Source organism: Vulpes vulpes, chromosome 8 (assembly GCF_048418805.1).
Source record: "Vulpes vulpes isolate BD-2025 chromosome 8, VulVul3, whole genome shotgun sequence".
NCBI lineage: Eukaryota > Metazoa > Chordata > Mammalia > Carnivora > Canidae > Vulpes > Vulpes vulpes.
In genome coordinates, this window is record NC_132787.1 from 86,875,232 (window position 1) to 86,945,905 (window position 70,674).

General features: G+C 48.3%; 2 protein-coding genes across 3 annotated transcripts in view; one reads left to right on the top strand and one right to left on the bottom strand.

The window, feature by feature from the left end:
• Positions 1-495: 495 nt before the first annotated feature.
• On the bottom strand, positions 496-27,704 carry EHD3 (EH domain containing 3). Of its 2 annotated transcripts, none has more exons than XM_026016047.2 (6): positions 27,156-27,704; positions 17,605-17,781; positions 14,167-14,264; positions 6,369-6,781; positions 5,395-5,559; positions 496-2,706 (listed from the first exon to the last, which is right to left on the bottom strand). In XM_026016047.2, exons 1-6 carry the CDS (start codon positions 27,380-27,382, stop codon positions 2,179-2,181), a joined length of 1,608 nt encoding a protein of 535 aa, XP_025871832.2. In that variant the 5' UTR covers positions 27,383-27,704; the 3' UTR covers positions 496-2,178. The 2 variants fall into 2 exon arrangements, with proteins under 2 accessions (XP_025871832.2, XP_072623479.1); XM_072767378.1 differs by lacking the exon at positions 27,156-27,704 and adding an exon at positions 22,036-22,400.
• A 29,470-nt stretch (positions 27,705-57,174) lies between these two features.
• CAPN14 (calpain 14) overlaps positions 57,175-70,674 on the top strand; it is a 24,445-nt gene continuing 10,945 nt past the window's right edge. Inside the window, exons 1-13 of the mRNA XM_026015984.2 lie at positions 57,175-57,399; positions 58,693-58,762; positions 59,577-59,695; positions 59,832-59,968; positions 60,449-60,623; positions 61,207-61,269; positions 63,492-63,577; positions 64,809-64,883; positions 65,963-66,126; positions 67,047-67,210; positions 67,710-67,718; positions 69,091-69,296; positions 70,246-70,282. Coding sequence (XP_025871769.2) covers positions 57,175-57,399; positions 58,693-58,762; positions 59,577-59,695; positions 59,832-59,968; positions 60,449-60,623; positions 61,207-61,269; positions 63,492-63,577; positions 64,809-64,883; positions 65,963-66,126; positions 67,047-67,210; positions 67,710-67,718; positions 69,091-69,296; positions 70,246-70,282 — 1,530 coding nt within the window. The remainder of the gene's footprint in view (positions 57,400-58,692; positions 58,763-59,576; positions 59,696-59,831; positions 59,969-60,448; positions 60,624-61,206; positions 61,270-63,491; positions 63,578-64,808; positions 64,884-65,962; positions 66,127-67,046; positions 67,211-67,709; positions 67,719-69,090; positions 69,297-70,245; positions 70,283-70,674) is intronic.

Here is a 70,674-nt window from a genome sequence, read left to right on the forward strand (position 1 = left end):
GAGGCAGGGTCATGTAGGGCAGTGTCCTGTGTCCAAGTGGTGGTGGGGTGAAGGGACTAGCAGACACCCCTCTTTCTTCTGCAATAATAAGACAGAAACGTTACCTCCCCTTCATCTCAAAGAAACACATAGAGCTGAGAAATGGTCCCTCTGCAGGGCTTAGCACTCAACTTAGGGGACTTGAGACTTCTTTGCCTTGGTCTTCCCTTGCCTTTCATCTTATGAGAAAGAGAAATGTGTGGATGCAGAAGGAAGCCCAGAGATTTGGGGACCATCTCCACCCCAGTGGTAGGGAGTGGTGCTTCATGGGGTCCGCCTGGATAGTCCCTGGGCCAAGAGGCATCAATAAGGCCAATGTGATGCTGTGTATGGACGCTGACTCTGGGGAACCCGATCCTCTGCCAAAGATGCCACCAAGAGCCCCAAGTGAGAACCCACCTCCCTCCCTTGGCCTCCCTCAGGCTCCTTTGGAATGATGCTCTGTGGCCAAGCAGATACCAAAGGATAAATGTGCTGTATTAACATGAATACTAATGACAAATGCACTGCAGTAGTAAGCACATCATAGTACATAGAATATTCTCTATATAGTTTGAACATAGATATAAAATAAGTTACACTTGTTTACACTTGTTTTCCATCACAGTAAGAGTATAGCATACAAAGTGATTGGTTCAGTGGCCACAAAGCAAGCCAAGGGAAAGACCACGAAGGAGGGCGTAGGGCACTGAGAATGGCAGGGATGTGCCAAGGATGCTGCAGGGTCGCTGGGGCTCCTGCAGGGAACAGGACCTCAGACCCCCCACATTAGCCTTCTGAGGATCAGCACGAGACCCACTTGAGGAGAGGAGGTGGCTGCCTCTGAGCTGGGTGATTCCAGGCCCTGGGTGGCCGGTGGAGCAGAGACAGGGGCAAACAGCATCCAGCAGGCCGACCCACTCTCCCGCTGGCGCTGTTGGACTTCTGTGACTTTAGGAACATGGGCTGCGTAGCCAGACGGCACGGTTTGCTTCTGTGATGTGACAGATGGCCAGACTGATGGCCCACAAAATGCCGGCTGGCCCTGCTCCCTCACCAGCCTGCTCTGGGAGGGCTGAGGTGCCTTGCGTGCTTGGCCTGTTCGCCTCGGTTCATCGGCGGCTAGCAGTGCCGGGATCCTGTACACATCGCCGCGGCAGAAGGAAGGGTCTGAGGTCCTGGCTCTGAATCCTCTCTCTAGCACATGTGACTTCTGTGACTTTGGGAAAGTCACCTAAACTCCTCTGAGTCTCAAGCTCCTCATCTGCCAAGTGGGGGGACTGGTGCTCATCTCCTTGGGGGGCGGCGAGGGCCGAATGGGATAATGTGTGTAAAGTGCCCAGCACAGCTCCTGGCACCCAGGAGCGGCTGGATGAATGGGAGCAGGGTCTGGTCATTCAAACATCAGGGCTGGGTGGAAAAAATACGAACCTCCCCAAATCTGTGGAGTAAAGCCACCCTGACTGGCTCTGAGTTGAGGATTTAGGGCAACTTCTTTGCCTTCTTCCCTGCCAATTTTTCCTCTTTTCTCTCCAGATCTGAGATTCTTTGAAATGAAGCAAGGGCAGGGTTCAAGGACTGGTCAGCCAGGCAGACAGAGGCTGAGCCTGGGGAAGCACAGAGCTCAGGGCCATGTCTCTTCCAGTCCAGGACCCGGCCGAGGATGCTTCCTTCTCGGCTGCCCGCAGCAGCCCCTTCCCTCACATCTCTCGGCCCTGGAGCATTGCTTCCCTCTGGGAAGCCAAAGAGGGGAAGACAGCACCGCAAACAGTGCAGCGCCTAATAAGGGAGAAGCCTTTTCCATCTGCTCCGAGCCTGGGATCTGGAGGTGGAGGGGCCACCGTTGCGAGGGGACTGCCTCTGCGGAGAAGGCAGCTCTCTGGGTGGTGGGAGATGGGAGGGAGAGAGGGATGGGGGCAGTCCCGAGGCCCTGTGAGCGCTCTCGTGCGTCTCCCAATGCTGAGGACTTGGAGATGTGTCCAAAGACCAGCCTGGAAGCCTGGGGATGCCTGCCCCTTCTCATCTACAGTGCAGTTCTCAAGATCTTCACGCATGTGTACGCGCACGTGTGTGTGTGTGTGTGTGTGTGTGTGTGTCTGTGTGTGTGTGAGATCTTCTCTATCTCCTCTGACCCTGCCGGCTCTGAACCTCCTCCGTCCATCACTCAGCCATTTTTCTCTTGGATGGGGGCAGCAGGTGGGCGGGCAGCTCATTGGGCAGCTCGTGCCCTTCCAGCTTGACCTTGATGAGGTGGTTGGCCAGGGCAAACTCCTCGTCATCCAGCATGCCGTCCTTGTCAATGTCAGCCAGCTTCCAGATCTTGCCCAGCACGCTGTTGGGCAGCTTGGAACGCACCATCTCCTTCTTGGCATTGGCACCTGTGATCTTGCCGTCCACCGGTGACAGGGTGTAGAAGATCTCATCGTACATGGGCTTGTCCCTGGCCACCACCCACTCGGCGTCATCGATGCCCTCCCCGGCCCCCTCCCCGTAGCCGTGCCCGAAGGGACCATGTAGGGTGCCCTCGAACGCTCCACCCTTCACCATCTGGACGGGCCGCTGCGTCTCCTCCTGCCGTACCAGCACCATTAGCTGCGCAATGTCGTGGGCCAGCATGTCATCCACCACCTCCAGCAGCTTGCTTTTCAGTGGCTGGAATTTGCTAAAGTCCTGGGCCTGCAGCTGGTCCTGGGAAGAGGGAGAGAAAAAGAAAAGTGAGGGTAGAAGACCAGGGAGGGAGATCGTTCCCCTTGATGGGGTCCCTGTCTTCTGCTAACGCTGGAATGTTCCCAGCCCTGAAGGCTAAGCCAATCACAAAATAATGAAATACTGAAAGATGTGAGAGAGGAGGAGAAAAAAAAGGTACAATGGCCCTTGGTGGAAGCCTTCAGGAGAGAATAGTTGCAAGGGTCTGGGGAAGAAAAGGAAATTTAACCAATACTGGTTTGCTCCATTCATCTAGATTCCTTTTAATGCTCTAGAAAACAATTAAATTTCTCTTTCACTAGTTTTGGCTACTGAAGAGTGGTTCCTAAATGCTTTGTCCTCTGAGATGGGGGCATGTGCGTCTCTCTGCTTTAATCTGGGTTGTTTCTGAGCAAAAGGCAGGGGCTTCACTGAGTGATCTCATTCACTCCCCCAGGGCCTTGCTGAGGGAGGAACATCACATTCTATCCCCATTTAGGGAAGGGAAGACTGAGGCAGAAGCAACAAATCACAATAGAAGCCAAGGCTCATCCTCACACCAGTGGTTCTTATTCAGGATGCTCATTGGAATTACCTGGACAGAGTTTTCGAATATCGGCTTCTCCCCTGAGGGTCCTGACCCAATAGACATAGGCAGGCAGGCAGATTCTGTAAAAGCTCCCCTCCTTGCCTTCCCATGACACCCACACCGCACAGCAAGAGAAATCTGTTCCACTTCGCACATCTCTGCGATTCTGAGAGGTCCTGAGTCTAGAACACCCAGCTCCTTCTTGGGCTTTTTGGTGACAAGGTAAGAGCTTTCTGCTCCTGCCCTGGCTCTGGCCACAGCAAGCTCAGGACACAGGGCAGAGACCAGTACACAGGGGAAGTCTCAGGGACTTCTCAGTGAACATCGAGTTCACTGTAGAAAAATTCAGAAAACACCCACAGCTACATTTCAAGAGCGAGTGTTAGCTCGTGCATTTCTCACCTCCCTTCCAAGGCAGGGTGGGACCTGGGAGGCCAGTGGGGCAGGGGGTTGGGTGTGCAGGGCAGGAGCAGATGAGCCCTTCCTCCTCCCCTCGGGGCATAACCTCCCAAGGTCCCTGGTGTCTCTTTCAGCCCAACCACAGCTAGGTGTGTGGTGGGCTCCTAAACAGACATCCTGATGTCTTCTAGGGGCACAGTGGGTACCCCCATCACCCCACACAAATGCCCGCCAGGACGGCCACTCACATGATTGGTTCAACGTCCCTAACAACACATCCTAACGTGGTACTGGCAAACAGATGAGAAGGTGAAATCATTTATGAAGCCAAGGGATTCCTCACATTAGTAATGGGGTCATATGGTCCCTTTCAAATGTTATCTTACAGATCATGACATTCTCAACAGAAAGAGAGTTTATAAATTGGAAGTATTCTAAGTCCAGCTGAGTGACAAACCTGAATTATGTTAAAGTAATTCTAAAGTCAGAAACTGGCTCGTGGATGGCGGTTATGGGAATGAATGGATGGATATATGATCAAACGTGTAGTTTGAAAGTCTACTTTTTTCTCTTTCTTTTAGCACATGGGAAACTAAAAATGCCTATTTGGGACTATTTTGATGTCCTGAACCTCTAGTCTTGAGCTGAGAAACAAGTTCCCAAGCCAACCATCAGCAACAGGAGCATAAACAGTATTACTACTATATCTGTTGCTATTCTTAAAAAAATTCTCTACTTCTTAGAAACCTTTTATTTTTAAATAATCATAGAGCCACGAGATGTGGTGAAAATTGGGCATATGGATAGGTCCGTTGTGTTCAGCACCCAAATTCCCCCAGCGGTGACATCTTACCTAACTTAACACTGCATTTTAAGAGTACCATCTGTGCCAGGCTCTGTGCTAAGCACCTTGCAAATACAAGGTCCTGGGGCCTGATGCCCCTAACATCTATAAAGGTGGGTGGGTGCTCCTGGAGCCTCAGACTACAGGGGCTACAGGGGCTCAGAGAGGATCCAGTCAGTATGGTGTGGTGGTTTTTCTCTTGGGCTGTGGGGAGAGCTCCTGGCTCTTCTACTAGCAACCTGTGTGACCACTTCTCTCAGAAAACTACCAGCAATTAATTACAAAGGTTAATTACTTTTGTAAACCTCAGTTTGCTCACCTGCAAAAGGAGGATGAAAATGTCTCCCTCAGAGGACCGCTTTGGGGAATAACATGAGAAACACCGAGATAGGGGCCCACGGTGTACCCCTAGGATGGCAAGCCCCTGTGTAGACTTCTGCCTCCGTGGCTTGTGTCCCAAATTGTTCTCAAGTGGGAGCTCAAGGGTAAATGTGAGCACTTGAAGGTCTAGAGACTCCATGTTAGGTGACATCATTTCACATCACATGATGGGGATTCCAAGTGGTGGTGGCTATGATTGGGGAGGTTCTAAACTGGGGGCATCAGGCCCCAAACATTGCATATACCCCTGCCTCAAAGGGAGCGCTGGGGCTCCGTGTTCTCCTCAGTCCCAGATATGACACTTGCTGGGCCAGTGGCCGTCCAGTGGCCATCCAGCCAACCTGGGGCCATCTGCTCACCTTATGATTCTGGGTCAGTTTCCATCTGGGGCGTGCAAGGCTGGCCTTCTCCATTGTCAGGCCACTCAGCTGGCTCACATGACATTGTCCCTTGTCCTGGAGCCCCAAACCCTGCTTACCTGCATCCTCTTCAGGTTGGGAAAGTCTCCAGGTGAGATCTGGTGCTCCCGCTCGATGCGGCCATAGATCTCAGCCAGGTTGTTCACCAGCTCCTTCTTCTTATTATCCTTTCCAAACACTGATGGCATCTCCTTCTTCAGGGAGCTGATGATGTAGGCATGAACCTGAGACACAGGGGCAGAGAGAAACCTTCCGATCTATTCCTTCCCTCCAGGGTGGCTCTCACCCATCTCTTCCCATAAATCCCTCCTCCTGCTGCTACTTGTGCAATCATTCCCATCTCACTCCCTCACCTCTGCACGGTTTCCAGCACTGAGCTGGTTTCCTAGATCTCAAGGAAGGGTGGGATGATGGGAGGAGTTACAGTCAAGGCAGTAATAGGGATGGTAATACTGTTGATGATGCTGGTGATGAGGAAGATGATGATGACAGCCAACATTTTCAGAGTGCCCAGCACTGTGATGTGCCAAGCTGCTATATTCCTTTTTTTTTTTTTTTTAAAGATTTTATTATTTATTCGAGAGAGAGAGAGAGAGAGAGAGAGAGAGAGGCAGGAACATAGGCAGAAGGAGGCAAGGAGCGCGACATGGGACTCGATTCCGGGTCTCCAGGATTGGGCTCTGGGCTGAAGGCAGTGCTAAACCACTGAACCACCGAGGCTGCCCCTGCTATATTCCTTATTTCACTTTGTCCTCCCACCCTTTCATTGTATAGCCATGGAGATAGGTACACAGAGAGTAAGGTCCTCACCAGGGTTAGGATCCCAGTTTGAGAACCAAGGAGGTAGGCTCCAATCTGGCCACCTGATGCCGGGGTCTGTGACCACAACCACCAGGCTGCCTGGGTAATGCTGGGACTCTAGGACGTTGTCACACCCGAAGGTAGTAGCTCAGGGTGGTGGGGGTGGCCCTCAGCTCTTGCAGCCAACTGACCATCCCGCCCCCACCCATCCCCACAGGGGGCCCAGCCTTACTTTGGCCAGCCTGGCTCTCTTGATGAGGTCGTTGAGCTTGCGCAGGGCAGCATTCCGGGGCAGGCTCTGAATATCTCTGAACAGGTCCTGCTCCTCGGCCTCAAAGAGCTTCCGATTGTCAGGGATGAGAAGGGGGTGGGACCAGAAGGAGCCAATGTAGACGCGGATGACCTCCGGGGTGTTCACGATCTTCCCCAGGGACCACATGAGGGCCCCGTACACCCGCATCAGCTGCTGTGTCTCGATCTGGTCCGCCTTGTTCAGCACCACCCGCATCTTGTCCTCGTGGTTCTTGAGGGCCTTGATGACCTCGGAGAACTCATCAGAGATGTCCAGCTTGTGGGCATCAAACAGCAGGATGATGCGGTCCACGCGCTCTGCGAACCACTCGAGGACGGCCGCAAAGTCGTACCCTGTGGCAAAGGGACGGTCAGAGGGAGGGGCCCCGGGGCCCGGGGAGGGGTTCGGGCAGGGGCAGTCAGGCGCTGCACATAGAGCAAGGTCTCAGGAGTCAGATCTGGGTTCCCATCCCCGGAGTCCTCCACGAGTTCACTATTTGGCCTTGAACATGTTACTCAGTGTGTCTGAGTCAGTGCGTCCTCACCTATAAACGGGCACACCTATAGCACCGAGTTAACAATTAAAAGGACCAGATACGCTCGGAGCACATAGTTGCTATTACCATCATTATTCCCATGTAGTCTTTATTCAGAGACGGGCTCTGCTCAGCAGCAAGGTAGGGGCACAGTCAGTGCCCCCAAGAGACTAGGGCACAGTGACTCAGCCAAGACCACCCTGCTTGCAGGATGCAGTCACCGGGGCGTGGTACTCAGCTCCCCAAACCCAAAGTTCAGTGCTTGCTCTGGCTGGCAAGATGTTCGTGGCCCAACCTCATTTCACTGCACCCCTGGAGGTGGGCAGGGTGAGGAGACCCACTCCCACTTTTTGGAGGGGAAAACAGGTTCACAGATGAGGTGATACTCAAAGAGCCACTGAGGGGTGAGGCCAGGACCCTGGGCTCCCCGCGTGGGTCAGAGGGCAGCTGTCCTGCTCCTGGCCACCTCCCTGCCTCCCCGCCTTCCTCACCCCCCACCCCACCCCCCGTGCCCAGCCAGCAGCTCCCACAGAATCCAGGAGGCCGGTGCCTTCCAGCTTCCAGTGAGCCTGCAGCCTGCGCCCCTTCTCCTGCTCCCCTCTCCCTCTCCCTCCCTGGGGCTGCTCCCCTCTGTTCCACCCTCCCAGGCCCGACTATTTTAATCTTCCCTCAGTACAGCTAGGTGGAGGGCTGCTCTCACCTCCCAAAGGCAGTCCCTCAGAGCTGTGGGCAGGAAGGGGGCCAGAGGAGTCCGAAAACCAGGACACCCTGACCCCCTTGCCCCAGTCCCCACCCTGGAAGGCAGGTCATGGCTTTGCTGCTCTGATGCCCAGAACCAGCAGGCCTGCCATCCTTAGTAGCTGGGGAGGGCAACAGGGCTCATTCCCAAATCTGGCCTGACAGGACTGTGGCTGCGTGCAGGCCTTGGGCAGGGCGGCCCGGAGAGCGTGCTGCTGCTCCTGTAAGCAACCACAGAGCAGCACTCCTAACCGGCTGGGGGGCCAGAGCCTGGCATTTTACTGACCAGGAAGTGGAGGCTCAGAGGGTATGCGGGGCCATATGGCGGGAGGGGGCAGACCAGGATTAGAGCTCATGTCTCCCCACCCTTGCCACCCCTCCCAAGGCTAGGGAAAGCAAAGGGGCCAGAGAAGCTTGGGGAAAGGAGGCTCCTACCCCACCAACTCTATCCAATCCCTACTGGCACCAACCATGCAAGAGGGGGTTCAAGCTGCAAAGGCTTGAGGGAGAGTAGGGACAAGGCTGACCTGCCCCCAGTTCGGGGTGGAACAAGATCAGCACCAGGTCATCGCTGCCAGAAGAGGATGGCCACCTGCTTGCTCCTGTCCCCTTGGCTGGGTGAGGTGCCCCTTGGTGTTCTCAAGGTGGGATGTGCTCTGAAGGGGTCACCTGAGGAGCACTGGCTTGGGGAGTCCCTTCTACTTTCTGCTCAGCCATACTTGCTGTGCGTTCATGGACAAACAGCCTTCCGTCTCTGGTCTCTTTGCCTGTCAAAGCAGGGGGGCTGGACTAGAAGATCTCTGAGGTTCGTTTCTCCCTGCTTCTAAGACTAGAGGTGTGAGGGTGGGGAGCACAAGCGGAAGGATGTTGGTGACACATGAGGCGGGCCTCCAGGACAGGGAGAAAGAAGGCTGGGGGCGTCTTCAACACCTTGGGGTGCTTGGGTGAGGTCTCCTCCTGCCTGAGGACCAGATCAGCTTCTGGGAACCTTTTCTGAGATTTTGTAAGCACTGAGAGCTCCTAGTCATGCCCCTACTTTTGTGAATTCTGCGTGCTATCAAAGCGCAAAGTCAGGTACGCCAAGTGCCTTCTCCCTGGATTTGGCCGGGAGGAACGTGAGGATCGAGCAGTGGGGGCTGGGCTTCCTCTGAAGCTCAGCCTCTTGCACCCAGCTATTTAGAACCTAGCAGCCTCGGGATGGGTCATTGTCTCTGGACTAGGCTTATGCACACTCGGGAATGGGAGCATCTGAAAGGCATGGACTGGAATTTATTTTCTGTGTGGGGCTAGCTCTCTATTTTCTGTGTGCCCTTGGCAAATCCAAGCCTCAGTTTCTCATGCTGAAAAGTGGGGATAAGAACACTTGACGGATGAGGGGTCAGTGGTAGAGCCACGGCAATAGGATCTAACAGCGGCAAGAGGGTCCCTCTGGAGGCTCTGCCCTAACTTCTGGGGTGACTGATCCTCTTTCCCTGGTTGGTCTCGGGAATGGCTCTGAGACCCCTCCACAGGAGCTCCTGAGTACCTGCAGCAGCCCAAGGGCTCATGAGATATGAACTAGTAGGCGGAGGGAGAGTCAAGCCCCGAGAGAGTGCATGAGTGCAAAGACGGCCTTCCTGGAATCCCTGGGATCATGTGTAGCCGGTCTGCTAGCTCCAAGAGATCTGATCTGCGGGCATCAGGCCGAGGGACTGGGCAGCCTGCAGAGATCCGGGGCTCTCCCACCAACCCCCAGGCTCCAGAGGACTGGAAAGGAAGCATTTCTAAGTAATGCCAAGCAGGAGGAAATCAATGAGACGAACACAATGAGCAAGGCAACTCCTCAATCACCCACTGGCTTCCTGCAGTCTGAAGTGTAATACAAGAGAGCTGACCACACATTTCTCTGTATTTTCAGCCACATCATCCACTTGATCCTCACAAGCGTCCCCATGCCAGGAGGTACACAAGGCACACATATCTTATGGGGAAGGGAGGGGACAGAGAGGTTAGGAGCTGGCCAAGCTCACGTGGGCAGGTTGTGGCTAATGCGGGACTGGACCCCAGACCCCCGACTCCTCTCCACACCCCCTTCTTATGCATAGTCATCTATGGCTGGGGATCAGAGGACTAAGTGCATAAAAGGTCTCATCTTGCCTCCAAAGATTTAATGACATCTTAGCAGAAAAGAAATAAAAGCGCCCCAATTTTCAAAATGCGTGAAGAGCTCAGATGACAAGAGGGAACAAATCACATTGTATGCCTCCTACATGTAACCTAGAAAGGGGCCCAAAAGACATACCACAGGCCTCTGATGACCGCAAGGCTGTCAGCGAGTCCTTTTTTTTTTTTTTTTTTTTTGTCAGCGAGTCCTTATGACAGGTGTCAGGACTCTGCTGGTCTGCTCTGCTCATGATACCCACACGGGCACATGTGTACAGCATAGAGTCTGAGGCCCAGAGGTCCCTACGTGCAGGCCCCCCTCCAGTGAGAGTCCAGGGATGGGCCAGGGACATGAGGCTGCAAGGACTAGCCTAGATCCTCCATGGTCTTCCCCCACCCCAAACCAGGGGAACTATAGATGAGAGTCCACCCCATTCCACTCCGGGCCCTCCCCCTGGGCAGGAGATGACAATGTGCTCCAAAGCCACTAGACTTGGTATCAGAAGACCAGAGTTCCCATTCCAGCTTTATGGCCAGGGCATAGTTTTACCTCCTGTGGCCCTGCTGAGCTCACCTGTGCAGGAAGGGGTCTCCTTGGAGGGAATGTGAGCACCATGCCCAAGGGGTTGCTTTTCTAGGGTGGGGCCTGTGGGGATTTCCAGCTGAGAAGGAACAGGAAATGTGGTTCCCAAGTGTAAGGACACTCAGGCTTCCGGAGCTGTCCCACTCCTGCTGCATTCTTGCTTCTTCCCAGTAATGAACCCAGGGCTGGGCACATCCTGTCACTTCCAGGAACTGCCTCCCTGCCCCTCTGCTGCCATCCCAGTGCATCTTCATCCAGAGACAAGTGCTGGCCTGGGATCTCCTGGACTCAGGTTCCCGGATGTTCTCTGCTTCCTCTCTTCCCCTAAGACACCCTCCCCTAGGCCTGAGCAGAGGGGCCACACCCTGAGCAAGGACTGCACTTTTTCCAGCTCCTGCCCAGGACTTGAGAGCTCCTTCCCATGAGGCTTGAGGCCTGGGAGCCCTCCGGAGCAGTTCCCTTTCCAGCATGTGCCACACTGGAGCCACCAGGCCAGAGGCAGCTCTGCGCAGATTTGGCAACGCTGCCCCTTTTTGCTCCTCTCCTGAGCACTGTCCCCAGCATGAAGCTCAGTGGATGAAGTGTGGGCTGGATTTCAAGCCCCACGTGCCTCTCCGCCTGGGGAGCCTGTGCAGCGCACAGTCTACCGGACAACACAGGCGGCCCTGTCCTGTCCTGAGCTGGCTAGAGGAAGGGAAGAAGCACCCAATCTGTGGTGCAGCCAGACCCCGAGTTCTGAGTGCCCCAGGAAAGAAGCCATACAAGGAATGTTTGGTTCTGTGCACACGCCTCTGCGTGTGTGTGTATGTGTGTGTAGGTATAGACCACAACTACCAGGTTTTGAGGCTGATTGTGAGCAAGGATGGCAGAGGCTCTGCATGCTGGAAACTTTCCTGATATCTGAGGGTGTCTGAGGCCCTCCCATTCTAGTGTCCCTCTCATGCTGAGGGCAGTGCAGCCCCAAGCTGGTGGTACAGTGCTAGTACCCACCTCCCAGCTCTGGTTTTTATCACAGGCCGCTTCTGCCAGCAGTTGTATTTATAGTGTGAACTTGGGAAGGCAGAGAGAACGAACTGGCTGGTATAGCCATTCATGGGGCCATCACTTCTAGAGGTCGGGGTGCGGCGGGAAGGGGTAGGGAGGGCAGGCAAGAAAACCAGCACCCAATTTGCCAAGGGCAGCTCCTGAGGTCCAAAGATGAAAGCCGGAGAGAAGATGCAAGAATAGGAAAACAATGCAATGGGACAGGAGCTGAGGAAGGCAGGAGTCCCTGGAAGCAGGCCTGCCACATAGAGCTGCACAGGCGGTGCACGCACACCCGCAAGGGAGAGCATTCACATAGATTACCCTGGATTGTATAATGGGCAGCCCTGGCTGGCAGATAAAGGGGAAAGAAGGGAGCACCCGGTGATCTAGACCCAGAGCTGATGTCTATGTTTTCATTACCACTGGTAGACCCCCAAGGTCATGGGATGGCCATCATTACCCCTTGTTACACAGGACACACAGGCTCAGAGAGAAAATGCGACCTGTTGAGGCCCATACTAGTCCTAAAACCCAGGGCTCCGAACTCCCAATCCAGTGCCCTCGGAGATCCTAGAGGCCCGAGTCCTCTCTAGACTCACCCGTCAGGCACATGTGCCACCGTTCCCTCCCAACCCCCAGGTGCTAGAGATTGAGACATTGTGGCTCTCCTGAGCCTTCCTCGAGGAGACCCAGGTGGCCAGGGTGAAACAGGAAAGCTCCTTTAGGTACTAAACTCAGGGGGAGCCCAGATGAAACTGGGGAGGTGCAGGGAGTGGGGGAGGTGTGCTGGTGAGGACGGGGAGTGTGTTTAGGGAAACAAATAAAAGTGAAACAAAGATGTCTGAGCCTCCCCTCCACAGGGCTTGGGACCGAGTACCTCAGGACTCACAAAGGCTTGGGGAGAGGGCAGGTGAGCCTCTCTTCCCAGGGCTGTGGGTGGGTTTATGTCTCCAGACCAGCTCCTCCTCAGCTCCTGCACCACCATACGGCCCAGAAGCAGGGAGCCTGAGCCCCGGGATCCCATTGTTAACCTGCTGATCACATGGTGTGTTAGCATAGGCCCCTCCTGGTCTGCTCCCAGGTGTCATCTCCTCAGTGAAATGGGAGGGAGGGAGAGGCAGGGCTTTCCTGCTGGAGCCTCTGCCCACCCCTTTGCCTACGTGCTCCTGAATGAGGTCCTGAGGAGCAGGCTCCGACTTTCCTGCAGGATGGACCAGGGTCTTGAGGCCCTGGAGCGGGCTGCTGACCTGAGGGCCTCTCCCACTGCCTTCCCTGTCTACCCACTGCCAGGGCTGGTTGTACCCACTCATACAGCCATGGCGGAGCTGATCTGGGTCCTGCCATGCCAGAGAGCTGCTCTCCTCAAAGAGGAAGCTTGGGCAGCTGGCAGGAGTGCTCACAGTGGCCCAGTTCTGACACGCCGGGCCTGTACCCAGCCTAGCCCCGATGGCACTTGGGCCTCCCCTGGTACAGCCTTGGGGACGCTGACCTGTTGCCCATGAGGCAGGGGCTCTCCTCCCAGGGACCCAGGAGCCTGGGGTTAAACAGATGCCAGCCCATGTGGGCCATGCCCTTGGAGAAGGGGGTTTCTGGGCCCCAGCACAGTGACACAGACACGCTGCAGGACAGATTGTGGCTGGCTGCAGAGCACAGGGGCCAATGCACATGCAGGAGGGAAGCAGTCAGTCACCTAGGGCTACTGCCCAGAACCCCTGCTGGTCCCAAGGCTTCCCCTCCCGGAGGCTGACTTCTGAGTGCAGACTTGGCTCCAGCCCAGCTCCTAGTTCCAGTACTGGGGTGGGAGCAGCTTCATCTGCTTTGCTTGCTGGACACCCAGAAAGAGCAGGGGGCTACCTGTGGCACCCGGCAGGATGTGGCAGGAGAGACTGGGGTGGGGAGCCAGGAGCAGATTTTGCTTTTGTACAGCATCATTTAAGCATTTTAGAGCTAGGAAAGCTAATGATGATGATCATATACTCTATACTCATGAGCACTTGCTATGGGCCAGGCAGAGGGCTTTATACCTGTATTATTTCTTTTAATCCTCAAATAACCTGTAAGGTAGATAGAATCATTTCCCCCTATTTTAGAGATGCATAATTGAAGCCAAGAACCCTGCCCAAGCTCACTCAGCTAAGATGCGGTGGAGGCAGGCTTAGCACGCTGGCAGCCTGGCGCCAGAGTTCCATCTCCTGGCTGCCAGGTCCAGGGACCTCCCTGGTGAGAAATCTCCCCATATCTGTCTGGAGTGGACAGTTTTCAAAGTGCTGTTACATACCCAGCTCCCTACTCTTATGCCCCAGAGCATGCCCTCATCTTCGCATTACTAGGCTGAAGTTCTCTGCAGGCATCTGCCTTTCCTGCAGGCTGCAGGCTCCCTAGGCCAGGGACTGTAGGAGCCTCAGAAGCAAACCAGGGGCTGGCCCATGGTACTGCCTCCTGGAGGATGAATAAACCTGATGAGGTGAGTAAGGCGACACTGATGTCTCCTTTTACAGATGAGAAGACTGTGGCCAGCTGTCTCCTGAGCTACAGTGGACCCAAACTGTCCTCCAGCTCCTGCCTAGGATCATCCCACATAGCACATGAGGCAGCGCCAGCTCATCAAGGTACAAGTAGGACCTGGGGTCTATCTCATAGAATGGAAGCACAAGAACATGCCAGAAAGAACTTAGTGCAGAGCCAGAGCCAATCCTAGCAGGTGCCTCACTTACCTCGGCTGATCCTCTGCTTCTCCCCAGAGAGGATCCCTGGAGTGTCAATGACGCTGATGCTCTCCAGCACGGGGTTGGGCAGCTGGGCACACACGAATCTGCATGGGGCGACAGCAGGCCCGCGCTGGCCTCTCATTGGCTCTCACGTGGCCTCCCACACCCCCGCCCTGAGACGGAGGTTCAGAAGTCTCCAGTACAGACTCCCATGCTCCAGGCCAGACTCAGCCCTAGAACTAGGCCCAGGACCTGTATTTTGAAGAAGCTCCCTGGGTGATCACCAGCAGCCGTGATCCTTCAATTGTGAGCTCCCTGCTGTCAGGGACACTGTCCAAACCTCAATCTCCAAAGACATCCAAACCTTAATCTCTGCCCCCGAGGAACAGTCAGGTGGGGAGAGGAGGTGTGTGCATAGGCAATCACAATATGAGGTGAAGTGAGACCATTTCCCCCCGCCCTCAGAGAGGTCAGGTGAGGGGCTCAGGAAATCCTAGGTAAAGAGATGGCTTCCAGGGAGGGCTTTCTGGAGGAGGAGGCACCGGAGCTGGCCTTGATGAATGGGTCATGCCACCCAGGAACATTTATTTGGGCTTCCAAATGCACTGCTATTAAGATAGCGGCTAAGGCTTGTTAAAGGAAATATTTCTAGGGTTACATCCTGAAGTCTCAGAATACAAACTGGTAAACCTAACTTAGGTCCTTCTTACTTCTTACTTAGGTACTTCTTACTTACTGGTAAACCTAAAGAGGCCTTCTCTCTTAGATGTCATTTTTGGCAGAAGCCTAACTGATGTCTCATTTCCTCAGATACACTGGGGGCCTCATTCCCAGCAGGATGGCAGCAGAGAGGCAGGGTAGGGGAGGAGGCCAGGCACATACAGAAGAGGGCATCAGGGAAGGCTGCACAGAGGAGGCTGGAGTGGCCGGGGGTGCGGCTGGGAGGGAGGCAGGGCTGCTCTAGCCTCCTCATGAGGGCCTCGAGAGATGTGGATTTTGTACTGGGCAACAGAAACCCATTTATGCTGAGGAATATTTTAGGCAGACAGTGACTCAGTCAGATACAGTAGCTGTTAGTGAGCCCAGTATGGAGTGCTGGCCACGTGCCCGGCGCTGGGCTGGCTAGGTAATGGGGTGGGGAAGTTGGTGACACAGCCCCTGGCCTGTCAAAGCCCGTGCCTTCCTTATTCCTGAGGCCCAGCCTCATTCTGGTCCCTAGGTTCTACAGCACAGTCAAGTATTCTACAAAGACTTCTTCATCTTGCTGAAGCTGGCGTCACCTGGGTTTCCGACACTTGGCGACCAGGTGGTCAGGTGCATGGGCTGGTGTCTGGGACAGGGGCTGTGGTTGAGGCTTCACCTGGGCTGAGCTCTTGGAAGGGCAGAGGGCTGATGGTGGGGCCCGCTGAGGGTGACACCAGGTTACAGGAGCCAGAGAGAAAGGGACAGAGCAGACTGGACAGTGCCTGGCCGGGCAGGCAGGAGGAGCACCGGGGAGCTGGGAGGGAATAGGCTGAGAGGAAATGACAGTGAGGAGAAGCAGGGGGAGGGAAGGGTGGGAAATACCCTCTGCTCCCGATCACTGAGAGGTCACAGCAACCTTTGCATGGGCAGCTGTGATGGGGACACAGGGTGAAGTGAGCAGGTGATGCCATGAAACTCGGTGGTGAAGGGAAGCGAGAACGAACTGGTAGGGTCTGCTGCACGGAGGTCAGTGGGAGACATTCCCTGTGGAGGGGAGAGGCGGGGGTGCCTTTGTCAGAAAGAAGGGACCACTGATGGAGTAGTTCCTGAGTAGCTGGCCCCGAAGCACCCCGAAGTGGGGAAGGGAGGCAGAGAGCTGGAGGGGAAAGAGAACACAGCTTTCTGCAGACTGGTGGGAGCGGGCTCGGACGGATGCAGGCGACCTGGGAGCCTGGACAGATTAAAACCCAGCTCCAGGGACTCCACCCATCCTGGCTTCCATCTTTTCTAGAACAGGAGGCAAGGGCATCCACTGGAGTAGGAGGAGGAGGAGGAGGAAGAGGAGGAGGAGGCTAAGGGGGTTGGAGTAGGTTTGAACAGGACCCCTGGGCAGTGCTGGGACGGGAGCCGGATGTCTGGGGGTAGGCTCCTGGAGTGTGGCTGTGGTGGTGCTCGAGGCACCTGCAAGGGGGCTTCCCCCGCCCCCTGCCGTCCCAGCAGACACACCTGGCAGGTGCCCCACCGACACCAGTCTAAACACCCATCCTCTCAGCTCTTGAGCGCTCCTGGAGAAAAGTGCAAAGCTCACAGCACCGTGTTCTGCTCCCAGGCTCCTGCAGCGAGCCATATTCTTTCATTCCTCTCTGCTCATTGGGGATTTTTCCCTCAGTTTTCTTTACCTGAAGTGTCCTTTTGTCCCACCTTTTCAGCATCATTTCGCTTATCATTGAACACCATGGCTAATGCCAGCTTTTCCACAGAGGCCTCATCAGCCCTCTTGCCTTGGAGAAGGATATTACTCTTACCCTATTTCACAGATGGGCAAAGTGAGGCACAGTGAAATTAAGTAATTTGTCTAAGATCCATGGTGCCTTTTGGTAGGACTTGGACCCAGGAGTATCTGATGCCAGAGCCCATCATCTTTGCCTTTATTCTAAATGCCTCCTAGTAGAGAAAGTAGTTAACGTTGTTCAGGTGCAATACATACGCGGAGCTGCGGTGTGGATGTGCAGAACAAGTGTGGTCGGGGTCAGTCTGCATTCTGCGTAAGCAGAATCATAATGGGAATAATGGCTCAGCTGGCCACACATTCCCTACAGCTTTCATCACCCAGGATGACCCAATGACCCTGGTGTCGGCAGACTTACACTCATCCCAGGGAAGGAGAGGTGACCTGTCCAAGGTCACACAGTGAGTTTAGTAGGAGAGGCACTGCTCAAACTCAGGGCTCCCACCCTTAGCACAGGGTTCCTTCCACTCAGTAGAGACAATGCCCAGGAACAGAAGGGAGCCTTCCTCTACCTCCTTCCAGTTGGATGCAAATTCCCTCTGTAGTAGAGTTGACCCTTGAATATTGAGGGGGTTAGAGGTGTCAATCCCCCCGTCCCACCCCACACAGTGGAAAATTTGCTCATAAATGGACCCATGCAGTTCGAACCTGAGTTGTTCAAGGGTCAGCTGGATAGACAGGAGCTGGGACCGACACAGTACAGCCCTCTGCTTTTATTGGAGGAGGTGCCGATTATGGGGATGTGAGTTAACTGGTGTATCCTTCCCTACTCCACGGTCAGGAGGAATTAGCCTATTTCCTATATCCCTAATCAGTGGTGACTGACTCAGTTACATTCCCAGCAAGAACGGGACCATCACGAGACTCTGGGTATGGAGAAGGCACTGAGCCTCCCAAGACCTCATCCCTTCCTTTTCAAACTCCAAGAAGAAGAAAAGAGAACTTAGGACATGTGTTCTCGGAACACGCACCTGTTCAAGAAGGCATTGCCGAAGGCGTTGAGCTTCCTGAAAGGTTTCTTAGGATCCACCACCAGGGCGTTCCCAGGGATGATCCCCTCCACCTGTCCATACATCACGGCGATGAAGGAGTCAGTGGTCGGCTCAGGCCCAATCCTCATGCCAGGGAAGTCCTGTTCCAGGAGGTACCTGGTGGAAGGGAGCACAGTCATCACACAGGGGTTCTGTTCTCAGGGCACAGGTGTGCGCGTCTACCACTGGTGGGTGGTGATGCGCGTCACGGCAGAGGGGCAGGTGAACGGCAATGATGTTCTGTGGCAGGGACAGATATCCCTGGATGGGAAATCCAAAAGCCTCTGGGGAGGAAGCAGGATGTAAACTGAACTTAAAATATCTAATCTGTGCTTTTTGGTCTTTATCTTTTTCCCTCCCCGAATCAGGAGTTGGGGGTGAGGGGAAAGCAAGTTTGGGCTCAGCAATGAAGCACAAGTTGAGGGCAGCCCAGGTGGCTCAGTGGTTTAGCGCTGCCTTCAGCTCAGGGTGTGATCCTGGAGACCCGGGATGAGTCCCACGTCGGACTCCCTGCATGGAGCCTGCTTCTCCCCCTGCCTGTGTCTCTCCCTCTCTCTCTTTCTCTCTGAATAAATAAATAAATAAAATAAAATCTTAAAAAAAAAAAAAAAGCACAGGTTGAGACTGAATCCTGCACAGAGTCCAGCAGACTTCACCACTGAAGGTTGCCTGCTCAAATGCCCGCACAAAAACAGCTTAGAATGAGGCCATCCATAGACTTGGCTGACTCTCCTTAGGTCTGTACTCATTTACATGGTCACTCAGTCATTTAATATAAAATATAAAAACAGTTCCTACATCATCATACGGTGTGAAGGGCACACTGTGAAGAGTCGGTCTCCATCCCATCTAAGACTGTTGGTCCTACCCTCTGGCCTCGGTACTAGGCTGCAGCCTGAGGTGGCAGGTGCCTCCCTCTGCTCTTCCCCAGGCCCGGGCAGGGTGAGCCCCAGGCCACTGCTCGTCTCCATAGCTCCTTTTAGAGGCCAAGGGCAAAGGCACACGGTGAGCCAGAGAATGAAGAGAAGGAATGCAAAAGCCTCCTCCTGGACCAGCGGTCTGAGGACCGCATTCGAGCTACCTGCAGCTCTAGCTAATGGTGCCCAGACCCCCCTTCCCCCCGAGGTCCTGCTCCACTGGCTGGGGGTGGTGGGGTGGGGTGGGAGGGCACAGGCCACCTGTCCTTTCTAGGAACTCCCTCCTTGATTCTAACATGCAGCCTGGGTTGACAACATGCTCTAGACCAGCCTTCCCAATTTCACTGATAAAACCACTGATGCTCAGTAGCATTTCCACCAGACATTACCCTAATCACTAGGAGAACTTCTCAGGGCTCTACAGCAGCCCTACAGGCAGGTGCTGACGGACCTCAAGCTTAGTGGGGTTATGTGGCTTTCTCCAAGTTAAACAGCTGGTAGTGCAGCAGGAACCCAAATCTCTAGCTGAAGGGCTGTCTTGCCCTAACAGTGGGCTGATCAAGGCCCCAGAGGTCAGGGCAGAGCTGGGATTGGCAGACATGACTCCACCATAAGCCTCCCCAACATGCGCCTGGAGCACCGGTCAGGCTCTGCCCAACAGGCTGGTAGCTGGGGAGACCCGCTGGGGTCTCTTCTGGCTCCTCCACATCCTGCATGTGCTTCCAGGAAGTGTTCTGAGCCACTCACTTACTCTGAGGCACAGGGCAGTTGACGTGGGGTTGCTATGGGCTTCCTCCCCAAGGAGCCAGCAGAGAAGCTGCTGCCCAGGAGGTCACCCTCATCACACTAGAGGGTTCTTGGTTGCCTTGGGAAGCCCCTCATCTTCTCCAGGTCAGCCCTATAATCCAGGTGTGGAGGCGGGATTTTCTCCCATCAGAGGACCACATTGAAAGCTGGCACTTGACTTGTGATAAGAAGAAATGACAACAGCTGCACACCTGGACAGCATGCCTGGCTTTCTCAAGCACACCTTCTCTAGGGCCTCAGTGGAGAGGCAGGGCATCTCAGCCACCTGGGGCCAGCGACCTGCTTCTCTAACCATGAGGGATATGCCCTGCAGTAGGTACATATGCTGTGCGGACTTCACCACTTCCACGACATGGGAGATTATAGTTCTGATTTATTAAGCACTTGCCATGTGCCAGGCACTGTTCTAGACTTTTCCATGGATTATCTCATTTCATCTTCATCTCTTGGATGTGAGCACTATGATCCTTCTCATCAAGTGGGCCTAATAAGAAAACCCATGTCATGGGGTGTTCCAAGGGTCCTGTGAGTTGCAGGCCTTAAGCACTTAAACCAGTACCAGCACCAAGATTACCAGTCATTGTAAAGAGGTCAAACAGTGTGTCCCAGGATATGCAGTCAGTGAATAGCAGAGCGAGGATTTGAACCGTGGCACTCGGCCTTGAGAATTCATGCCCCTGACCACTACATTCAATGTCTCCTTTCCTGCCTTAGGTTCCTTGACCAGGAAATGGGAAAAGGCTGAGCCCCACAGGGGTTTGGCAGGAGCCTGGACAGGAGCCAGGCCTTGCAGGGAGAGTTAGGCTCTGGTGCCCACAAACCCAGGAATGTCCTCATCTCCACAAACACCCACCACTGAGGTTCACAGCTCAGTCTCCATGAGTGGGATGTGGCCCACAGAAGTGGTTGTTGGGGTGACCAGAGCAGGTCCAAACCCACTGGCTCTCCAAGACCATCCTGGAAACTTGAAGCTGCCTCCTGAGAGTTCTGGCTGTGCCCAGGGAAAGCCCCATCCACTCTTACCTGTGGTGGAAATGGAGCACCTATACTGTGTGTGCTTGGGTGAGAAGCCTTAGCAGGGCCCTCCCGGCAGAGAGTGTGGCAAGTGGGAATTCTGAGCCTGGAGCAGGGTGCTGGATGCCATCAGAGGCGTCAGGCACAGCTGACATACAGATGGGTGGAAAGAAACAGGCCCGAGGCGGCCTCAAGAATGCCTAGCCTGCAGAGGGCCAAATCCAGTGACGAAGTATCTTCCTGACACAGGCGCCTCACATTCCAGCCCTGGGAGAGACACGGTGTACCAGCAGATGAACAAAGGGTGACACTTCCCAGCATAACAGGGGCCACTTTCCAGGCAATTCTGGAGCTGCGGCCTCAGGCAGCCAAGGCCTGGTGGCTGGGCCTGCCGTCCTGCCCCTCTTGGCTAGACCCGCGTGACCCCAATCGGCTGACCACACATGGGTCTGGAGAAACACAGAATCCAACGGAGCCACCAGCAAGTCCAGAGACACAGGCAGGCCAGAGAACCCAGCGCTTGGTAAATTCTCAGGGACATTTGGGTATGGCTTGCAGCACCAAGTGCCCCCTTCACAAAGCCACCACTGTGTCCAGAAAGGAAAAGCTATTGAGGGATCTCATGGCTGCTTCTCTATGGGGAGTGATACAGATCGCCTCTGTTGCCAGGCAAAAACATTCCCACAGCAGTGTAAAAAAAGAAAAGTTAATTCAAGCCTGGGTGGGAATGGCTGAGATGGGGACACATAAGAATAAAGAGGGACAGGCAGGCTGGGCACCCACAGTGTGGCAGGTGTTGTTCCAGGACCTCTCCCCCAAATTACTCCACTTAATCAGTCCCAGAAGCACCGTGCGATGGCAGCATTACTTTACGTCTGCAGAGCAAATTGAGATAGAAGTTGCCCCACTCTGAGGCCAAAGAACAATATTTAGAGGCCCTAAGAGTGGAAAAGATTTTGGTGAACACTTTTGCCCCCTGGCCATCCACTGCAAAATTGAACAAATACTAAACCATCACAGAGGTGTAAGGAAGTCCTACGCAATTCTGATTTTCTCCCATGAGGAGAATTTTATTTCACGTTTTTTAAAGCAAATTATTTTTTAACATTTTCCTCATTTTTCTGTGTCCTGCCTGGCTGGCAATCTAAGCATGTGGCCTGCTTTATTAGTGACCAAAGCACCCAGGGTAAAGGCGGGGAGCCAAGAATCTTAACCAGGTCTGCCTCCAAAGTATCCGTGCCCTCGACAGTGGGGCCAGACCACAGGCCACAGCTCTTTGCATATCCTCAGACTCTACAGCACAGGCTGCTTTCCGCTCTATGTTATAGGTATTTGTGTTGTACACCTGTGTCTTTGCTCTCTCTAAAGTCAGGCCCTTAGCTTTGAAACAGGGTCAAAACAATAATACTGGGGCATCTGGGTGGCTGAGTTGGTGGAGCATCTGACTCTTAATTTCGGCTCAGGTCATGATCTCAGGGTCTTGAAGTCGAGCCCCACGATGGGCTCCACGCTCAGCGGTGAGTCTGCTTGAGATTCCCTCTCCCTCTCCCTCTGCCCCTCCCCCTGCTCATACGTGCAAGCGCTCTCTCTCAAATAAATAAAATCTTAAAAAAACAAAAGCAATAATACTCACCTTGTTGGGTAATACTTGTCTCAGGAGGTTTTAGGGACACCAGAAAGTACCCTATAATCACAAAGTGAGGTAGCAGATGGGCCATCTGAGGGCTGAGTCAGCTCTTCTTCCCGGAGCAGCTACCACTGTCCCTGGCACAGAGCAGCCTCTGCCATGGGACAGAGTGACCCCAGCACAGAGGAGACCTGTGGCCAGGCTGTCAAGCCTCCCACTAGCCTCCTTCTCCCTCACCCACACTGCAACAGGCCGGCCCACCCAGTCCACCACTGACCCAGCACTGCCCGCCGCCCCCTTCCGATTTCTCTTCAAGCCTTTGGAGGTAGAGGCAAGATGCTCGCCTCCCTCACATCCCTCCCCTTTCCCTCATCCCAGCTGTGGGTGGAGCTGGACAAGGCTTCCCCCACCTCCTGAAGGCCAGCCTCTAAGTCTCTGCTTAAAGAATCAGCTAGAAAGAGGAGGGTAAATAGTAAAGGCTCAAGTGCAGTGCCTGGAACATAACTGGTGCTACACTGGTTCTTTCCCTTCTTAATCCAGAGAGAAACCCTACAGAGTTGGTTGTTGCTAGTCACATGTCAAGAGATGAGGAGACTGGGGTTGGGACAGGTTAGGCCTTCCTGATGAGGTCTCCTGGCCAGCACTGGGAGAGCCTGGATTCTGCTAAGCCAGCCTGCGTTCTTTCTAAATTTTTTTTTTTTTTTTATTTATTTATGATAGTCACAGAGAGATAGAGAGAGAGGCAGAGACACAGGCAGAGGGAGAAGCAGGCTCCATGCACCAGGAGCCCGACGTGGGATTCGATCCCGGGTCTCCAGGATCGCGCCCTGGGCCAAAGGCAGGCGCCAAACCGCTGCGCCACCCAGGGATCCCTAGCCTGCGTTCTTTCCATGGCCTCACTGTCAGTGGCAATGGATTGAAGGCCTTTCTCCAGAGGTCCCCTCCTGCCAATAAATGCTTCTGATGCCCTCCAGACACCAGACCTGAGGCAGGAGGACTCATTCCTCTGGCCTGAGGCAGTCTGCTTCCTGTAGTAACACTCTAACCTTGCAAGAGGTGGCCAGACTTCCACCCACTCCCTCTTAGGGACCAACAAACCGGAGCCCTCACAGGAGAAGGGTGTCCTCTACCTTCAGCGGGAGGATATGACTGGGGTGTTACAGGGACCGTGGTCAGCAGAACAGACCCTGCAGAGGTCAGTGGGTCCACCTGGAATGGTGGCCCCTTTCCCTAGTCCTCTGGCTTTCCGGAGGATCATCTTTTGCATGGTGGAGATGTCGTAAACCCAGGGATGAGGCCTGGGCTGTGGGGACTCCAGGGTTGTAATGAGAGATAGCACACACCAGCCAAATGCTGAGTCACCTTTGTGGGAGGACGCAAAGAGCCCCCTGAAGAAGTGAGGGAGGTCCACAGGGCCCCCTGAGGAGCCGCCACCTCAGCCCTGCAGCCCCACCACATGCTCAGACTTCGCAGCCCAAGTCCCATTGTAGACAGGCGTCAGGTCCTCAGGACCAGCCCAGACCACCCTGTGGAGACCCAGGCAGCTTCGCTCAGGCCGCCTCAGGCCCCCCACTCCATCCCCTGGTCCCCCACTTCCATTCTGCCTTCTGCTGTGCCCCAGCCAGGCCCCCTCCCAGCCCGCTGGAGCACTCGGGCCTTGCTCAGCCCCTGGGGCGGCTGCGATGCACCTCGGAGTCCAGGGGGCAAGCATGCGAGGGAGCAGGGGCTGGAGGCTGCGTGCCAGGGAGAGGAAGGGTGAAGGGAGGCAAACAGCAGAGGCTGGAGGAAGGCTGCCAGGGCCAGAGGGACACAGCGCTACTGTATCCGAAGAGGCAGCCTGTGTGGAGGGAGCAGCCACTGGGCCAATTTATTGTTTATTTTATTACTCTGGGTTGTAGGCCAGGGAAGCTATTTCAAGCAGAGATCATAGCACATTAATTAGTTATCAGAAGAATTAGTTATCAGGAGAATGTCCTTTTCTGCACGTTCTTCCTGAGATGAGAAATAGACCCCGTGGCAAGTACATAAACTGAAAGTGGAGGGACACTCAGGAGGTGGAGGGCCAAGGGCCAGGAAATGAAGAGGCAAGTCTTTGTTTCCGTCCCTCACAGGTTCAGGCCAGGGATGGAGTTGTGTGAATCAGGGCACTCAGGCAAGCAGCAGGGGCGGGAGAGGGAGCGAGGCACTGGTGGCTCCCCCAACTGGGGCCTTCATCATCGCTCTGGGGAAGGGGGTGTCCTATCAACCTACCCTCTTGGAAAGCAACTCAGAAATACAGTTCTTAGTACCAAAATCAAAAAACCAGAAAAACTTAAAGGCATGATGAAACTGTACAACCTTTGGCCTAGTGATTTCACTTCTGGGAATCTCTGAGAAAGCAGTCCAATATGCGGAAAAATATTACACATAGAGGTAGTGAGGGTGGTTCCACAACTGAAAAATTAGAGACAACCTCAAACATTCAAAAGAAGCAGACTGGTTAATGAATAATTGCAATTACACACAGCAAAATATCATGCGGCTCTTCAAAATAATGCTTACAAAGATTTTTGAAGTGACATTAAAAAATGCTCCTTCTCTAAGGGAAACACATTAGCATGCAGGATTACATTATGGCAATTGTGTTACAAAATAGCTAAATATACCGGCAAGATAAGTATATATGTATTTATATTTAAAAATGGTTTCCCCTAAGTCGTGGGCTTGTGAGTGATTTTTTTTTTTTTCTTCCTCTTCTAAGGTATTCTGGTCTACATTTTCTGATGGAAAAAAAAAAAAAGCTGCTTAGTGGGTTTAATGAAAAGGAGGAAAATATGTAATTTGGTTTTGGAGGGCTTGCCTGTGCTACAACCCCTCCTACCCTCGGGGTGGACTCTCCCTCGAGGGGGATGGCTTTTGATGCACTGAGCTAAATTCAGTTACTACATGACTGGGGAGGGAGAAGTCTTGTACTTGGAGGTTAAGAAAGCGAGGGATCTGCCTCTCCCGGCCTTCCTGTCTCCCTCAGATAAGGAATAATCTATGGCGACTTGACTCTGCCACTCTCTTAGGACCCAGTTAACAGCCAGCATGACTCAGGCAAAGCAAGGAGAGTGTCTCAGGCAAGAGGCACTTAAACCTGTCTGCCGCTCCAGGATCCTGTCCCTGGAGACACTCGCCTTTCCCCATCTTCCCTCCCATTCTGTAAACATCTATTGGGAGCCTCCCAGAGCTGAGACCCCAGGTGAGGTCCCCAGGGAGCTAAGGCACAGTTATAAGTTCTGGTGCTACTGGAAGGAGAAGCTCCACATTATGTACCAGGGGTTATAACCAAGGTGTGTCCAGAGGGCCAAGGAGGGCCCGTACCTTCCCGTGGGGCACAAACCAGGCCAGACGGAGGAGGACACGGATGACAAAGGAAATCTTGTGCAGAGCCTAAGGAGCTCTGAAGTGCCTTGGGCAGCAATAGGTGCTTACTGAACTAAGGGAAGTGGGTTCCATCAGAGGTTCTCCCCGTGAGATTATATGTAAATTTGTAGATTTCTGTGTATATATCTGTGCATTTTTTCTAAAGATAGGGCCACAGCTTTTGTTAGATTTTCAAAGGATATACTGACCTTTTAAAAAGCTAAGAAAGCAATGGATTAGATTCACTGCTAAGACTCCTTGCAGTTCTGACAACAGAAGGTATCCAAAAGCCAACAGCTCCCCACCCCCCACCCTGGGTACCTAACTTCTTTAGAAATCACTCAGCCCCTCAAAGCTGCTGAGCCCAAGGCTGTCCACCCCGCAAAGGGAAACCCGATCTGGTGTTCTGTTCAGACATGACATGTTAGCATGGCGCAAGCCCTGCTCCCAGAAGGCTTGTGTATAAGCTTAGCACTAGAGAAAATTAGTATCTAGAAAATTAGTAACCAGACTGTTAACTTTTCTGCTCTTGCCAAACAAAGCACAGTGCTTTGCATGGTGCAGGTGCTCGGCTGGTCAATATTTGCCTGGGATGGAAACAAGATTTGATTTGAATGGGAAACCCAGAAGGTTTCCTTCTGCAGGAGCTGAGCATCACTGATTTTGGCCACCACACCCTTTGCCACACAACAGGAGTCTGACTCAACAGAGGGCCACAAAGCACCTGCAGCAGCTTGGCAATGGCTGTAAATGAGGCCAGAGGAAACTGCCTGGCCTTGTAGGTTGTGTGGACTGAGGTCTGGAGAGAAGACTGTCCTGCAAAGATAGGAAAGATGGTCATCACTCTGGTGGATATGGACCTTCTCCGAGTGCTGGGGGGACAGGCTGCCTTCTTGAGGACCCCTCAAGCCTAGGATTCTGGAATTGAAGGGAATAGATGACTCACCCTCAGAGTCACGGGCATTTAGCCAAGCATCTCCGCCCATGCATCTAAGACCAGCAGCCCAGGTGGGCCTCCTACTCAGTTACAGGGCTTTGGACAGTCACTTAACCCCTCTAAGCCTGGGTCATCTCACCTGCCAAGTCAAGGGACTGGATGAGACAATCTGCCCACATCTCTTCCACCTCTAAAAGACATTAATGTTATTACTGAGCCATTAAGATCAAACAGGGGAAGAGAAAAAAGCATTCTGCGTCTGATACTGTTTCTGTCCAGTCTCCAAGAGATCTACACAAGGAGCTCTGCGCAGAGAAGGAAGCTGATAAAAAAGGACAAGTGGCACTGCCCCAGGAGGGGCTAAGAGTCCCCAGTCCACCTCCTCAGCTGCAGCTGCAGAGCCCCCACGTGAGTGGCTGAGCCCTTTAAAAGGGGAGGTGGTCCAGGCCATGAAGGGCATGCCCCTAATAAGTGAGGGTGTGAGGCACCCCCAGCCAGCAATAAGGTGCTCTTGTGACCAGGAGTTTCCTCACTGTGCCGTCCAGGCCTCAGTTTCATCATCCATAAAATGAGGGGGAATGCAGATGGCTCTGAACTTGAACACTTCAAAGTGACCTCGGGAGCAGAGAGGCAGTAGGTAGGGCGGGGTGGGGGACCAGCAGTGAAACGGTGGGGTCAGCTCTGCGCACACAAACACCAGAATTTCTTCAGCGCCCTCCAGTTCGTCCCGGGCAGGGGGCCGCCAGGAGCGACGGAGGCCCCACGCGCCGGGCGGGCAGGCCGCAGGGCCGGGGCGGCTCACCTGATGAAGGTGGTCTTCCCCGTGGAGTACTGGCCCACCAGCAGGACCATGGGCTTGTTGTCGAAGTCCGCATCCTCCAGCGCGGGCGAGTGAAACTCATGGAAGCGGTAATGCTCTTCCAGGGGCAGCAGCTTGGTCTTGTAGAGCTTCTTGAGCCCCTCGCTCACCGTCTGGAAGACCTCGGGGTCTTTCCGCCGGCGGTCGTCGGAACCCAGCCAGCTGAACATCGCGGCCACCGCAACCCCCGGGGCGTGCAGCCCCGCGCCCGCGCCCTCGGCTCCCGGGGGCAGGGGCCCCGCAGCGCCCGCCCGCCGCTCCGAGCCGCGCGGCCGCCTCACCCCAGCGCCGGGCTCGGCCGCACCATGGCCCGGGCGCGGGCGGGGGGTCCCTGCCTGAGCGCCTTCCTGCGGCCCGGCCCGCCTCCCGCCGCCAGCCGCGACCCGGGCGGGGCCCGGAGGAGAAATAATCTGCGCCGGGCAGAAGGGCTGCGATCCGGGAAATTAAAGTCAAACCTGCAATTAAACTGCCAGGTGCCGGGGTGCGATGTCGGGTCCCCGATCTGCGCCGCCGCACCCCCGCCGACCTGTCCCGCCCTGGCCCCGGCGCCGCGGGGGGATGCTCGGCGGCCGGCGCGGGGCGATGCTCGGCGGCCGGCGCGGGGGGATGCTCGGCGGCCGGCGCGGGGCGATGCTCGGCGGCCGGCGCGGGGGGATGCTCGGCGGCCGGCGCGGGGCGATGCTCGGCGGCCGGCGCGGGGGGATGCTCGGCGGCCGGCGCGGGGCGATGCTCGGCGGCCGGCGCAAGGCGATGCTCGGCGGCCGGCGCGGGGCGATGCTCGGCGGCTCGGCGGCGCTGCGCAGCCCGGGCACAGCTCCGCAGCAGCAGCCGCCCGCAGCCCCAGGCGCCGGTTTAAATGCCAGCCGTGCAGGAAGCGGGCTCGCGGAGGAAGTCCCCGAGTACTGGCAAGGCCAGCCCGGCCTGTCGGTGCCGGCGCGGAGAAGCTGAGCAGGGCGCCGCCATGTGTGTGGGCAGGCGCTCCGCTGGGGACCCGGCGACCGCAGCCGGGGAAGGGAGGGATGCTGCGTCCCGGGGGAACGCTCCGGTATTTCAGCTCCGGCCTCTGGAGGGTTGACTTGGGAACAGCGCCCTCTCAGGGACGGCTGTGAAGACGGAGCTGACCCCCTCCGCCCTCTCCCTGCTATTAAGACAGCCTTTCCTTTAGTGACTGAGGCCAATTCCTCAGGAGGACAGGTGCCTGGTATTGGGGAGACTTTTTCTTGGGGCACAGAAGAGTCCAATATCAGGTTACACAAAAATGACCAGGAAGGCCACTGCCCAAACTTTTTGCTAGATCTAGGGTGAAGTCAAAAGAATGAATTCCCATTCATTCATTCATCTGTTTATCTCTTCCAGTAAAACAAAACTAAACAAGCAAAACTCCCATAAGTGGTGAGCCTGTATTACAGGGCAGACGCAATTATGGTGACTGTGGATACAAAGTTAATCACAAAGATGAGCACACATAGGCTCTCCCTTCCAGGAGCCCCATTCTCCGGGAGCTGTAAGGAGGAGACAGGAGCAGAGGGCCATGGGTGCACAGAGGAGGAGGCATTCATTTGGTCTGTATAACATTTTTTAAAAAAAATGTATATTTTATTTATTTATTCATGAAAGACACACACACAGAGAGAGAGAGAGGCAGAGACACAGGCAGAGGGAGAAGCAGCCTCCATGCAGGGATCCTGATGTGGAACTCTATCCCAGGTCTCCAGGATCACGCCCTGGGCTGAAGGCAGCGCTAAACCACTGAGCCACCCAGGCTGCCCTGGTCTGTATAATCTGAGCAAGGCTTCCCAGAAAGCAGGACTACATGCTAGATCTTAAATGATGAATCTCCAGAAAAGCAGGAAAGTCATCCCAGGCTGTCCACAGGGCATGTGCACAGGTTGAGAAAAATGGAAGAGGTCAGAGTAAACAGTTTCCATAGCTAGAGTTTAGGGTTCAGGAGGGTGGAAGGGAGTGAGTGAGGCCAGTCCAAAAGGCTTTGCTTGCCAGAGCAAACATCACATGGGGGATAAAGAGCCAATAATACTGATATTACTAATAATTGTCAACAGTAACTAAGCGCTCAGCATGTGCAGGGGCCTGGGCTAAGCTCTCGGCAGGCATGTGCCAATCACCCCTCATAGCAGCTCTGAGGCGGAACATATTATTTCTAGCATTGTGCCAAGAGAATGGGGTGGGGACAGTTGGCCATGTGTAGGCAAAAGGGGTGGCATCATCTGTAGGGAATTTAAACACAATAATAAAACCAACTCAGGATGCCTAGGTGGCTCAGCGGTTGAGCATCTGCCTTTGGCTCAGGGTATGATCCTGGGGTCCTGGGATTGAGTTCCGCATCAGGCTCCTTGCATGGAGCCTGCATCTCCTCCCTCTGCCTGTATCTCTGCCTCTCTCTGTGTTTCTCATGAATAAATAAAATTTTTAAAAAAAGCAACTCAAAGTCAATCTACTTTATAGTACTTTATTTTAGCATCTACTTTATATTAGCATCATTCTCAACAGTGCTAGTGAGAAACCTCTCCTCTCCACCACGGTGGATGGCTCCCCTACACTGCCTTCCACAGATGAGGACACCCTAGGCTAATGGTCCAGGCTGGACCATTGATGCTGGTAGCAGTCGGGGAGAGGCTGGAGAGGCAAAAGAGGCTGGAGCCCAAGGGACTGGTTAGGAAACTGTCTGTAAAAATTTACAAGACAGTGCAAATAGGATGGGGAAATGGTTATAATCAAGAAACTTTTTATAGCATAGAACTGACAGACCTTGGTAAGCAATAAGAAAGAGGAAATGAAGGTAAATCAGAGTCTGGGATGATTCAGAATTTTCTACTGCAGGAGACAAGATGGTTGGAAACAGTGGTCCACCAGTAAGGGATGTCAGGAAGAGGGCAGATTTAGCCTTTAAAGATGATGGGTTGGGGTGACTGGGTGACGGGCACTGAAGGGGGCACTTGACAGGATGAGCACTGGGTGTTATGCTATATGTTGGCAAATTGAACTCCAATAAAAAATATATACAAAAAATAAAGATGATGTTTCAATTACTGGAACATATGGTATTTCTATTTTTAATTTTTCGAGGAACACCTACTGTTTTCCATAGTGGCTGCACCAATTTGCATTCTCACCAACAGCGCATGAGAGTTCCCCTTCCTCCACATCCTCCCCAACACTTGTAATATCTTGTCTTTTTGATTCTAGCCATTCTGACAAGTATAAGGTGGTATATCTCCTTGTGATTTTGATTTGCATTTCTCTGCGATTAGGAATGTTGAGCATCTTTTGACTATACTTTTCATGGTGAGTACTGAGTAATATACAGATTTGTTGAATCATTGTATTGTACACCTGAAACTACCATAACTCTGTTTGCTAATTATACTTAAACAACAACAAATTAAAATTAAAATACATAAAGATGATGTGCTCAGTCTGAAACATTGTGGTGGAGACAGCCGTGGGAGCTCCACACAGAACAGTATGGTGAGGCTGTAGGGATGTGGTGAGGATTATCAGAGGTGGGCATTGGCTAGAATCTCTTCACTTATATCTCGAATCTCCTGACACCCTCCTTGAACACCAGAGGTGATTGCTGTTACAATGCTGTGACTCCTGTTGGAGTAATCACTCAGATTAATATTTCACCCTTGGTGTTGGGGCGCCTGGGTGGCTCAGTCAATTAAGCATCTAATTCTTCGTTTTAGCTCAGGTCATGATCTCAAGATCGAGAGATTGAGCCTGGCATGTGGCTCTGCACTGGGCATGGAGCCTGCTTACGATTCTCTTTCCCTCTCCTTCTGCCCCTAATCTACTGCTCTCTCTCTCTCTCTCTCTCTCTCTCTCTCTCTCTCCCTCTTTTCCTCTCTCCTTCTCTCTCTCTTAAAAAAAGAAAATTTATATATATATTTCACCCTTGGTGTTTATGTTAGCATCGACATCTGAGTACAAGAGGTAACATTGGGGGATGCCTGGATGGCTCAGCAGTTGAGTGTCTGCCTTTGGCTCAGGGCATGGTCCCAGGGTCTGGGATTGACTCCCGCATCAGGCTCCCCATGGGGAGCCTGCTTCTCCCTCTGCCTATGTCTCTGCCTCTCTCTGTGTGTCTCTCATGAATAAATAAATAAAATCTTAAAAAAAGAAAAACAAGAGGTAACGTTTGAAATAACAACTCACATTGTGTGGGAACAGAGCAATCAGAACAGACACCTGCCCACCCAGGGGAGAGGGCCTAAGGCCCCATGCTATGCTGGGTGTTTTTTTTTTTTTTTCCACACAAAAAAAGAATGAAAAGATATTATGGTACATAAAACCAACAAAACAGCATCCAATGTACATAATTATGCCTGTATATCTATAAGGAAGAGGAAAACATTCCAATAGAAAAACCAATAGAACAAGATGCCGGAAAAGAAAAAAAAAAGAACAAAATGCCAGAAGACACAATTCCTTTTATAGAAGTGTTTACATGAATGTCCTATGGACATCAAAAAAGACATTAAACCTCAATGGTAGTATCTGGAACTTGGGGAGGTCTGGGTCTGTCTAGCAAGGAGAGGCCAGGAGGCCCAGAGTGTCAAGGAAGAAATCAGAGGATTCCATTGTGGAAATATTTCAGTATTTTAGTAACTAGTACAGCCATAGTGTTGTGTACCACTGAATGTCAGTCCGGAGTGTCTAATTTAGGGGGTACCTGTAGACACATCTAACTCTAGCTTTCAGTCCTGAAGAGTTCTCTGGGAAGAAACCAAGTAATAGTTTAGCATTCCTTCATAGTAGCAATGGTTATAAAAAAAGAATTTTTTTAAAGATGTGGTTTATGAAAAACAAAAAACCTAGGGATAAATCTCACAAAAGACGTGCAAGAAAATAATAAAACTCAACAGAAAGATGTGGTAAGAAATGAGAGAGTCCTTGCATGTCTAATTATGGAAAGATTCCATGTCTCAAAGAGGAGAATTTTTTTTTTACAACATAATTGCTAGATTCAATAATTGATAGGATTTAAATTAAAATCTGAATAGGGTTTTTCCTTGGAAGTTAACAAGGTGATTCTAACAATACTCCAAGAATAGCTAAGACATTGAAAGAGAAAGAAGAGGAGGAGGTACTGGAGGAGGAGGAGAAGGAGGAGGAGTAGGAGGAGGAGAAGGAGGAGGAGTAGGAGGAGGGCGAAGGAGAAGACAGTAACTCCAACAGAAACAATGAGGTGAAGGGAACTTGCCCTAGCGGACATCATTATCAAGTTGCAATAGTTAAGATGATGTGGTTTTGGTTCAGAGAGACCAATGGAACGATGACATGGTAAAAGAGCCAGCAAATGTGGAAACCTGATTCACAGAAAAATTGCAACAGCTATCAGATATATATTACAAGGTCAGAAAGAATGTTTTCAACAATTCAACAGAATGTTTTACACCAAAAGTATAAACTGAAACGGAAAAGATTAATGAACTTGGCCTTGGTGAATGTAAGCATTAGTGCTCAATGGAATAGAAAAGAATTACGTTACAATACATAAAACCTCATTAGTAGTTAGAGAAGCACCATTAGATAACACTGCACATCCACCAAAGTGACCAAAAAAAAAAAAAAAAAATTGGATGACACCAAGTAGTAGCAAGGATGCGGCACAATGGATACTTTGCCAAGCAGTGCGATTTGTAGATTGCACAAATACTTTGGGAGACCATTTGGGATTGTCTGGAGAAGCTGAAAATGTGCACATCCTCCCCTCTGCAACTCTGCTCCTAGGTGTGATCTAGAGAAACTGTACATGTGCCCAGAGAGATCAGGATAAGACTGTTGATGGCAGCTCTGTGTGTGGCAGCCAAATATTACCAAGAACTGAATTTCCCTGACTAGAAAGGTGGATAAATAAATTTTGCCATGTTCATACCATAAAACAAATCTCTTACAAAATACACTTCATATAATAAAATAAATACAGTACAGAAGAGAAAATAAGGGAACTAGAACAACCAATTATAAAACAGCGCTGAATAAATAAAGCCAGAGGGGAGCTGTTATATGTAGCCTAACGCCATGTCTCTCAAGTCTGGGATCTTGCAAAAGCAACACCAGTGCATTGTTTGGGGATGCGTGGAGGTTTTTGAAAAGAGAAGCGAGGGAATATAAAACAATCAGGAAAGTGGTGTCCTCTGGGGACTACGAAGGGAAATGGAACTGGTGATAATTTACATGGGGGGCTCCAACTATATTTGCAATGTTTAATTTATTAAGTTTAAAAATGGATACTTGCTGTTCATTTATAATTCTCCCTACCCTTTGAAAAAAAATCTGGTCCTTGGATGCACAAAATTAGATTTTTTTCCCATAATCTGTGGTTCAAGATGAGCTCTTTGTATTTGGCATTTTTTTTTTTTTAAGTAAGTTCTGCTCGTGGCATGGAGCAGGACTTAACACATTTTAAAATAATGTAATGGAGCACCTGGTCAACCCATCAGCCAATCCAAAGACTAGAAAAATAAGCAATAATTTACATCTACTTACGTGTTCCTCCCCTACCCTGCTCCCACCCCACCTGGAGTTTAGTGTGCTCTATTCCCTTGCTTTTTAAATTAATGTCAGCACATATACATGTAAGCCTGAACAACACATTGTTGAGGTCTACGGCTTCGGAACTTGATAAACAGCATACTGGGTGGAACGCAGTTGCTTGAAACTCCATTTTTTCTTACTGGACATTCTGTCTGCAGCATTGCTTTTCAGCCCTCTCTGGCTCCTGGGCGCCTCTCCTGCCAGATGCGACCCCAATACCCAGCACCTGGCTCCTCTATTCTATCACCCCGACAGCTCGCAGGGGGTCCCAGTCAGATCCCCTGCAACATCCTCGCTGTGTGATCTTGGGAAAGGGACTTCACCCTCCAAGCCTCCACTCCCTGGTCTCTGGACTGGAGAGAGTAATAGGATTTGGGGAGATTAAAGGGGACAACGGGTGCGCAGGGCTTAGGGCAGTGCCTGGTCCACTGACAGTGCTGGATGTACACTGTCAGGCCTGCATCTAACAACCACGCTGACTCTCAGACACTGCACACACGCTGCCCTGTGCTCTAGACCCGTTTCATAAGCTGGCGCATAAGTGAGTATCTCTTTTGGTTCTTTTGTATCTTAACTAAAGATGGCTCGCTGGCTTGAGAGAACATAATTGCTAATAGAATTTGTGGCATTTGCTATAGGCTCTTGGGAGTGACACTATGAAATAGGAGACTTTCCCTTCTTTTCCCCTTTCTGTGCCCTTTCTCACCAAGATCACCAAGGTCTGGTCAGAAGTGGAGGAAAAGAGGTGGACACTGCAGAGGTGACTTGGAATAAGCTTGATTCCTGGTTCAGGGAGGCTGGTGGAGTCAGGAAGAATTCAAAAGGGGGCCCAGTATCCACAACCCCAGAACCCAGGCCCCTCTCAGCCTGGCCCCTGCCTGGGGAAACTATAGTTTACTCATTTTGTTGGCCTCCATTGGAGGGAAAGTGCATCAAGTCAGCCAATTCTTATCATTGAGAATTAGGCTAAGCTTTTTAACCTCTTTATAAAATATCTTCATCTGTGACACCAGACCTAAGAATGATACTTATACTATTGTGGGGATAGAATGAAACAGTGTAGGCCGGGGATCTAATACAGTTTTATGCATTTAGATCTATCTATTTAGCTATCTGTCGATATAATTATAGACTAGATATATAGTGCTCAGTAAATAGCAGTTCACTTCCCCTTGAATGAATGACAACTAAATACACATAAAGACAGGGAAGTCTGGAATAAAAATAAGATTAGCAAATCATGCTCCAGAAGTGTATAAACAGGAAAGGGGATGAAGAAACAGGGTCAGGCTGAGTTCAGTTGTCCAGTTGTCTAGGAACTGCTTTCCCCAGTCATGCCATTACTGTCACATCTACGTAATCGCTAGGACACATGTGTCTTGTACACAGCAATTCTTGTGGGAAGGAATGCAGTTTCATCTCAAGGTGTACCAGGAACAGAGCTAACCTGGAAAGGCCAACATGACAAAGAGGAAAGCCCACACCATGGAGGCAGTGGTGTATGTCTGGTTTTATTGAAATGCCTGCTCGATGAGCCCCTATGGCTCAGTTTTCTAAGAACCTCATTTCCCAAAGGCAAGACATATGTAACTTGCAAGATGTGAGTTATAGTTAGAAAACCTGCCCACCATTACCTTCAACCTCAGACTCTGCTTTTGTAGCACCGTGATTCTGGTGGGGGAAGGGAGCAGGAAAGGGTAGGGCATTACCCTTGCAGCAAGGGGTCCTCACAACAATCCTGGAAGTGAAGACAGGGATGTTTCCCAGGGTGGGACACTTAAGCACAGACAGGCTGAAAGCTTTGCCCACCCTGGCATCTTCTATGGAGGTAGCTATCATTCTACTTACTTTCCCCCTCCATCCGCAAAAGGTGTGAGACAGCTTACCAAAATCTCTGAATGCTAAAAAATAATTTAACCCTGAGGCAGTAGATAGGAGGGGAATGGGCAGGTAGGTAGGTGGTGCAGTGACTGTTAGGAGTGGATGAACTCACCTGGGGCTCCTTGGAGGTGAGCAGCTCCAGTGGCTCTGAGCTCCTTGATCAAAGCAAAAACAGAAACAAGTTCTTGGTCTGCACCCAGATAGATCGATCTTTCCTTGTCAGCGGTATTGGACTACTCCATTCTGCTAGACAGCTTCTCTCTCCCCTGGGTGAGAAAAGTGAAAAAGCAGTGAAATGCCAAAAGCATAAACATCCAGAGCTGAAGGAGCCTAGAACTAGCAGGAGTCCTGAGCACCTTTCCCAGGTAGTAAGTTTTGTTGGTCCATCCACCAGGGGGAGCTAACAGGAGGCTCCTGGAGGAGGAAGACTGGGCTTTCATCTCTCTTAAAACCTAGTGTAGGGGCATCTGATTGGCTCAGTCCAAAGAGCCTGCAACACTTGCTCTCAGAGTTGTGAGTTCAAGCCCCACATTGGGCGTAGAGACTAAGTAAAAGGAAAAAAAATCCCTAGCTCAGGGCTAGTCCTCGCCCCTAAACTTCACGCATGGCTGAAGTAATTCTTGATGAGCAGAGACTGGAAATGTGAATTTCCTACATCTGGCCAATGATTATAAAACAAGAAGGCCATGACCATCCCAAAAGGTGCATGGGCAGAGGCAACCTGAAAAGGCAGAGGATTTTTTTTTTTTTTAAACACAAGAGCAGACAACAGTGGAAGTTACAGCCTGCTCACATCTTTAAAGGTCTGGTACTTAGTAGCTACCTTTTGCTTTGTCTCTATTTTAAAATTGTATGTCTTACATTTTATTTAGTTTGCATTTTGCTTTCTATTTCTGATTATAGTTTTTTTTACTTACTGAAATTTAACATTGATTTATAGTAAAAGCTATTGATTTTATTCTTTATGATTCCTTTTCTTAATACACTAAACTTAGAATTCCCTTGATAAGAAATTTGAGATTTTTTTCTTGAAATTGTTCTGTAGTTTAAAATTTTTATATCTAACTTTTAAATTCATCATTACTTTCATTATTGTTGTCGAATGGGGTGGTTCCAGATGCTTGAGAACTTCTCTGTTAAATAATCTTCCATTCTCTTTTCCATAGCGAGTCTTCTTAAAGATAAATTAGTATAAATGATTAAAGAATGTGTGATGCCTGGGTGGCTCAGCAGTTGAACATCTGCCTTCGGCTCAGGGCGTGATCCCGGGGTCCGGGATGTAGTCTCGCATGGGGCTCCCTGCATGGAGCCTGCTTCTCCCTCTGCCTAGGTCTCTGCCCCCCTCTCTCTCAAAGTGTCTCTCATGAATAAATAAATAAAATCTTTTAAAAAATTATTAAAAATGTAAAGTCTATTTCAAAATGATCTATTCTGTTGCAGTGAGCAATTTGTCTATTTTTAGTAACATGCCATTAAAATCACTGCGATCTTATGATACATTTTAATATCTAGGATGAATATCCACCTTCCCTTACTTATGTGGTTTTAAAATTTCTTAGATATTCTCTTTCCTCTTGTCCTCCTGTCTTCATCCTCTCTCACTCTCTTTTGTTTCTTCTAACTGAAAATTAATTATGCAAATTCACTATGCTGTTGTCTCCAGTCAACATCATGCTATGAGTGTTGCACATATCTTAGAAAACTATTGTTTGATTAAGTTGGAATGAATGCTAATACTCAACTACACGGAAATTTCATTAATTGAATTAGCTGTACTCCATGGTGGACATAGAAGTAATTTGCAGAATTCTTGTCCACCATAATAAAAGCTCTATTTCAAAATTATCTATTCTGTTTTAGTGATCATAGATGAAAGATGAATATTTATATATATATGTCTTCTTCCCTGGTTTTATTTACCTAATTTATATGTGGAATTATTGGGAACATTATTAATGTTTTTGATACTTATCACCAAATTGCTTTCCAAAAGAGGTACATCAATTTATATCCCTATCACAATGATACCAGAGTTTCTAGGGTTTTTTTCCCCTTTTAGCAAAGTATGTTATTAATTAAAAATATTCACTGGGACGCCTGGGTGGCTCAGCAGTTGAGCATCTGCCTTTGGCTCAGGGCATGATCCCAGTCCCTGGATCGAGTCCCATATTGGGTTCCCTGAGAAGAGCCTGCTTCTCCCTCTGTCTGTGTCTCTGCCTCTCTCTGTGTGTCTCTCATGAATAAATAAAATCTTTTTAAAAAATATTCACCAATGTGGGAAGTGGGCTATGATATTTCATTTTTTAAAATTAGTAGATGTATCATTACAAAAAGTTTGAAATTTTTCTTGCGTTTATTAACCATTTATATTTCTTTTTTAAAAAAGATTTATTTATTTATTCATGATAGACACAGAGATTGAGAGAGAGACAGAGACACAGGAGGAGGGAGAAGCAGGCTCCATGCCGGGAGCCCGACGTGGGACTCAATTCCGGGACTCCAGGATCGCGCCCTGGGCCAAAGGCAGGTGCCAAACTGTTGGGCCACCCAGGGATCCCATCCATTTATATTTCTTCCATGATTGTCTATTTTTGTTTACCCATTTTTTGTGTGTGCGTGCAGGTCATGAGAGAGAGAGAGAGAGAGAGAGAGGTAGAGACCCAGGCAGAGGGAGAAGCAGGCTCCACGCAGGGAGCCTGACATGGGACTCTATCTGGCCACCCCAGGATCACGCCCCGGGACAAAGGCAGGTGCTAAACTGCTGAGCCACCCAGGGATCCCCCATCCTTCATTTTTCTTTAAGATTTTATTTATTTATTCATTAAAGACACACACAGAGAGGCAGAGACATAGGCAGAGGGAGAAGCAGGCTCCATGCAGGAAGCCTAATGTGGGACTCGATCCTGGGACTCCAGGATCATGCCCTGGGCAGAAGGCAGGCGCTCAACCCCTGAGGCACCCAGGCATCCCTATCCTTCATTTTTCTAAAAACGTTTAGTTTTTTTTTCCATGGTTTTGAAAAGAGCTCCTTATTTACAATAAGGACATTAATCTCTCATGTGTTTATTCATCCTGACTGATTTTAAAGAAATTTTGTCAATTACCTTCTCTGTCTCTTCAATCCTCCACAATCCTCCACAAAATGGAATCAGTGGGATTTTTTTGAATCAGAATCTTATTAAAATTATAAATTAACTTTAAGAGGATGATCACGTTCTTAATGTTTGCTCTTTTCATCCAAGATGGTTTGACTTGCTGCTTATTCAAATATCTTCTTTATCTCTATCAACTGTAGTTCTTATCAAACAGGTCAAAAATTTCCTTTAAGATTATTCTGTTATTTTATATTTTTATTTTTTTAAGATTTTATTTATTTACTCATGAGAGACACACAGAGAGAGAGAGAGAGGCAAAGACATAGGCAGAGGGAGAAGCAGGCTCCATGCAGGGAGCCCGTCATGGGACTCGATCTCCAGGATCATACCCTGGGCTGAAGGCGGCGCTAAACCACTGAGCCACCCAGGTTGCCCTGTTATTTTATATTTTTATTGTTACTCTGAATGAGATATTTCTATTATGATAACTTCTGTTTATTGTTATATATAGGGATGCCATTACTTTAAAAAATTTGTCTTAAGTATAGTTGTTTTACTTAATGCTCATTAATATAATAATTTCTAGTTTATTCTTAGTTTTTCTAGTTATATGAGGATCATCCAATTAGTGTTTTTCCTCTTCACAAATACTATTTTGGTTTATAATTATATTTCATATTTTGAATTTTCAGAACAATGTTGAAAATTTTTTAAAAAGAAGCATTCTTGTTTTGTTCCTAATTCCTAGATACCTATCTAGCTTCTTCTTTCTTTGCTCCCTTGACTTGGGAGTTTTGATCTCTATCAACACTTTTTTCTTTCTTTTTTTTTTTTTTTTTTTTGGTCAGATAAAAAATGTTCTACTAAAACAGAGCATCTAGTATGTAGCATCTTCTCAAATTTAATGTGCATATATTGTGTGTATATAGAATCCTACATACCTAATTACATATATATGTGACATACTCTGAGTGTTCTGTTTTAGAAGTCTGGATAGCTGGTGATGCATTAGTAGAAATGAGACCATGGGAGGAGCTTGGGGGTTATCTAGTGATAGCCACCAGGGTACTGAAGCACTGTCCCAGTATCTTCTCAAAGGGTCTTCCTTTACAGGATGCGACAGCATTCACATGTTAAAGAGACATGAGATTTAACTTCCGGAAAACTCAATGTGAGTTAACACTTAGATGTATTGCCAAAAATAACTCTAAGGTTCTAGCTGCCTGAAGACAAACATAGGAAATGATGACTATTGGGATTCACCAAGAGCCTGTTAGATAGCAGGCATGATGCTAGGTGTTCTCACACAGATTACTCACATCATTTTCATGAGGACAGTTCAAAGTGTCAAGAGAGAAACTGAAGCTTAGTACCTAGAATGAAGCAGAGCAGCAGACATGCCACAGTTTTTATGAAGTGTAGTGTCTTGAGCTGAAATAGTATACCCCAGATATGGCCTGATGTGGCACATTTAACAGGGAGGGAGCCAGTCCCTGCATTGTATTGTGAAGAATTTAAGGAACTAAAATTTTTATTTTATTTAAAGATTTTTTATTTATTTATTCATGAGAGAGAGAGAGAGAGAGAGAGAGAGAGAAAGCAGGCTCCACGCAGGGAGCCTGATGTGGGACTCTATCCCAGGTCTCCAGGATCACACCCTGGGCTGAAGGCGGCACTAAACTGCTCAGCCACCTGGGCTACCCAAGAACTAAAAATTTTAAAGTTATATTTGAGGGGCTATCACATGGGAGAGCAAACACTATGGATATAGTCAATCTACTACTGTGATATTACCCACTTGCAGATTTCAATTACTATCTATCTGCCTGCCAATAATCATGAACATTCCTATCTCCAGCCTAGGCATTCCCTGGATGGCCTATAGGCAGCACACACTCAGTCCCAGGGATTAGGGGGTCCTCAAAGACCTCTCAGAAAGCACTGAATCTAATCATATGGAATAATCATAATCATTATTTTAACAAAATTTATTGAGTGCTCTTTATGTACTAGCCCCTGAACTAAACACGTTGTATTCATTGAATACAATATAAGTTGGATTCCTCCACTAATCTTTCCAAGTATTGTATGATTACTGTGTTGTAGATGATTAGAGACCCTCAGAAGTTAGTTCAGAAGTTGATGATCAGAAGATTAGAGACCCCAAGAAATTAGTTCAAGCTATCCACCTGAAACCAGTAAACTAATAAGCACAGCTGCAACTTTTTACTCAGCTCTTTCTCATTTGCCTTTAACGTTGCCTGACTTGCCTTGGGGAGGCGGATTTGGGGCATTGCCTTCCTGTCTCTGTGTTTGGCTGCCTCTCAAATAATTCCTTTTCTTTCTGCATGTTCTGGGTCCCAGTGATTGTTTCTGCTGTGCATCTGGCAGATGAACTTGGGTTCAGTTACATAACCTGTAAATGGTGAAGTCAGGTTCAAGCTTCCAGGTTTATCTGGCTCTGAAGGTGAGCTCTTTCTAGGACACAAGTGCCACAGAATGGGCAGATAGAGGTTGGGGAGGCCCAGACATGAGAGCCCTCTAGGTGACTGACGTTTTCACAGCTGCTGCCTTGTTCCAGAAGCCTATCAGAATTATGCTTTTCAGTTAAAGGGATGTTCAGGTTTTTTTTTTTTTTTAATGTTTTGAAAGGGACACACAAACCCTTCCATGGAACTGTAGGAGGACAACATGTTTCAGCACAAATCCCTGCCACGTTCCCGTTGAAGGCTTTCGCCCACACAACTCCATAAAAGCCTGTTGTTTTCTGGATGTAGAGAAACCCCTTATTTTCAGAGAATGCAAAGTTGAGGATGGCTAACAGATATAATTGTTAAGGTTAGGAATTCCTTCTATTGCAGATCCTGCAGCCTGCATGCTAAAGACATCACTTTAAGATGGTTATGCATGACAAAACTCTCAGGAACTGGAGCTGCCATTTTGGCAACTCTTCTGGAGTCATCACCCAGGTGGGATACTGCTGACTACAGGATGCTCTTGCCCTCCTTTCTTGGAACTCTTGGGCATTAGGCACCTGTCTTACTCATTTTTGTACCCTTGGAATTAGTTATGGTTTATTTACCATTGGGACTTCTTTCCTAACAGAAACCTGGCCACCACCTCTTGGAAGGAAATGCAGAAACCATGCCGTTTTCCTCAGCAGTCAATTTTCCCTGTCATGAGCATCCTAATGGCAAACAAACTTTCTGCCAAGAAAGATAGCCTAGGTCACAAGTCAAAAGGAAAATAACAAATCAACCAAAACAAAAAGTAAGTAGAGGTAAAATTGTAAGACACTCAGGGGAAAAGGATCTCAGGAACAAGTAAGGGTCAGGAAGAAGAATGGTTAGAAATACATTCTATAGTTGTGTATTGATTTGGATGAGTTTAATAATGCCAAGAACACAATTAAGAATAGAGGCAGAAGACAAGGTGTATACAATGAGACAATGAAAGAAAAAAGTCTAGACAACATTTTTATCTGTTAGGGAATCAGACAAAAAGAGAAGAGAAAACAATTCTCTAAAAAGAGAAAACAATTTCTCTAAAAAGAGAAATGAAAACAAATCATGTTGTAGACCTTTTTAAAATTTTCTTTGGACAGTTTTTCTTTGAAGGAAGAGTCAATAGCTTCATAATTGTGTGATTTCTCTTGTGCTAGGAAGACCCATCATGCAAAAAAGACTCCCTCAGTGGCTTATTATTAATAGATGAAGGTCTATGCATCAAGGTCTGTATTTTGTCCTGTTCTTTTTTTTAAGATGGATTTATTTGAGAGAGAGAGCATGTTGGAGAGAGGCAGAGTCTTAAGCAGACCCTATGTTAAGTGCAGAGCCCAATATAAGGCTAGACCTCACCAGCGTGAGATCATGACCTGAGCCAAAACCAAGAAGTCAGATGCTTAACTGACCATGCCACCAGGTGCCCTAATTAAGGTCTATATTTTGTAATTGAATCATTGGTACTTGACAATTCAACTATTATTAGCCACAAGCATCTTTTCATGATTAGGTTATCAGATTCCAATGGTCATGGGAGAAAATATGTGGGGGAAAAAAAAAGAGGCAAGAGCGCTGGATGAATGGAGGTTTCACAAACTTGCTACAGAAATGCTAACATGTACTTACCCATCTGAGTGAAACATTAGGTGCCTGCCATATGTGTGTCCTAGATATTGCCCCAGTATGACTCCAATTGCTGTGCAAACCTGCTCTGCTGGACCAATACTAGATCAGAGAAGGTAGGAGAGAGAAGATGTAACTGGAATGGAGGCTGATGGAGGAAGGCTCTTGCTTCTGCTTCCATTTAGTTTCTTCCCACCCAAGATTTAGTGAGCAATTCTGCCCCAAGATTGGGGAAATATCCAGGCCCCAACTGAGAGATTCTGTGGGCTCTTGATGTCTGTTTCACCAACTCTGCTTGTTTGCTTTTCTAGGATCAAGCAATTGACTTGCATCCTAATACCTCATAGGTCCTCTCTGCCCAGAACCTCCCTTCCAATTAGATGGATATCGGATGTGTTGATGCCACCTTTCTGGGAATCCAGTTGTGCTCTGTGGCCAGGTCACTATTGCTATTTTGGACTATCTCTGATGCGATCTGACTGCCCGCCTGGTGCTTAACCTAGTATATTTCTACATTTCTTCACCCTTTCTGCCCCCAGACCATCATGCCCTGCCTCCCTGATCTGCATGGCTTCCAGTGCACCTCCAAGCCCTTTCTAGGTACAGCAAACCCTGTCAGTTCAAGTTCACTTGGGTTATGAGTTAGAAATAAGTGTCCTTGAAATTCTGGTGAGCTCTCTGATAATGTAGGAAAACACTCTCTTGTTGAAAACAAGCAAACTTATCTGTTTTTTTTTCCCCAGACTTTGTAATGAGTTTCTTAAAGGATATTTTCCTATGACATTCTGAATGTTTTGAATGTTGTGAATATACAAATATTGACAACCTAGGTCTTAGAATTTACGTTGGAATCTTGGAGATGAGTTAGCCCACAAAGCCTCTTTTTATAGTTGTGGTTTTTGGATAAATTTCTAATGCTTGAAAGTCATATATGGAATCACTCAATTTTTCCTTTCATTCTTTTGAACTTGATGTGGTCCTTTCTCCAGCTCAAAAATCAAGTCCCTCTTCTTTACCTTGTTTGACCCTAGTTTTGAAAACACATAAATGATTAAACAAAAATCAAGCAAGAAAAAAAATCAGAGAGTAGTATAATTTGTCAATTGATTCCATGAAACTTTGGTGCTGCCATAAATAACTACCAAGACCTTAAATTCCAATCTAGAGGGCTGCCAGTAGTAACCTTTGCCAGAGCCATAATGCCTCTTGACTTTCTTGTTTTACTCTTGTATCAACAGAGAAAGGAATCAACACAAGAAATGATAAGAATTTATCCATAAGTGTTTTAGCAGTCTTTCCCATTTATGGTTGTGTTGGACACCTAATAGTTTTACTTGGTTTTTAATGTGAGTTGAATTAAACAATGGAGGTGACCCATGTGAACATGAATGAACACTTGTGAGCGGTTATATGTACTGTACTTGGCACCTTAACTTCACCCTCAACTCGACCTTTTCACTTATTGTTTCACTGCTGAAATTCCGACAATCAGGAATTTGTTTGGATAAGGAGCTCTCTATTTTTAAAAAAAAATGTAAATCCTTATAGTAAGGTTAAGGATGTTATGGGATTTATGAGAACTAGCTCTCACTTATGAGGCATTTATGAGAACTAGTTCCATCAGATTGTTTTCTGGTGCCCTGAAGGAATGAGAATTTTGCTTGGAGGAAAAGGAAGGACCCACTTTGGAGAAAGCACTTAGGTTTGTGGAAAGAGTAGGTTTGTTTAGGGCACTTGAAGAGTCCCTGAAGTGGGGTAAGAAGGTGCCAGAAACAAATTTGTTTTCCTTTGAATGTTTGTTCAAGGCAGGTCCCAAACAGAGTCATAGAATGTTATAACAAAAAGCTGAGAGATGATGGAGTACAACTTCCTTGTTTTATGTAACCTACTAAGTCCCTGCTAACCTACTTGCCTGGCTTTACAGAATCAGGGACAGAACTTTGACCTGAATCTGCATTTCTTAACGCTCGTGCCAGTGCTCCTTCTCCAATATTCTGCTGCATAGCACAGGTAAGGGGTCACTCCTTTCCCTTTGGATTTCCCTCTAAGACCCAGAACTCAGCAAGTGTTCAGGCCCTGCTGCCTTGGAGCTTACGTAGGCCACTAGAGGCCTCCTGGGGACTTTACCACTTCTTAAGCCTTGTTTCCCCTGGAGAATGAACTCCTGGTTGTAAATCATGAATTTACTAACCCACTTTTATCCACAGCACACTACTGGGTCAAGGGATCCCCATGTTGTACAAAGATAGAAGGATTCATCCCCAGATGAGGAGGGAACTCCTGAATGACTTCTGAATCACTATAAGTCACAGGGCTCATGTGAGAGGCCAGTGAGCCTCCCTGACCTTGTTTCTTTCACCCCGAACTTAATTCACAGGAGGGTCAGAGGAGGAAATGGCCACTGGGTTTTGCCCTCTTCCACACAGTTCATGACAAACCTAGTGAGGACCTAACAAAAATAGCTCTGACATAAGGTGAGTGAGTCTCAGCCCTGCACTGGGCACGGAGCAGGTAGGTATCCAAGGTTGAGAAGCAGCCCCAGCCAGAAGTTCCTGAAATAACAACCAATATAAGAGGAAAGATAAATGCCAGTGTGAGGGCATAAAAATGAAAAAGTTAGGTCTGAGACATAACTTGGAGACCAGTCATAACAGCAGTCCTCTGCATGCACATAGATTGCTACGGTTTTTAGAAAACATTTTCACATTCATGACTTGATGTATTACTAATAGGGATGAATCATTATGCTGATTCTTCAGAAGAGAACATTGAAGTTTTCTTAACCAAACTGGATCTTATCCCCTGTCTTTTGATTCCTAAATCCACTATTCCTGCTATCCACACAACACCCCCTGACCAAATAGTATAAGGAGGGCTGGCTATTTAAACAAGAAGGGGGATGGCGGGCAGCAAAGAGTTCAAAGAGCTTTGAATTCAGGAGGAACGCTTTGGATTTGACTTACTGGTGACAGAAAGATGTGGTTTATTGATCAACGTGGTGAAAAGCTAGGGGATTATGATGTGCCTGGGACTGAGTTCCATCTCTGTTACTAACCAGCTGTGCGTTTGTCGGTGGGGTCACTGCTCTGTACCTCAGCTTTGTCTTTGTAAAATGGGGGTAATAGTACCACCTCACAGGGTTGCAAAGATTCAGTGAGATTCTGCATGTGGTGTACTTAGCATTGTACCTAGCATGTCACAAGTGCTCGATAAATGTTGGAATTTTGGCTATTGTCTTAATCTGCTCAGAATGCTATAGGAAAAAAACATAGACTAGGTGGCTTTAACAGCAGAAATTTATTTAATTTTATTTATTTATTTATTCATGAGAGACAGAGACAGAGGCAGAGAGGCAGAGGCAGAGACACGAGCAGAGGGAGAAGCAGGCTCCATGCAGAGAGCCTGACGTGGGACTCGATCCCAGGTCTCCAGGATCATGCCCTGGGCTGAAGGCGGCACTAAACCGCTGAGCCACCCAGGCTGCCCACAGCAGAAATTTATTTTCTATGGTCACAGATCAAGATCTGGTAGGCTCAGTTTCTGGTGAGAGCTCTCCTGGCATTTGGACAGCTGCCTACTGTCACTGTACTTGCAAATGGTCTTTTCTCCATGTGTATGCATGCACACACACACACACACACACACACACACACACACACACTGGTATCTCTGGTGTCCCTTCTTATAAGGACAGTAATTCTATGGATTACTTGTCACTATGACCTCCTTTATTTCCTCATTTAATACAAATACAGCTACACCAAGGGGCTGGGGCTTCAACATGTCAATTTCTGGGAAGACACAAATATTCAGTCCATCATATCTATTATTACCAGTATTATTTTTCTTACCAGTACTATTAAAATGTGTGAGGGATATTTGCACCAAAAAAATCAAGGTGTGTAGGGTTAGAGTCAGAGCAAAGGCTACAGCAGAGAAGCCATTGGAAGGAAGAGGAGGAGAGAGTTCCAGATATATAAGGGACTCATTAATTCCACTGATAGTGGGTGCCAGGCATTGCTCCATGTCCTGTGGGAGCAATGGAGTACAAGCATGGAGTCAAGCAAATGAGAGCTGACTCAGTCTCTGTGCTGAGCTCTGCACAAGCCATGCTAGGAGCCTAGCACAAAGGTCCTGGAGTAGCCAAGAAAACCTACAGAGGAGTCACCACATAAATGCCAAGAAATGTTTGGAGAGAAGAATAGCCAGTGTGGAATACAAGGAAACAATCAACGGAGGTCATTTCTAGTCCTGAGTGGCCAAAGACAAGAAGACAAATGGATAGAAATGAGGGATCCAGGACATGGGGTTGGGAAAGAAGAGGGAGATCTCTTAATAGCACAGAGGAATCACTGTGTTTCTTCTCAGCAGAGAATATCCCTGAGGGCTCTATCAAACCCTCAAGACCACAAAAGACCATAAACATTATATTATTTCCTGTAATGAAATAATGTTCTAAGTCATATTTCCAAATACCTTCCCTTATCTGGAAGTGAGAAGATGACTAACTCTCTCTTGTCGAGGCATTACTGAAACAAATTCTGTCTGTGTGGTTTTCTAAGAAAATAATCGGATTTGTGCAATACCGTCACAAAGCCCTGGGTGCTCCACTCCCTTCCAGAGAACTTACAGTGGGGAGGAGCTGAGGCTCTGGGAGCCAGAAACCCAGACTTACAGACAAGTACATGTATGTGCTTAGAAAGGTCCATATATAAGGCTGGTCTCAGGCAGCAGGCTTGATTACACTGGGACTAGAGCCTGTCCATTTTCTTAAAGGAACAAGATCTTCAGTGCAGGTAAATTTCTTGACCTCCAAGGGTAGGATCAGTTTAGTCCAGAGTCCTTGGGGGCCTCTGGAGTGCCTGGGTTCAGACAATGAGAAAGAGGTAATTGCTTCTGCTAGTTTGAACTTTGTAGGTTAGAGTGTATATGGAAAGACTCCAGACCTTCAGAAGTCTGAAGACCTGAATTGTGTTCTCAACTTTGCTGTCCCTAATCCATGTGACTTTAAGGGACAGACTTCAGCCTTTTGGCCTCAGTCTCATTATTAAGATAAGGGGATCTTTGGGCATAGGGGATCTCTGGAGTTCCTCCAGTTTTGGTTGTTATCAGTGGTTATTTTGTGGAGTAATTGATGTCACTAGGTGCTGTCATTTCCCAGGGCTCAGACCATTCCAGGGATTTTCTGAGCCTCCTTGATTTTGGAAGGGATCTGGAGGTGGCTGGTTCTTGTCTGGGACCTTTTGTGGGATTCTGATGTTCTGGGAGGCAGGCTGTTCTCTGGGTGCTAATAGACAGTAAGGCTAGTTTGACTTCTGTGAAAGATGTGAGGAAGACACCAGTGATGATGCTTACATTCTGTGAGAGGGAAATAATTCCTGAAGGAAACCAGAATATGTCACCCCAAAATATGCCTCTTTGATATAAAACTTATTTTGAGCTGAAGGCACTTGAGAAGTGGTAAACATAGAAAAGTTCTCCCTTTTCTGCCTAAAGGCAGGAAGTAAATTTTCCTTTTATTGGAGACATACTCTTATAGGCCCAGAAAAATGCACAAGAGGAATCTTCAAACAAATCTAGTGAAAATAACCCTTATCTTCCTTGTTCTTATCTTAATTAAGGAAATTCTTGTCTTAGTTAAGGAAAATAAGGACTACTTAGTTCTAGCTGGGCTACCTCTAGCCCAAACTTCTTTGTCTTGTCAATTATTCACAGATTAGGGATCCCTGGGTGGCGCAGCGGTTTGGCGCCTGCCTTTGGCCCAGGGCGCGATCCTGGAGACCCGGGATCGAATCCCACGTCGGGCTCCCGGTGCATGGAGCCTGCTTCTCCCTCTGCCTATGTCTCTGCCTCTCTCTATCTCTCTGTGACTATCATAAATAAATAAAAATTAAAAAAAAATATTAAAAAAATTATTCACAGATTAATTGTTTCTTTGTCTAAAAGATATGAAAGTTTCCAGCTCTGGCCACTTTAAGTCTTCATTTTATAAAGGCTCCCATGTTTGTGTAAAAATTCAATAAAATTTGTGTGCTTTTCTCTTGTTAATCTTTTTTTGTCAGATTTATTTTTAGATCCAGCCAGGACCCTAAAAGCTTCAAAGAGAATTTTTTCCTCCCCTACATCTCTCACGTAGTAGTTATCAGTATGGCACTAGGACTCATTTAAAGAAGAAATCACCATGGTTGGAGCCATTTGCTGTCCTCTGGACATGAGAAGTCACTAACTGGGGCTATGGATGATTCTGGAGGAAGGCTGGCAGTTTTCAGCTCAGTTCATAATCCTTTTTTATGGTTTGGGTGGGAGGTAATCTGGATATAGGGTAAACATTATTGCTCCAGAAGTGCCAGGTATAGTCTACAGGAACTCAGGGCTGGAATAGTGATCCTAACCATGAGCTGGTGAAGTAGATCTAGGTTTTTCAACCTGGGGACTCTGCCTGACCAGGCAGGATGAAAAGGTGTCTTTGACTTTTAGAATGAAGATTCTTAGACTGGTGGGTGCTGACCATTATACAGAATGAGCACCTTGCAGTGAAAAGAAGGCCTTCTGTAGAGTGGGAGCCTGGCCACTGGCCCATAACTTCCCTGTGGGCAGAAATTCTAACTCATCTTGTACTCCTATCATCAAGGGTGATGCTTGGCTCATGGGGAAGCACTCAATAAAGCTTGAATCTACCACTTTTCAATCTCCCTATAAATCTTTCTCTTGACCATCAAACCAATCAATAGAAAAGAGTAGAATAGACTCATATATTAGTGGTATAATTGGCTTTGTGATAAATGTGTTCACTCCAAGGGTAACCAGTAAACTGATTCCTAACACATAGATTGGTTTTCCTTTTTTTGAAAGTTATGTAAACGCTGTCATAGGGTCTCTGTGTCTAGATTTTTTTCACTCAGTACTGGTGTTTGTGAATTCTATCCATATTGTAGCAAGTAGTTCTTATTTGTTCAGTCTCAGTGCTATATAGTATTCTGTTGTGTGAATGTAGCCCAATACTATTTATCCATGTCCATGAGCATGTGGATAGTTTCCCAGTCCAGACCTAATTTGAATAATGCTGTTATGAGTACTGTTATTATAGGTCTTTTGATGCATAAATTTAACCATTTTTGTTGGATTATGCCCAGGGATTGTTGTCATGGGGTGTATATATGTTTAGCTTTAGTATTCATGGCCAAACCATTTTCTAAAAGATGTTTTTGATTAACTTACTTTCCCCAGAGTTTTGTCTTAGTTCCTAACGTCACAGCTTGGCATTCTAGAGTGTAAATCCTAACCTAAGCTGCAAAGCCATCATTCCTCAAGTCCAGGACTGAGCCTTTGCAGGAGGCAGGGGATACTCTTACCCAGCATCCTTCTACCCAGTTTACATACTTGAACAATGGGCAAGCAAACACTAGGTCATAACAGATTGAGGATTGTTCTTTCTGAGCAGCTCCTTTTACAATGGTCTCTGCCTGTCACACAAGATCAGAGACCCTTAGAATACCTTTTTTAAGGTGAAAACATTGGTTCATCATTGAGGTGACTCAGCTGTGAGGAGAAGAATCAAATGTGCTGGAGGGGCAGAGAGGACTCTGGGGAGGAAGAGAAACCTGAGCTGAACTTTGAAAGGTGGATGCATTTGAAGCAGAAAGAGCAAGAAACACCTTATATTTGTGTGCACATAAAAAGAGAAGTTGGGATAGAGAAGAGGTGTGCGCTGTAGGCTGTTACACAGAAAGGTGCCCAAACACCAAGAGCCTGACCATTTGGTTTGAGGCTATGGGCCATGGGGTGAGAGATCCATGGGCCATGGATCTGAAGGGAGTGATGTGGAATGGCCACTTAGAAGATAAATGCAGGACCAGTCAGAAGAAAAGCTACCTCTCTCTGACCAAGTAATGTGTCACTAAATCTGTGATTCTTTTAAGATGTAAATACTCCTGGAAAAAAAAAAAAGAGGAACTAATTTAGATCTGTTTTAAAACTCTTTCCTATTCAAATGTGTTTTGAAATGTTCAGAAGAGAGAAAAATGGAAAGAGTTAATCCATTGAAAGTGTGGAAGGTGATGGAGAAATAAGAACAGGCTAGGGTTTGGCCATTTCCTGGGTGGGAGCTATAAAACCAGAAGCAGGCCTGAGGGAATAGAGTGACCCCACTGGGATTCTGGATGAGGGCTCACTCCCGTAAGGCTGAGCAGGCTGAGTGCCCATTGGACATCCTCAGAAGTCTCACCTGTACACAGGAGTGCTGACTGGGGCGACCACCAAGTTCCTTCTAGCCTTTGATTCATATACAGTGACATCTTCCACACAGGCTAAGTGGATATTCCTAAGCCCAAGGAAAGCTATCTTTATGTGGGGTGTCTGCACTTCTACAAAGCCACAGATTTGTGCCTGTTCAGTGCTCCATGAAGTCAGATGAAAGATGGGGCTGTTGGGAGTGGGTAGAGAGCTCCACAAAATTTTCACATCTCCAAATAAGCAGTAAGCCAGCCCATAGGAACCCCTAGCATCACCAGCGAAAACAGAGCACCTCCTGCCTCTCCTCCCCCTGTCTACTCCCAAGGTGTATGTTCTCTTTGGAGACTTTTTCTTTTTGAAGGCTGATCTTGATTTTGCTTTGTTTCCCAGGGTGCTTTGCCCTGGAATCTGCATAATTCCCCTGGAAAATAATCCCAAAGCCAACATGGGTTAGAAGGAAAGGCTGTTAATGAGGCTCCTGAAAGCAACCTCAACCTAAAACAGTTCTTGGGGATGTGACCAGAACAAGAGAAGAGCAGCCAAATAATTGACAGCTCACAAAAAAATTCATATCCTGTATTTCATTTCAGCTTCACATCAGGAGGGACAGAGAGGGCAGGCTTTATTATTCATTACATTTTGCAAATAAAGAACCATTTATTCATCCATTTAGTCAGCCTGTCAGCAAGCATTTATCAAGCATCTGTTTATTCATGATATATATTGCCTGGCTCTGGGAAGCCAGAAAAAAATATATACCATTCTTATCTTCTATAGCACATAGTTGGGCCACATTCATTGTTTCCTCAAAATCAAATGTCTGCAAATAAAGGAATGCTTAGGGTCTTCTGTGGCAAACTATATCTAAATTAGACATATCTAAATAGTAAAAAATTTCATGATCCTTTCAAACCATTAATTTTGCTGTTGGGGAGGAAAAATTTTCCTCTACCCTTCCAGCTTCTTTTGGCTGGTCTAAGAATTAAATTGACATGAAACGGATGAACAGGAGAAAATCAAACTTAATTATGTAAACAAGAGGGCTCCATAAAATATGAGGTCCACAGGTAGTCAGCAATTGAAGCATATTTATATGCCATCCAGAACTAATGAAAAAGATGCAAAGATCTAGGGCTTGAAAGGAAAGGAAGACAATCTGTCCAAAGATGAAAAAGAGTAAAAGAGTAAAAAAATGTTTGTTGGGCTTAAGCAACAATGGTAGATAGAGAGGAATTTTAACCAACAGACTTCTCTAGGTCCCATCCTCTCTACCGCATATAGTTCATATTGTCCTGTAGTTATTTATAGTAATGGTCCCTTTTCTGAAATAAGTCCTCTATCTAAATTCTCTTTGGCAGTTAGGAGAGAGCCAAAAAGACAACTTTCTTGAATCTTCTGTTTCTTAAAAATAAATAGCCTAAAGTAATCCACATGCCAAAGAGACACACCTTGGGGTGGCAAATTTTGCTCCCCTACATAGCAGAACAATTTCCTCTTTTACAGACAGGTCGTGATCTGTACATAGAGATGTGGGTTTTCCTATTCCTAATCAGTACCCACAAAACCACCTGAGAACTTCCCAGGAATGTCTGATGTCATCACATCTAAAAATGAGTTAGAGATGAGACTTTAGCAAAAAGAAATGGTAGGCTACATCTTTAAGTCTTTTTGAAACATAAATGTAACTGTAAGTGTTGAGTCTATAAAAAATTAGTGAATCAATTAGAGATAAAACTCTGTTGCATTAACATAAGTTCTTAATGATGGACCCAGTTAATCACATTTTATTCTATGAATTCCTATTTGGAGCCTACCACCATGTCTAGCATTGTGCAATATCAATTTATGTGAGTTAGACTGTGATTTAAACAACTGTGTCTGTAAAGGGCCAGCCAGGAAATTTTTCAGGATTTTTGTCTGTTGCAACTACCTGACTCTGCTGTCGTAATGTATATTGTGGAGATAGCCATAGACAGTACATAAACAGGTAGTGTAGCTATGTTTCAATGAACTTTATTTACAAAAACCACCAGTGGCCAGATTTGGCCCATGGCCATGGTTTGCCAATTCCTGCTTTAGACTAAAGTTTTTTCAAACTACTTTATATCATCTATTTTAGTCCTAAGAGTATACACAGTATACTGTGTATGTATGTGTTGGCTCCATTTTACAGGTAAGGAAGCCAGCTCAGAGAGGGTAAGGGGTCTACCCATGGTCACACAAGTAAGAGGGGGCAAACCCAGATGCCTCCCAGGTTTTCTAATTTCGAATCTAGTGCTCCATGACCACAGCCTATGACACAAAAGAAATACAATCCCTGCCCAAGATAAATCAGGTAGAGACGACAGTTAGTCTTGTTCCTTTGTTCCAGCTGTCGAAAGCCTGGAATTGATCATGTTTCCCATCCAATGCTTTTTATCATGCAGACCGACCATTGTGTAAGAAGCCTAGGTTTCTTTTCCAATTTCACCTCTGACAGCTTGGTGGGAGTGGCAGGATGCCAGAGTTCTCTGCAAATTAATCATCCCCTAGGAGGATTCTACAGGTCTGTAGCACCTGTGAATGAGAATGTGGTTCTTATTTGTTTTGTTTCCTTTCCAGATCCCCAAAACTACCTTTATGTGTGTGTGTTTAGTATAGGTACAGTGTCTGACACATAGTAAGTGCTTAGGACACATGTGAAATAACCGAATATCAGGGCAGGGACTCAAGGCATGGAACACTCAGGTGTCTTACTTGGTAGTGTCCCTCAGTGTTCATCAGCAATTTAGAACCAAAAGGCTTCATCTGGATTATGAGCACCAGGGACACCCCTCACCATCATAGAGCTCCACCTTGCATTTAATGTCTATAGAGAAGGCAAGCAGAGCCAATGTAGGAAAGGGAAATGGAGGTTCTATTTGCTGAGTAAATAGATGCTCAGGCATGGGCAGTGTGCCTTTAGGCTGCACACTCGAATACCATGTGCCTCAGTCAGCTTTTCCCTCTTCATTTGCATGGTCTGATATTATGGGTCTGCTCCAACACCATTTACTTATAATAGTTAAAATTAATTTCCAACTACAACCAAGATGCCCCTGGCCCTTTGCAGAGTGCTGTGGCAATCTGAGAATGAGCCAACTTCAGCCACAGGTTGTAACTTATAGAAGACACATAAGAACTGCCAACTCCCCACATCTGGGTCTAGATTCCCCTTAAGGGGCCTTAGGAATATTGTTTAAAGACAAGATATTTATGTGTTTGGCCTCATTCTGAAATTTGGAGGGTGAAAGCATCTTGTGATGGGCATTTTGTCCTCTGAACCCCAACAAGGCACCAAAACTTGTCATGAGATGCAGTGTTTTCAGGCATGGAGAGCAATCTGAGTGTGACCCAGCCCTTGGGAGGGAGGGCACGGGAGGGCCTGGGTGTGGTTCTGAAGCCAAAGGACCTACTGTTACTTATCACAGCACAAGCTGTGAAGGATTGCTGTTCAGGTTTGAAGGGACAAAAAAGTAGGACTTAGCCTCTTTGTGGCCTTGTGTTTGTGATAGTCCATATCAGGAAGAGACTCAGGGGAAAACACAAAGCCCCAGTAACAGCATTTGGATTCCTGTAACCCAGATTAGGAGGGTGCCAGGTCTTCCCCCAGGAAGTATGCATGCATTTGTGACAAATAAGAACAGCCAGAAATCGGACTGCCCTAACCTCCGAGAGAGGTAAGGGTGTGAGGCAAACAGCATTCCATCAGTGTTAATCCTGTGGGGGATAAAAACAGGTATTAGGCAGAGGAGGTTTCTGTGTGTGAATCAGTCAGAGCAAAGCCCACAACGGGATCCAAGAACAAGACCATTTCATGAACTGATCACTAGCAGTACATGATGGGCTAAGTATAAAACTAAGGGTAAGTGTTTAGAAATGTTTATAGTAATTGATCAAATAATTTTATTTCTGTTGAGTCAGAAAAAATTTTTTAAAGGAGGGCTTATATTTTATATATCTTTTTAAAATTTCATTTTTGTATTGATTTATTTTCATTAAACTCTATGACAAGCTGAAAATAAAAAATATAGGTGTTTCACTAGTGATAATTTGAGGAGCACCAGTTAGGAGGCAGTAAGGTGTCCTATGTGGTAGACAGTGACAGTCTGGATGAGGGGAACTCTATGAAGACCAGACACACAAGGGAGATTTCTTGGTGGAGGAGATAAAGTTGGACTTTGGAGGATAGACAAGATCTTGACAAGTGAAGAGGCCCCTCAGATCGCTCCTACAGATGGAGGGAGTACTCCTACTTGGCATAGACTTGTCTGTAGACTGCTTTTAGTGCATATACTTTCTGTCCCAAGTACTATACCGGTGCAAATGGAGGCTGTTGGCATTGAGTGCCAAGCACTGTTATGAGAGTGAGAGCCCTGGGTTCAAGAGAGGGCTCTGATGAAATTTCCCTGTGTAGCACTGGGAAAATCACTTGATCCCCCATGAAGCTAGAAAAACCATGAGGGCTGGTACTGTCTCTGATGAATGGTGCTTAGCTCAAGCCTGGCCAATGACCAATTCCCAATAAAATTTTTGGTGAGTCAATGGATGAATGGGTTTTGGTTTTAACACTTGAAAAATGAGAGAGGATAGATAAGATTGGTGGTTTTCAAGCCATAAAATGAGAAATCTTGCAAAGATGCACTGTGGTCCAACCTGCAAATTTAAGCCTGTACACTTGGTTTTCTGTAGGATTTCACTTGAAGAAGGAACTCCACCGCTAAAATAATTTTGGGGAAACACTGGATATGATGACTCACTACTGCACAAAAACAGATGTAGGAGATATAAAAATATGCTAAAATTTTGGGTTTGGTGGAGTCCACTTGGCCGGCAGAGCTCTTAATGTGAAGCTTGTTGACAAGCTTCAAAGAAGGATCAATTGATCTCTCACAAGTGTATGTAAAATTTTACAGGCTATTGAGTATCACTTGAGAATGCTATGATTGCATGCAACAGAAACACATAACACTGGCTAACATGGAGAGCACTGCAGAGTCTGGTCATTACCAAAGCTTAAGTAAGCAGATGGTTTATTCTTCTCATGTAATAAGTCTAGAGGCAGGCCACCAAGGCTGGACCATTTGTTCAAGGAAGTCATAAAGATCCAGACTCCTTCTAGCATATGGCTTTTTCCTAGTGGTCCCTCTCAAGGTGTTACTTCTACTTTCCAGGAATGGGAATGGGAGGAAGTCAAAAGTAGTACCAACTAGGAAATTTGGGAAAGTCACAGCTTTTCTAAGAGCCCTACCTGGGAGACTGCCACCTTCATCTCACTGGCCTGCTGTATATTGGTGGCCAACCTGTCCTGCAAGTAGCTCTGGGAAATCAAGAGTTTAAAACTAGAATCCTATTAATAAGGCAAAGGAAGGAATGGGTAGATCCAGGCAACTGTCAGTATTCACCATAATATGTATGTGATTTTTTTTTTTTTACATTACCAAAAATGTCTTTAAGGTAGGAGTTAATTTGAAGAATATGTAGAAGGAGGAAAGCAAGAGACATGGTTTTGCAAGGAAGACAGAGGAGGACATTAGAGCAGGAGGAAGGACATGAATGAGCTTGGGGGTGACAGCAGGTGGGCCCTGCCAGGCAGGATAGAAGGGGCAGCTGAGGCTCCTTCCTTGTCTGACACAGGGACCCTCAAGCCCTATGACCTGAGCTTCAACTTCCTGTTGCTCTCCTCCCTGCCCCACCCCCAAGCAGCAATGTCCCTGTGACATTGGTATCGTCAGAGCCCCAGGTCCCAGCCCTGAGCCTGGAGAGATCCCTCCTTTTCCTCAGGTCTGGGCTGGGGGAGCCCAGAGCCCCCACCGGAACAAGTGCTCAAAGACCTTCACTCCCTAGGATGAGAATCAGACCAGGTGCTGTAGTCTACCTCACCTCTCTATCCTCCTCCTCCTCCTCCTCCTCCTCCTCCTCCTCCTCCTCCTCCTCTCCAGGGGAATGGCATGCTGTCAACAGGCAGTGAGTAAACTGAACATGGGTTCTCCATTCCAGGCAACAGAGACCAACCAGGAAGACCCCTGGGGTCTGTATCTACACTCGGCCATGTCTCTGTGGCTACCTTTCCGAGCCAGATGGAAGCTGGGGCGGAAGAACTCATTGGGGGGCTCCTCACAGCTCCCCAGGCAGGACTACAATGCCCTGAGGGAAGTGTGCCTGATGGAAGGCCGCCTCTTTGAAGATGACAGCTTCCCAGCCAGCCTGCACTCCGTGGGCAGTGGGCCTCTATTGCGGAAGCTGCCGCCAGACCTGCAGTGGAAGAGGCCTCCGGTAAGGGAAGAGGGTGCTTCCCTACAACACACTCGCACACACACACTCGCACACACACACACACACACACACACACACACAGGTCAACCCAGACTTTCCTTGAGATGGTGTTCCAAATGCCATGTCTTACTGACGTTGGTCCCCACACGAGGGGAATGGGCGAGTGCCCACATTCCCATTTTCAAGATGGATAAAACAGGGTTGGTGCTGAGAGGGCCTGAGATGTGGCTCTTCCTCAGCCTCTACCCAGAAATAGGGAGGGGGGGCAGCTGCAGCTGAAGTACTGTTGGGCCTCATTCAAGATGGCAAGGTATCCTGAGCTGCCATCGATGTTACCGGCCAGAGAGGCACATTCTCACATATCTTCACTCCCAACCCCCAAATCAGGCCCACGGAACACATAAATTAAGAAGTTATTAAGCACCTTACAACAACGTTATTCACTTTCTAAAGTGCTTTGACAGTTCCTTTAAAAGACAACTTAATGTGTTCAAAGTCCAGCCCCCGCGCAACTTGATTTACACAATAGATTTCCCAAACATGGCTAGGGAATGAAGTGGAGTCCTCAGCCTGGGCTGCAGATCCCCTGCCCTTCTGGGCCCTGTTCAACCTTCTCACCAAAGTGTACGGTCCCAGACTAAGTCCCTTATGTGTGCAAAATTCCCGAGTGGGCCTCCTAAACTAGAGAGCCTCCAAGATCCTTCTTTTCCCAGAAAATGTGGGAACCGCTGACACAGAGTCTATCACACACCTGACCTTGGCTGAAGAACCTGAGGGTCTTAATGCAGGGGGCAGAGCAGGGACTATCTGCTTTAGCTCCCATGGCTGCCTCACCCACATCTCAGCATGGAAACAGAAATACAAAGATGCCATTATGTTGGGGGGCAGGATGGGAGGGAGATGTAGGAGTAGAATAAGGAGAGTGGGAAGATCTCTAGGAAAAATGTAAACATCCCCTAAGAGGCATACTTCCATTTTAACAGAAACTCTAAGGAGAGGCATTTTGGACACAAGTGTTATACCTCAGTATCCACACAGAGTCCTCCAGGACTCCGGCTGACATGGGCTGCCAGAAGCAATGGGAAATGAGACGGGCTGAATCCGTATGCCAGACTCTCTGGAATAGCCCCAATTTCACATATATTCTATTCTTTTTTTTTTTTTTTTTTTTTTTTTTTTACATATATTCTAAATCTATGTCCCCATAAGTGTGATCTTGGGGTATGGGAAACCATGGTCACTGTAGCTCAAGGAGCTTCTTCTTGGTTAGGACAGTTCTATCTATCCCCACAGGAGCTGCACAGCAATCCTCAGTTCTATTCTCCTAATGCCAAAAGGCTGGACCTGTGCCAGGGAGTGGTAGGTAAGTCTGTACAGCCCTTGGAGACGCAGGCCTGGCAGCTTCAAGCCAGGCCCAGCCAAGGCAGAGTGGGGTTGTAAAGGGGGGAATTGAGAGATCCCAGTGGGAGAGATGGCCACCCTGAGCTCCACCTTGAAGTGCTGTGTCTTTTGCCAGGAAAATAATAACAACTGGTCTTCTGGGGATGCATGGGAATGCCAAAGCTTGCCCTGGGATAATTCTTATTACCAGTTTACAGGTCTAAGTTGTCTTGGGAGGATGTGCTCATTCTGCTCTAGTCCCCACGATGAGTCCTTTTTGGCACAGAATTCACTAGATGCCCAGGTAGAGTTCAAGCAATTCTATCCTCATCCCCAACTTTCTTTTCAGGGGATAGAAAAACCCTTGGCCACAAGGGAAGGCACAAATGTAGTGATACCTGTTTCACAGACATGGAAATAGAGCCCAGAAGTATTGAGGCTTTTCCAGAAGAACATAAAGTTACAGTTACAGAGGCAGGACTTTAGAAGATTTAGGTTGTGTTTGTTCCTGAGGATGTGGCATTCAGGAAGCTAAAAGGTGGTCCAGGAATGTGGCTCAATTCTTGGTGGCAAGTTGAGATTCCAGCCAATGCTCCTGCCCACCTTCTGCTTACTCACTGTCTTTTTTCCCCCAGTATATCTTTCCCTTCTACTAAACTAGGCTACAAGCCCAGAGAGGGAAGCAATTGGGACGAGGCATAATAAGTCTTCAATAGATCCCTGCAGACACCTGTAGAATTTGCCTGGATGTGCAGTAAGTAAGTGTCCACGCAGACACTCTGTGCTCTCTGGCTTAGGTGACTGCTGGTTCTTGGCTGCTTTGCAAGCTCTGACTTTGCACCAGGACATCCTGAGCCGGGTCGTTCCCCTGAATCAGAATTTCACTGAGAAGTATGCTGGCATTTTCCAGTTCTGGGTGAGTAACCTCCTGGTGCCCATGCCTGGAGGAAGCCAAAGGTAAGAGGGTTCTTAGAAGAGTGATGTTTTTACCTCCTGGACTGACCATCTTCCATGGCAATCTTCACTCACCAGTGGGTACCTTCTCCTTCCAGTTCTGGCACTTTGGGAAGTGGGTTCCTGTGGTGATAGATGACCGACTTCCTGTGAATGCAGCTGGCCAGCTGGTCTTTGTCTCTTCTATCTACAAGAATTTGTTCTGGGGAGCTCTTCTGGAAAAGGCCTATGCTAAGTAAGACAAATCTTTTTGTCTTTTCCATTCCATTCCATTCTGTTCCCTCCCGTCCTCTCCCTTCCCCTCCCCTTGCTTCCCTTCCCTTCCCACCCTTTCTCCTCCCTCTGTCTTTCTGTCTCCCTCTCATCAAGGTTGGGAGAGTGCAAGAGGAGATAGGTAAATTTTATGATGTGAGACACTGAGGCATGACTCAGTGAATATGGAAGTGGTGTATCCAGAGTCACTTGTGTAGGGTTTATCCCATCTGAACAAGCGTTTGGGAATTTTGCCTTCCCCTAATGGGTGGAGGTTTTTAACAAGAATAGGAACTCAGGGTATACATTTTCCCCTTTGCCCCTGGGATGGAAGGAAGGGGTAGCAGGCACATGCCCAGAGAAGAGCAAAGGAGGCGGTTCACTAGACTCATGTGGACCATTCCAGGCTACAGTATAAATTCCCCTTCCCTTCTACTACCATGTTTACTCCTTCCCTGGGCAGACTCTCTGGCTCCTATGAAGACTTGCACCGTGGACAGGTGTCTGAAGCACTTGTGGACTTCACTGGAGGAGTGACCATGACCATCATTCCAGCAGAAGCCTCTGGCAACCTCTGGGACATCCTAACCCGAGCTACCTGCAACAGAACCCTCATTGGCTGCCAGACCCACTCAGGGGTGCGGCTGGACACACTAGCAGCATGTCCTCTCTTGCTTCTATCCCCTTCGCCCACCAGTCCCAAGACCCCCATCCAGCTCTTGCTTTTAGAGTCCTCATGTTCAAACCAGAGCAGCCAAGTTGAGCCCTCGGGGCGGGCGAAGCTGCACTAGAATGCAGATGGTATGCGGACACAGGTGCTAACAGTGCCTAAGCGTCAATCAGGTGCAAAGTGCTCTACTAGCACAACTGGTCTTTAGTGCCTGATTTAGTAACGACCAAGCACGGGAGCTAGATAGAGTAGGGAGCCCTGGATTGAGTGCTGCCTCTGTGAGCGACCACCATGGCACCCTGTGTGATGGTTTAGCTGCTCTGAGGCTGTCCTCTGTACAATGGGACAGGAATCACTGCAGAATGGCCCCCTGACGTAGAGGCTCCAGCGAGACTACGGGTGCTGAAGAGCCTTGGCCACTGGGAGGACACAGCGTGGGTCTGTCCCAGCCCTCTGCATAAGCCCTTGCTCCAGCCACACAGGTCCCCATGACCCCCAAAGCAGCCGTAGGCAGCAGCAGGCTGAGAGGAGCTCTCTTGTCTCCACAGAAGGAGAGGGTGCTGGAGAACGGGCTGGTGGGCGGCCATGCCTACACCCTCACAGGAATCAGAAAGGTGGGTGGAACCAGCCTCTCTGTTTCCCTTTGGGCTCCCCCCTCTCTCCCTGGGCTTCTCACCTAGGCTTCAGTGAGCATCATTATCTGTTCCCAGTCTAGGGGGCACATTCGTGGAGGGTTTTACGATCTTTGGTTTTACCACCAAAGCAGGTGGTGGGTTCCCTGAACGTGTGCACCTGTGTTCTGGAGATGTGGGGGGGGGGAGTTCAGCCAGGGGCACCTGCAGGGCACCCTCCCAGCCCCCCTTGCCTGAGAGCAGCCCTGCCAATCAGCCATCCAGCCCTGCTGGGCCTCACAGCCCTCTCCTAGAGACCCCCTTTGCTCTGGGCTGCCACTGATGACCTGCATGTCTGGGGCTTCCTGCCCCAATTCCCGCTTCTTTCTCTTCTCACACACTCCTTTTCATCAGCCTCCCAGGTTCCTTCCATGGCTATTCACCTTCCGAGCTGTGCTAAGCATGGAGGGAAAGATGTCAGACAGGGACCCTGCCTACACAGAGGTCACAGTCAGGAATGGAGACAAACCATGCGTAAAAATGGTACGGAAGCAAAGTAGAAAGTGGAGGGAAGAAAGAGTACATGAAAGGCTTTAGGGGCTCGGAGGTAGGAGAGAAGACATTTGACTGGTTGGGTTGGGGAAAATCAGGAAAGACTTTGTAGAGGAGGTGGCATTGAGCTGGCCCTGGAAAGGTCAGGAGATTTATCTAAGGGAGAGGGGTGCTTCTGGGGAAGGGGGCTGCAGGAAAAGCATTCGGGTGAGAAATCGGCAGGTTCCATCTTAAAGAGCCTTCGATGTCCCCGCATCCTCCAAATCCCTTTTATTCTTTCAAATTTCTTGAACTCAGCTCCCGCCTATCATCTTCTTCCTCCTGGATCTGCACTGGTCATGTCTGTGTGTGTGCCAAGAACTTTTCATCCATCCTCTTATTTCGTAACAAACCTTCAATTTTATTAATCTTTAGAGTGATATGTTTAGGTCTGTATTTTGTTTTATATTTATTTAACACAGCAAAATTTAGCATTGACAATGTCCTAAGCAGTGTTCCAACTGCTTCACGACTGGTAACCCAATCCTCACAACAGCCCTGTCAGGGGGTATATTAGCGTCCTAGGGCTGCCATAACAAATTACTACAAATTGGGGGACTTGAGACCATGTAAATGTATTCTTTCACAGTTCTGGGGGCCAGAAGTCTGAAATCAAGACTTTGCAGGCTCTAAAGAGGATCCTTCCTGGCCTCTTCTAGCTTAACGGTGGCTCCCTGCATTCCTTAGCTTGGGAAACGGAGCTCCAATTTCTTCCTCCATCTCTGCATGGCCTCTTCCTCTGTGTCTTCCCCTCTTCCTTTCCCTTCTCTTGTCACTGGATTTAAGACCCACTGTAATCCAGGGTTATTTCTTTTCTTCTTTTTAAACATTTTATTTATTTATTTATTTGAGAGAGAAAGAGCATAAGTGGGGGGGGGGGGGGGCGGCGGCAGAGGGAGAGGGAGAAGCAGGCTCCTCACTGAGCAGCAAGCTGGGCTTCAAGCTCAATTCCAGGACCCTGAGATCATGACCTGAGCTGAAGGCAGATGCTTAACCAACTGAGCCACCCAGGTGCCCCTCCAGGATGATTGCATCTCAAGTTCCTTAATTTTATTTTATCTGCAAAGACCCTTTTAATAAATAGGATTACACTGGGGTGCCTGGGTGGTGCCGTCAGTTAAATGTCTGATGCTTGGTTTTAACTCAGGTCATGATCCAGGTCCTGGGATCATGCCCCGAGAAGAGCTCTGCACTCAGCAGGGAATCTGCTTGTATTTCTCTCTTACTCTCCCTCTGCCCCTCCCTACTGTGTGCTCTCTCTCTCTCTCTCTCTCACTGGAATAAATCTTTTTTTTTTTTTGGAATAAATCTTTAAAAATAAATAAATAGATAAAATCACACTGACAGATTTTGGGTAGATCTATCTTTCGGGGGCCACCATTCAATGCATTATAGCAGATGTGGCTATAAGCCTTGCATTACAGATGAGGAAAAAGACCCAGACAGGTAAAGAACTTGCTCTAGATCTCAGAAGCTCATAAAAGACAAAGCCACTTTCTCTTCTCCCCATGCTCAGGGCCTTTGGTCTTCCACTTCAAGGTCTCATCTGGCAGGGAAGGATCTCACCCAGATATCTGCAACATTTGCATTTGGCACTCAGCCCAGACACCTAAATTGCTTCTCGTTTTGTGCAGGTGACCTGCAAACATGGACCAGAATATCTAGTCAAGCTGCGGAACCCCTGGGGCAAAGTGGAATGGAAAGGAGACTGGAGTGACAGGTGAACATGGGAGACGGGCTGGCAGGGGTGAGGATGGGGCAGGGCAAGCCTGCAAACGAGGCTGCCATCTGCACACAAATTCAAAAGTGTTCTTTGGTCTCCAGCTGAATTGGGAGAGCATTCGGATTGTGAAGGTCAATCACTCACATTTATGAGACGCTTAATGACATATAGATGGTTTTCTCATTCATTATAATAATTGAGCTAATGTTTATTGAGAGCTTGCCAGCACTGTGCTAAGCACTTTGAATTTTTTCCTGCCCTTATTTATTTAAAACTAAAAATTACCTTGACTTTAAATGTGCTGCGATGTCCCTTGTGTGCAGTCTGGCATATTTCCTTCAAGCACTTTGAATATTTATTATCTCCAATCCTCTGAACAGTGTTCTTATAAGGTGGGGAGTTTCATCCCCATTTTACTGATGTAAAAACTGATTCTTAGTAAATGAATTACTTAAGGTCTTTGGAGTCTAATCCAATGTTCTTTCCCAGGCACAGTTTTGTGTGCTTTTGGTCTCATTGAGTCAGAGATGAGTCATTGGTCTCATCTGTCATTTTAGACAGATCTGGATTGGCCCCATCCTTCTGGCTCCGTGTTGTGACCCCTGGGCATTCTGTCCAGATCAGAATGTGATTCCCGTGTCACCCTCCGGGGACTTAGTTTCAGGCTGGAATCTGAGCGACATTAGGGCTCACCTCATTTTTTTCCCCCACTCTTAGGGTCATAACCCTGTGCTATCTACTGTCAAAGTCTGAAAACAGTGGTCTTTAAAAACATATTTTGTCCCATTTTTAGTTATTTATGGTGGAGAAGTGATGTAGGAAACCCTTACTCCTTCATGGTCAAACATAGAAGTTCAAAATGATGAACTCTGAAAATACGTAGTACTGATGTAGGTTCAAATGTGCTCAGACATTTCATAACCTTGTGACTTTGGGAAAGTAACTTAATCTCTTTTAACTTCTATTTCCCAATCTCTAAAACGGCAATAGAAATTCCTACCTTGTAAACTTGTTGTTAGCCTTACATGAGATAAAGTATGTGAGGGGCCTGGCCCAGAGCTTGGGTTAATGTGATATGTTATTTTTAGAAGACAGGATGTGAGATTATTAGTCTGCCAAGCAGCATGAAGATGAGATAAATAATATACCATCGAGCATTTACTGGAGTATATCTCCCAAGTCTTCCATGATCCTCATTCCCTACAGAAGTACCCTTTTCTGTTTTCAGCTCAAGTACATGGGAGCTACTGAGCCCCAAGGAGAAGATTCTATTGCTGAGAAAAAGTGATGATGGAGAATTCTGGTATTTGACTTGGGGACTCGGGACAAATGCCCTGGCTTACATTTGGACACCTAGCCTACAAATATTTACTGGCCACACGTATGTCAGGCACCTCTTGTGCAGAGATCAAGAAGACCTGATAGGGGCTCACAGCCCCTGCAAACAGTCACAGTCTCTATGATGAGAGTAGTGACAGCTGGCATGGTGCTCAGTGGACACTCAAAGCAAAAGCCAGGGTGGCCACCTCCTTCTCTATGACTTCTGTTCTGTCTCTTGTATCACCCAGTACACTCAATCCCAAGGTTTTGTCTTTCCTGTCCTACAAAGGAGATGAGGAAAGAATGTGCTATAAACTATAAGCTACCTAAGAGCATCATGGCATGACTCCCACCCCCCCAAAGTCACTTATCCCCTTTTATGAAAAGCCCAAAGATGCACTGAGCTGATGCTGTTTCTGGGTCTTATGCAAGCCCCATCTGCTCCCCTTTCCCTTCACTTTTTGCTCTTACTATTAACTTCCACCCTTGTTCCCATGGGCCTCCCTTCCCCCATTTTGTACTCTTTCTAGACTACTGTGACCCCTTTCTCCTTGGAAGTGGTCACTGAACTCAAGAGCCCTGAAAATACTATTAATTTCCACTTTACAGATAAGCAAACTGAGCATCAGCCAGTTCAGATAGCATGCCTTGGGTCACAAAGTTAGTGAGTAGGGGACTAAGATTTTTATCAATTAACAGTTGAGAACTGACTTACGCAATTATTATTGAACATTTATATCTCAATTGGCTAGCTATGAACGTCTCAGTTCAGCTTTATCACTGCGATCAGCGAAACAAGAACATTTCCCCCCCCCACTCACATGTTGCAGGAGGCTGCTTCCAGCTATAGGCTGGGGCTGGAGGGTGGTTTCTTGATGGCTCACCTCTCCCGCTGCACTCTCACACTGACCTAGCCAGCTCTGCTCTTCTATGTCCAAGGCCAGCTCAGCTGCACAGAAGGGCGAGGTCATGGGGGTGGGGCTGCTAGGGTTGCTTGGTTCCAGCTCCTGCTTTGGTCCTGATGAGTAGACATCATACTGTTATCCCATTTCCTCTCCACAGGATGACACTGAAGGACTTTCAAGCACATTTCATGCTTCTGGTCATCTGTAAGCTAACCCCAGGCCTGCTGAGTCAGGAGGTGGGCCAGAAGTGGGCATGTACCACGCGGGAGGGGAAATGGAAGAAGGGAAGCACAGCTGGTGGCCAGATGAAGTTGCCCCGAGGTAAGCATGTGCACAGGAGCTGGGGCTCTTGGGGTTTCAGTGGCAGGTTTGCCAGGCAAGGGTGAAGATGCAGGCAGAGCCACTGTGGAGAGTGGTGGGGCCTGTGCCCTGCCCAGGCCATCTGGCTGAGGCTTCGGGGACTTTGCTGACTTAGCTGCACGCTCTGGCCCTGGATTGTGTCCTACTCAGCGCCGAGAGGCCACTGGCACCCATGGATCATAGAAGGGTGGGTTCAATCTTTGGTTTTAGGACAAAGCCATCTCTTTGCTGAAATAACCACCCCTTTAAGGCAGGATCAAAATAGTAATTTTATCATATGTATCAGGCCCTCCTTCCCTGGAGGTTGGTGGTGAAACAAAATCAAGGATTCCCAGCTCACCAGTTACAGGAGACAAACGTGTCTGAATTCTCAAAGGAGAGAGATTTGGTCACTGTGTCCCTTTCTCCACAAAGGAGATGCTGAGCCATCTCTTTGGAAGGAAAGATCCATGGGGTATGATCCCAGTGGGCCAGGTGCCCTGGGCTCTGGCTTCTCCCTCTTGCAACAGAGGTCTCCCCAAAGGCTGAAGCTGCCCTTAAGCTAAGGCTTGGTCTCTGTTCAAATGCAAATCTGCCTGGGATCATAGACCTGTTCTCCTCAGATAGTTAATATAGTCGCTTCCTCAGGCAGTCAATGTTTATGGGGCACAAAGTCTATGAGAGGAACTGTGCTACGCAAAGAGGCTATAGTCATGAGAATAACTCTTGGTCTGTGTGTCTATAGAGCTTAGAGCTTGGGGTGGAAGAGGTGGGGTGGGAGGGGGATACAGGGAGGCTGAAGACCCCACTCTGTGCAGATGGACCTCTGGGTGGGAATCCCTGGGCAGGTGCAATGCTAGGGGAGGCAGGGGCCTGGCTCACCTTACTGTGCTCTGCTCCAGACACATTCTGGAAGAACCCGCAGTTTCTGCTGTCTGTCTGGAACCCTCAGGAGAGCACGAGGTTCCTGATGTCCTGCAACGTGCTGGTGTCCCTGCTGCAGAAGCCCAGGCATAGGCATCGCAACTGCAAGCCTCACCTTGCCATCGGCTTCTACCTCTTTCGAGTAAGTGGGCCTCTATGGCCCATGGCCTCATAGGGCATCTCCTTGCCCTGGTCATCCTTCCTTCCTGTTCCCTGTCTTCTTCACCATCTGCCTCTGTCTATACATGGACCTGGGTGCAGACCATGGCTCTGTCTCTTAGGAATATGCGATCTAGAGCATGTCACCTGTTAACACTTGAGCATCAGCTTCTTCTGTAAAGTGGGGACACTGATATTTATGCAAAGGGTAGATTAGAAAAATGTTGTGTACCAATGCTTCTCTTTGTGCCTGGCACACAGTTTGTACAATCAATACCTGTGTTCTTTCCCTCTCCCAAAAAGTCAAGGTTGCCTTCCCTCACCCTTTTCCAGAATTCCTGATGATGGATGAAAATGTCACTGACTAGAACAGCAAGTCTTATGGGAGAGAAGGGGGCCCCTGGGTGGCCTCTGTTAGTTTGTGCTTCTGGAAGAGTTGCCTTCCCTGCCCAATGATGCTTCTTTTTTTTTCTGTTTTTCAGCTGAGCAAAGTAAGTGTCACACTTGAGCAGCTGGCCCTGGTTTGGAGTGATGTCAGCTTGACCGTAGCAGCCTTATGTAAGGGGCTGTGGGGACGTCTGGCAACAGTGCTGAAGTGATGAGCACCTGCCATTCTTTTTACCTAAGGACCTTGAGAAATCCTTCTGCCTCTACAGGGAGGTCTCTGAGCCTGGTGTAGAACCAATACATTCTAGAATTGATTAAATCCCTGTATAAATACTAGTGGTGATATTGAAGACCATCACAGTATAGGTAGAACAGTAAATCATCATCTTGCCTGAGACGTGAAGCCCATAATAAGACAGATTTGTAGCATATGAGATATGAGGAGACCATGCAGCCCGCCTCCTTGGGGACAAGGGACAAAGACTGGGAAAATGGGACAGAAACAAGCAGAGGACAAGAACAAGTGTGGATCTCATGTGCAGTGGCAGCCTAGAGGGAGCACTTGAGAAGCTTAGAGATAACTCAGCCTCTGCAAGGTGGCAGCTATTACTTTGTTTCCCATCGTAAACAAGAGCGGAAAACTTCATTTTCTCAGATTAGACTGAATGGAGTAAAAGGTTTTCTGTAAAAGAAACCATTTCTGCATTGGGTATCTTGGGTCAGTTTTGTTGTTTTTTTTTTTCCTCCTGTAGAAACACTGAGGGTTCCTAAAGTAGCCTATAAATTTTTTAAGTTATTTATATCATGCATGTTTCTAAATAGAATTTGGGTCAGCCCACAGTAAAATTGTAAACAGAACAAAGCTATAAGTCAGTTAAAAATATAAAAGGCAAGAAAAAAGTCACATTTGGATAAGGTAAGCAGTTGAGTCTACCAGGAACACTAAACGTAGGACAGCTAATATGGCTAATTATAATTTAGTTCTGAGATTCCTAGTAGCTAGGGCAAAGATGGCAACAAGATGGTTCTCTAGGTCTCACTGTCTGATAAAAGAAAGCATGCGTCGTCAGAAGATACATGTTGTTTCCTTAGTCTTGAGTGGAGCCTATGATATAAATATTTTTATGTGAATGAGTAATGTCTTTGTTATCTGTACATAAACTGGAGTGAAGATCCAGTACATGGTCCTCCTCTCCCTCCACAATCCTTGAGGGAGAGCAAAGAGGAGAGGCAGCAAGAAGGAAAGAGAGGGGAATAAAGGAGGGAGAAAGAAGAGAGACAAAGAAAATAAAAGAGAGAGAGAGAATATGAGATAAAACAAAAAATACATGCCCAGGCAATGTCAGAGCCAGAGCCTGATTCAGATCTTCTGAGATTTTTGTCCAGTTCCCTTTCCCTTCACTGAGATGATGTAGGATGCCCAATTTATCTGTATGTAGCTATTTTAACTAGGGCTCTTCCGTCCTCCACCCACAGTACTATGGTGACCAGAAGAGACTGCCTCCTGAGTTCTTCTGGAAGAATGCCCCCATAAGTTGGCCTGAAGCATTTCTCACAGAGAAAGAAGTGAGTCGGGAGCTGCATCTGGAGCCAGGGACGTACCTCATTGTGCCCTGCACCTCTGAGGCTGGCCAGGAGTCAGAGTTTGTCCTGAGAGTCTTCTCCAGGAAGCACATCCTTCAGTAAGGGCACGGGATTCCCCTGGAGGTTGGGGTCCACTCGGGCCAGGGGGGGTAGGGAGGAGGAGGTGGAAATGGCAGAGGATGGGGTCTCTGTGGCCAACACAGGAGAGGGGTAAGGAGAGCGGGGAGCTCCTGCATGGAGAGCATCCTTCCCCTTTCCCTCCACACTCTATTAAGAAATAACCTGCTAGGCATTCAAGAGAAAAAGCTAGAACAAGCCTGGCCCCTACCCTCCAGAAGCTTGAGGCTTAGAAAGGACAGGGATGTATGAGCAGTGGTTTATGCTACACTGTGTCGAGTGCAAGCATTTATCTAGGGTTAGCAGAACAAGGAGGAGCATCTGAGCCAACCTCTCATGGTCCTGGGGGGAACAGGGGTGGCTTTGAGGAGGTGTTCACTTCTAGGAGATGCATAGGGGTTGTTCACATGAGGGGAGGCTGTCATCAATGAGCAGGTGAATCAGATGCCATAACTGTGTGCGAGGGAATCAAGAGACACATGTCCCAGCCCAACTTCTTCTGCCTATAATTGTTTTGACACAACAGCCCTTCGACGCTTAGAATCCAGTTCTCTTTCTTTTTTATTTCATGGTTTGGCTCCAGGTGGTTTGACTCGACCTCAAGCCTCACTGCCTGTCAGTGCTGAGTCATATATATGAGTAGGAGTAGTTCGGTGTGGGTGGGGATGGTAAACCGTGGGCCCGGCACAGGGCTCAGTGTGAGCAAAGGCATCAAGATGGGCAACAGCACCGGGACATGTGGGGGATCCACTTGTGCTGGGCCATGTGGCTGGATTGTCAACTCCAAGGAGAAGTAGGGGGGAAGGTGTGAGAGCTGGGCAAGCCCACATGGCACATCAGCTAGGGAACTCGGAAGATACATTCCCCAGGAAGGGAGAATTTTGGCCAAAATGCTCCCAAGAAGTAATCCTGCCTTTTGTTTTCCCTCAGTGAAATTGGCTGCCACACCAGTGCTGTCTTCTCTAAGGTACGTAGGCAGGTGGAAGTGCATGTGCTGGGACTGTTTCCAAAGCCTGAGTGGTGGGCTTCTCCCCTCACATTCACATGTTGGGGGAAGAAGTCCGCAGATCCTGAGGACCCCACTCTATGGCACCCATACTACGTTATCTATGTGCCCTAAGAGCCTGGTTTCTGCTCCTTTTGCACCAGGAGAACTGCCTTTCTGGGTCATGGAGGGCATGGAGGGTCCAGACTCTAGGTACATGAGTTATACATTGACTCGCTTCTGTTCCTTTCTACCTTAAAAGAAACACCTGTTTCTTTGTTTTCACTGTTTCACTGTTTTTGCTACTTCCCCAAAAGCAGTGAGAACTGGAGAAGCAAAGGATGTGTGAATGCCGTGGTAGAAAACTTAAGAGC

Bases quoted from the DNA above. Each gene is read 5' to 3' on its own strand.
- EHD3 (XM_026016047.2), bottom strand. From the start codon at position 27,382: ATGTTCAGCTGGCTGGGTTCCGACGACCGCCGGCGGAAAGACCCCGAG. The intron at 14,265-17,604 runs GTGCGTGTTCCG...CGCCCCATGCAG, and splicing joins GGCAATGCCTTCTTGAACAG to ATTCGTGTGTGCCCAGCTGC. The intron at 5,560-6,368 runs GTAAGGCTGGGC...CCTGTGTCTCAG, and splicing joins AGAGAGCCAGGCTGGCCAAA to GTTCATGCCTACATCATCAG.